Source organism: Hordeum vulgare, chromosome 3H (genome assembly GCF_904849725.1).
Source record: "Hordeum vulgare subsp. vulgare chromosome 3H, MorexV3_pseudomolecules_assembly, whole genome shotgun sequence".
Lineage (NCBI taxonomy): Eukaryota > Viridiplantae > Streptophyta > Magnoliopsida > Poales > Poaceae > Hordeum > Hordeum vulgare.
This window is the reverse complement of record NC_058520.1, coordinates 598,758,239-598,830,327: the sequence shown is the minus strand read 5'-3', so window position 1 is coordinate 598,830,327 and position 72,089 is coordinate 598,758,239. Positions and strand designations below refer to the sequence as shown.

Here is a 72,089-nt window from a genome sequence, read left to right as displayed (position 1 = left end):
CTATTTTACCCAAGTTAGCTCCGAAACGACCTATAGTTAGCTAGGGTTCCACCTAGATGACATAAATAGCTTAGTTAGCTCCTAAATGGTCTATTTAATAGAACATGACCTATACTTAGCTAATTATCCTCGAAATGACATAATTAGCTCAAAAAGCCATTCTTAGCCAATTTAGCCCGAAGAAGGGGACAAGAGGAGAAGAAAGAGGAAAAATGAAAGGAAGGAAGAAGAAGAAGAAGAGAAGAATAAGAAGGAGAAGGAGGAGGATAAGAAGAAGGAGAAGAAGGAGGAGAAGAAGGAGAAGGAGCTCCTCCTTCTCCTTCTCCTTCTTCTTTTATTCTTCTTCTCCTCTTCCTTCTCCTTCTCCTCCTCCTCCTTCTCCTTCTTTTACTTCTTCTTCTCTTTCTCTTCTTCTAGGTAGCTTAGACTCATCCAAGAAAGGCTAAATTGGCTAATTATCCTACGAAATGACATAGTTAGCTTAGTTAGCTCCAAAATGACCTATTTAATAAAAAATGACCTACAGCTAGCTAAGTTCTCTCCTAAATGACATAATAAGGCTTACGTAGCTGCAAGATGACCTATTCCCCCTAACTTAGGTATTAAATGGCCTATAATTAGCCTAGCTAGTTCCAAAATGGCTTAATAAGCATAGTTTGCTCCGGAATGACCTATTTTACCCAAGTTAGCTCCGAAACGACCTATAGTTAGCTAGGGTTCCACCTAAATGACATAATTAGCTTAGTTAGCTCCTAAATGGTCTATACTTAGCTAATTTCTCTCCGAAATAACCTATATATACACTTCTTCATCTAGTATTATTCTTCTAACTTTGTTATTTGTCATTTTGGAGACTACCTTCACTTCACGGGAAGCTTGGATTATATTGATGGAATCCTTGAAGATGATTTCTTGTACCATGGCTTGTATTGAAACTATTGTAGTATATGGATATATATGAAACTTTGTATGCATGTGGATGAAACTGGTGTAATATATGGTTTGGTACGGATGCAACTTGCATAATATGTATGCACTATGGATGAGAGTTATTTTAATATGATTATGAGTACGGAAAGAAATTTATTTATGTCATATATATATATCTTGATTATTGTTAAAAATGTTGGATATAATAAAAAATAAATTAAAAAGGGGTTGGTTCCCCCCTTTACCGTCTGCCCCCGCATGGAAAAGAGGGGAAGGCAGACGGCAAAGGGGGGAATCTGCCCCCTCTCTCTCCCCTCTTTGTCGTCTGCCCCCACATGGCAAAGGGTGTAGGCAGATGGCAAAGGGGTGAATCAGCCCCCTCTCTCTCCCCTCTTTGCCGTCTGCCCCACATGGCAAAGGGGGGTGGGCAGACGGCAAAGGGGTGAATCAGCCCCCTCTCTCTCCCCTCTTTGCCGTCTGCCCCCACATGGCAAAGGGTGGGATGGCAGACGGCAAAGAGAAGTGGCATGCCATTAACACTTAATGAGGCCGCTGCAGTATATGTCGTCCCAGTTAATTTGCCGTCTACCCCCTCATGGCAAAGATTATTTGTCGTCCGCTTTACAAAAGCAGACGGCAAAGAACCTCTTCACCGGATTTTTTTACCATCTAGTTTTTGCCGTGTGCTGACCAACGACAAAGCCTTTGTCGTCCGTGGTTCCCCCCTTTGCCGTCCGCCGAGGCAGACGGCAAATTTATGAATTTCAGTAGTGCATATGGATGAAAGGGATGAAATAGATAGAGTTGTCTTAGAACAATATCTTATCCTTAAGAATAACTTGCCTGTTGAACTGCTTGGGAATCCGCCCCCACCAAAGGGTGATCCTGTGTTCGAGCTTAAACAGTTTCCTGATACTCTTAAGTATGCCTATCTTGATGAAAAGGAGATATATCCTGTTATAATTAGTACTAGCCTCTCAGAGCATGAAGAGAAGAAGTTACTAGAAACTCTAAGGAAGCACCGTGCTGCTATTGGATATACTCTTGATGATCTTAAGGGCATTAGTCCCACTCTATGCCAGCACAAGATTAAAACTGATCCTCAATTCAAACCAGTTGCTGATCATAAAAGGAGATTGAATCCTAAGATGAAAGAAGTAGTGAGAAAAGAAATACTAAAGCTCTTGGAAGCGGGTATTATCTATCATGTTGCTCATAGCGATTGGGTGAGTCCGGTGCATTGCATTCCTAAGAAGGGAGGCATCACCATTGTCCCTAATGATAAGGATGAGTTGATCCCACAGAGGATTATTACTGGCTATAGGATGGTGATTGATTTTAGGAAGTTGAATAAGGCCACTAGGAAAGATCATTACCCTTTGCCTTTTATGGACCAAATGCTAGAAAGACTATCCAAACACACACACTTCTGCTTTCTAGACGGTTATCCTGGTTTCTCCCAAATACCAGTTGCACAATCTGATCAGGAGAAAACCACTTTCACCTGCCCTTTCGGTACCTTTGCTTACAGACGTATGCCTTTTGGCTTATGTAATGCACCTACCACCTTTCAAAGATGTATGATGGCTATATTCTCTGACTTTTATGAAAAGATTCTTGAGGTTTTCATGGATGACTTCTCCGTTTACGGGTCTTCCTTTGATGATTGCCTCAGCAACCTTGATCGGGTCTTGCAAAGATGTAAAGACACCAATCTTGTCTTGAATTGGGAGAAGTGCCACTTTATGGTTAATGAAGGCATCGTCTTAGGACATAAAATTTCCAAAAGAGGTATTGAAGTCGATAAAGCTAAGGTTGATGCAATCAAGAAAATGCCATACCCCACAGATATCAGAGGGATAAGAAGTTTCCTTGGTCATGTCGGTTTCTATAGAAGGTTCATCAAAGACTTCTCTAAGATTTCTAGGCCTCTTACCAATCTCTTGCAAAAGGATACTCCTTTTGTTTTTGACAATGATTGTGAGGAAGTGATGACCCACAAGTATAGGGGATCAATCGTAGTCCTTTCGATAAGTAAGAGTGTCGAACCCAACGAGGAGCAGAAGGATCTGACAAGTGGTTTTTAGCAAGGAAAAATCAGCAAGCACTGAAATTGTCGGTAAAAAGTGATTGTGTGGTGAGATGAATCGTAGCAACCAACAAGTAACAACAGTAGCAACGGTGAAGCAATGTGGCCCAATCCCTTTTGTAGCAAGGGACAAGCCTGGACAAAGTCTTATAAGAGGAAAAACGCTCCCAAGGACACACGGGAATTTGTGTCATGCTAGTTTCATCATGTTCATATGATTTGCGTTCGTTACTTTGATAGTTTGATATGTGGGTGGACCGGCGCTTGGGTACTGCCCTTACTTGGAAAAGCATCCCACTTATGATTATCCCCTCTCGCAAGCATCCGCAACTACAAAAGAAGAAATAAGACAAAGTGTAACCATAGCATTAAACTAGTGGATCCAAATCAGCCCCTTACGAAGTAACGCATAAACTAGGGTTTAAGATTCTGTCACTCTAGCAACCCATCATCTACTTACTACTTCCCAATGCCTTCCTCTAGGCCCAAATAATGGTGAAGTGTTATGTAGTCGACGTTCACATAACACCACTAGAGGAAAAACAACATACAACATATCAAAATACCGAACGAATATGAAATTCACATGACTATTATTAGCTTGACTTATCCCATGTCCTCAGGAACAAAAGTAACTACTCAAAAAGCATAATCATAATCATGATCAAAGGTGTAATGAGTAGCATCAAGGATCTGAACATAAACTCTTCCACCCAATAATCCAACTAGCATCAACTACAAAGAGTAATCAACACTACTAGCAACCTTACAAGTACCAATCGGAGTCGCGAGATGGAGATTGGTTACAAGAGATGAACTAGGGTTTGGAGATGAGATGGTGCTGATGAACATGTTGATGGTGACGAGTCCCCTCCGATGAGAGGAGTGTTGGTGATGACGATGGCGATGATTTCCCCTCCGGGAGGGAAGTTTCCCCGACAGGATCGTCCTGTCGGAGCGCTAGATTGGTTCTGCTCATGTTCCGCCTCGTGGTGACGATGAAACCACGAAAAATCTCCCTTATGATTTTTTTGGACGAAACCCTTCATATTGCAAAAGAGGGGGGCAAGTGGGCCAACAGGGTGCCCACAAGCCCCCATGGCGCGGCCTGGAGGGGGGGTGGCCGCGCCGTGCAGGCTTGTGGCCACCCCCTGGCCCTCCTCCGGTACTTCTTCGGCCCAGTATTTTTTATATATTGGGAAAAAAGTCTTCGTTGATTTCCACGGCGTTTGGAGTTGCGTAGAATAGGTATCTCAACTTTCCTCCACTTTCAGGCCAGAATTCCACTTGCCGGTATTCTCCCTCTTCATGTAAACCTTGCAAAATAAGAGAGAAAAGGCATAATGGATGTATCAACTCCCCCAAGCTTAGACCTCGCTTGTCCTCAAGCGAAAGCCGAGCTCAATAAATATGTCCACATGTTTAGGGAGAGAGGTGTCGACAAAACAAGATACGAACATGCATGCATCATGATCAAGATTAGAACAACAATACCAACATATAATCTCCCATGCTAAAGTGATAATTCCTTCACAAAGTAAAGCATGGATCAAGAACCTTACCGAGAAGTAACAACCGATAGCCTTTAGTCACTGAAGCAATTGCAATTTATCACAACATCAGAAAGAGTCAAGTAAGAGCTTTTAAAGCAAATCCACATACTCAATCATTCTTTCGTTCTCTACAATTGCTACAACTCACGTGGTACTCATGAGATCAAAGCTTCAGTTGGACACAGAGAAAGATAGGGGATTATAGTTTTGCCTCCCAACTCCTTACCTCAAGGGTAATGTCAACAATAATAATTCATGAATGCCTACCTCCAAGTTGACATATGAATATAGATCTTTCCCAAGCATGTGACGGTAGCCAAGACAAAGGCAAAATAGGGAATTTGTGAAGATCACCATCACTCTTTCAGGGAAAAAAAGTAAAGGTACAAGATAGGCCCTTCGCAGAGGGAAGCAGAGGTTGTCATGCGCTTTTGAGGTTTGGATGCATGTCCTCTTAGTGTGGAGGAACGTCACTTTGTATTTCCCCCTGTCATAAAGAACTTTATTATGTAGTCCGTCGCTTTTATGTCTTCCTCATCACAGGTTCGTACAAAGATTATTTCCCACACACTAATAGATCATACACATTAGAGATCAATTTTTATTGCTTGCACCGATGACAACTTACTTGAGGGATCTTATTCAATCCATAGGTAGGTATGGTGGACGCTCATGGCAAAACTGGTTTGAAGGTTTATGGATGCACAAGTAGTATCTCTACTTAGTGCGGGAGGTTTGGCTAATGTGAGGTGGAAGGAATCGTCACATGTTAAGGGATCTCTAATCAGATAACATTGTTCGGAGCCAAGCAAACACAATTTATTATGGTGTCTTCCTTGTCCAACATCTACTTCTAGGCATGCAATAGTTTAGTGAGTGTTCACAATCATAGGTGGTGTCAGAGATGATATATTTATATGTGAACCTCTCCTTCTTTATCACTTCCTATTAATTGCAACAATGACCAAGGTCTACGTTTGCCTACCCTCAACAAGTTTCAATCCTCATTCTTTTTATATGTGAAGCCATCACTTCCCACAAGATCACTACATGATCTTTCATGCTTTGTTCTATTCTCACTCTTTTGATCATGGCAAGAGGCAAAGCCCTTCAACTAAGACACTCTTTATTATATGGCTCACGAGAAAGAATACATCGGTGGTGACACAAAGCAAAACTCAAAACTAAAACACTAATACTTTACTCAACTAGAGAAAAAGAAAACTGAAAAGGAAAACTAAAACAAAGGTAAAAGCAAAAGATGTGATGGTGATACGATACCGGGGAAACTCCCCCAAGCTTGGCAAAAGCCAAGGGCATTGCCCATATCAATGCTCGGTTGTCTTCCTTTGGTGGTGATGGTGGAGTTGTTGCAACCTTTATTTCCAAGAGGGCCATCAGTCTTCGATTTATACTTTGGAGATCTGTGATATGTTTCTCCAGCAAAACAACTTCACGAGTGAGACAAGTATTGCGAGCACGAGTTGTTTCACAAAACCTCAAGAGTTCAATCAAAGATGGAGATAGTAGGTGGAGGTAGGGTTGGAGGAAATCCACTTCTTCAACTTCTTCCTTATTGAGCACAGATTGCACTTCGTCCCATGCCTGATCCTTCTCCTTAGCCTTGCCCTTGGTTTCTTTGGGTAGCCTCTCCTTAGCCTCCATGACCTACATCCTTTACAGATCAGCATGAACTTCTCCATAGATTTGACGGAGGTTGTTCTCCCCCACAAACTCTTGAGAAGACATCTTGACCTAGATTTGCGGCAGAAAACAGGCTCGAAACGAAAAATAGAGGAAATCTGCGTGATACGGCGTCAACGAAAGTATATATAATGATTTTTTCCACGCCGGAAGGAGTCCCTTGCATGAAAATGGAGTCCGGGAGGCGCACGAGGTGGCCACAAGCCCTCACGGCGCGGCTAGGGGGTGGGCCCGCGCCGTGCAGGCTTGTGGCCTCCTCGTGCACTTTCCGGACTACTTCCAATTTTTGTATTTTTTTCAAATATTCCAAAACGGAGAATATTTCCTATGGGAACGTTTTGGACTCTGTTTTCTTACCGAATCACATACCTCTTTGTTTTCGGAGTCTGAAACAGGCTGATAAACATCCCTTAGGTATTCCTCCGGAGTTATGGTATTGATGATATTGCTTTCAACATTTATGGCAGTACCTGAGATATAATGCTTGATTCTCTGCCCATTTACAACTCTCGGACAATTACCTTCCGTGTTGTTGATCTTGATAGCACCAGAACGATATACTTCCTCAACAACATAGGGACCTTCCCATTTATAGAGAAGCTTGCCTGCAAAGAATCTTAAACGAGAGTTATATAGCAAGACATAATCACCTACATTGAACTCATGCTTTTGTATCCTCTTATCATGCCACCTCTTAACCTTCTCTTTGAAGAGCTTGGCATTCTCATATGCTTGAGTTCTCCAATCATCAAGCGAGCTAATGTCAAATAACCTCTTCTCACCGGCAAGTTTGAAATCAAAGTTGAGCACTTTGATTGCCCAGTAAGCCTTATGCTCTAGCTCAAGAGGTAAGTGACATGCTTTCCCATACACCATTTTGTACGGAGACATGCCCATGGGATTCTTATAGGCAGTTCTATAAGCCCACAGTGCATCATCGAGCTTCTTAGACCAATTCTTTCTAGACCTGTTGACAGTCTTTTGCAGAATCAGTTTAATCTCTCTAGTACTTAGATCTACTTGACCACTGGACTGAGGGTGATAGGGAGACGCAACTCTATGGTTGACATCATACTTAGCAAGCGTTTTACGGAAAGCACCATGAATAAAGTGTGAACCACCGTCGGTCATTAGATATATAGGGACTCCAAATCTAGGGACGATAACTTCCTTCAGCATCTTGATAGAGGTGTTGTGATCAACACTACTAGTGGGGATAGATTCTACCCACTTAGTGACATAATCAACATCAACTAAGATGTGCGTATACCCGTTGGATTTTGGAAAAGGTCCCATATAATCAAAGCCCCAGACATCAAATGGTTCAATGACAAGTGAATAGTTCATAGGCATTTCCTGACGTTTGCTAATATTACCTATTCTTTGACATTCGTCACAAGACAAAACAAACTTACGGGCATCCTTGAAGAGAGTAGGCCAATAGAAACCTGATTGCAATACCTTGTGTGCAGTTCTATCTCCCGCATGGTGTCCTCTGTAGGCCTCGGAGTAACACTTCTGTAGGATTTGTCCCTGTTCATGTTCAGGTACACAACGTCTAATAACACCATCTAATCCTTCCTTATAAAGGTGAGGGTCATCCCAAAAGTAGTGTCTCAAGTCAAAGAAGAATTTCTTCTTTTGCTGATACGTGAAACAAGGTGGTATGTATTTGCCAACGATATAGTTTGCATAATCAGCATACCACAGTGCTTCGGGAAAGCTATCATCAATAGGTTGTGGGTCATCAAGAACGTTCTCCAACCTAGACAAGTTATCTGCTACTGGGTTATCAGCACCCTTTCTGTCAACAACGTGCAGATCAAATTCTTGTAGCAAGAGAACCCATCTGATAAGTCTAGGCTTAGCGTCCTTCTTCTCCATGAGGTACTTAATAGCAGCATGATCAGTGTGGATAGTGACTTTGGAGTCAACTATGTAAGACCTGAACTTTTCACATGCAAACACGACTGCTAAAAATTCCTTCTCCGTAGTAGCATAGTTTCTCTAGGCACAGTCTAGAGTTTTACTAGCGTAGTGAATAACATTCAACTTTTTATCAACTCTTTGCCCTAGAACAACACCAACAGCATAATCACTAGCATCACACATGATTTCAAAGGGTAGGTTCCAATCAGGTGTTTGAACAATAGGTGCAGTTATCAAAGCCCTCTTAAGTATTTCAAAAGCTTCCTCACAATCTTCGTCAAAAACAAAAGGAATATCCTTTTGCAAGAGATTGGTAAGAGGCCTAGAAATCTTAGAGAAGTCTTTAATGAACCTTCTATAGAAACCAGCATGACCAAGGAAACTTCTTATACCTTTGATATCAGTGGGGTATGGCATTTTCTTGATTGCATCAACCTTAGCCTTATCGACTTCAATACCTCTATCAGAAATTTTATGTACTAAGACGATGCCTTCATTAACCATAAAGTGGCACTTCTCCCAATTCAAGAAAAGATTGGTGTCTTTACATCTCTGCAAGACCCGATCAAGATTGTTGAGGCAATCATCAAAGGAAGACCCGTAAACGGAGAAGTCATCCATGAAAACCTCAACAATCTTTTCACAAAAGTAAGAGAATATAGCGATCATACATCTTTGAAAGGTGGCAGGTGCATTACATAAGCCAAAAGGCATACGCCTATAAGCAAAGGTACCGAAAGGGCATGTGAAAGTGGTTTTCTCCAGATCATATTGTGCAACTGGTATTTGGGAGAAACCAGAATAACCGTCTAGAAAGCAGAAGTGTGTGTGTTTGGATAGTCTTTCTAGCATTTGGTCGATAAAAGGAAAAGGGTAATGATCTTTCCTACTGGCCTTATTCAACTTCCTAAAATCAATCACCATCCTATAGCCAGTAATAATCCTCTATGGGATCAACTCATCCTTATCATTAGGGACAACTGTAATGCCTCCTTTCTTAGGAACGCAATGCACCGGACTCACCCAAACGCTATGAGCAACGGGATAGATAATACCTGCTTCTAGGAGCTTTAGTATTTCTTTTCTCACTACTTCTTTCATCCTAGGATTCAATCTCCTTTGATGCTCAGCAACTGGTTTGAATTCATGATCAGTTTTGATCTTGTGCTGGCATAGAGTGGGACTAATGCCCTTAAGATCATCAAGAGTATATCCTATAGCAGCACGGTGCTTCCTCTAAGTTTTTAGTAACTTCTTTTCTTCCTGCTCTGAGAGGCTAGCACTAATAAGAACATGATATATCTCCTTTTCATCAAGATAGGCATACTTAAGAGTATCAGGCAACTCTTTAAGCTCGAACACAGGATCACCCTTTGGTGGGGGTGGATCCCCAAGAAGTTCAAGAGGCAAGTTATTCTTAAGGATATGATATTGTTCTAAGACAACTCTATCTATTTCATCCCTTTCATCCATATGCATATCATTTTCATGCTCAAGCAAGTATTGCTCTAAGGGATCAGTAGGAGGCACGACAATAGAGGCTAAGGCAACAGTTTCATCCCTACTAGGCAACTCCTTTTCATGAGGTTGTCTACCAAACTTAGAGAAATTGAACTCGTGCGACACACCTTCAAAGCCAACAGTGACAGTTTGCTTCTCACAATCAATATGAGCATTGACGGTATTGAGAAAAGGTCTGCCAAATATGATGGGACAAAAACTATCTTGAGCGGTAGCAAGAACGAGGAAATCAGCAGGATACTTCGTTTTACCACACAAGACTTCAACATCCCTAACAATTCCCACAGGGCAGATAGTATCTCTATTGGCAAGCTGAATAGTGACATCTATAGGTTCTATCTCAACAGGTGCAATCTCATCTTTGACTTCATCGTATAAGGATTGAGGTACTACACTAACACTAGCACCCAAGTCACATAAGCCATGATAACAATGATCTCCTATCTTAACAGAAACCACAGGCATGCCAACAACATGCCTATGTTTGTCTCTAACGTGAGGTTTAGCAATTCTAGCAGCATCTTCACAAAAGTGAATATTACGTCCCTCAACTTCTTCAGACATAAGATCTTTGATAATAGCAATGCTAGGTTCAACTCTAATTTGCTCAGGGGGTGTAGGTGTTCTAATATAGCCTCTACATATGACAGCTGAAGCTTTAGAATGATCCTTTATCCTAAAAGGAAAGGTGGTTTCTCAATGTAAGCACTGGGTACCACAGGATCATTATAGGCAATGACTTTCTCTTCAACTAGAGTGGGTTTAACTATGTTGACATCTAAATGAGGATGAAATTTAAACCACTTCTCTTTGGGGAGATCAATATGAGCAGCAAAAGATTCACACAATGTGTAACGCCCTCGGCTTAATCGTACGCTAATCATACACGCAAATGCGTACGATCAAACCCAAGGACTCACGGGAAGATATCACAACACAACTCTAGACACAAATAAAATAACATCAGCTTCATATTACAAGCCAGGGGCCTCGAGGGCTAGAATACGAAAGCTCGATAAACACACGAGTCAGCGGAAGCAACAAATATCTGAGTACAGACATAAAACATGGGGTGCCTTAGAGAAGGCTACCACAAAAGATACAACGACTAAACGAGGCGAGGCCTCCTGCCTGGGAACCTCCTAACTACTCCTGATCATCAGCGGCCTCCACATAGTAGTAGTCACCGTCGGGGTAGCAGTCGTCGGCGGCGGGGACCTCCATCTCCTGGGCTCCATCATCTGGTCGCAGCAACGGATCAAGGGGACAAGGGGGGGAGCAAAGCAGCGGTGAGTACTCATCCAAAGTACTCGCAAGTCTTACATCAGAACTATTCTAAATATGCATCAGTATCAAAGAAGGGGGGGTATATGTGGACTGACTGCAGCAATGCGAGAATAGAGAGAGAAGGCCTAGTCCTATCGAAGACTAGCATCTTCAGGGTCTTGCAGCAATAGACGAGAGTAGAACAGGGGTAAAACATTAATAGTCATATTGTTGCAGCAATATTAAAGTGAGGTCACGCCTAAAGATCCTCCCTCGACTCCCTGCGAGGAAGCAATCCCGAGGCAAACTAATTCCAGTTAAGTAACAATTGTAGTTGTAAAAGATCGGGGCACAACTCCAAGTCGTCCTGTAACCGTGGACACGGCTATCCGAATAGTTAATTTTCATCCCTGCAGGGGTGCACCACATGTCCCGTCACGCTCGATAACACTCTGGCCGGACATACTTTTCGGGGTCCTGCCCGGCCTCGGAATATCGACACGTTGCAGCCCCACCTAAGACTAATCAGAGAGGCCAGCCCGCCGGTCTAAATCCTAAGCACAAAGGGTTTGTGGGCCCAGTTCCCCTTCACGCTCCTGCACGTGGCGTGGGCGGCCGACGTCAGTCCTAGCATCCCTTAATCACAAGCGCGATGCATCTCGGGACCACTCGGGCGCGTGCCGCTACATTGCTGGCATCTGAAAAGCTTCGGCTGATACCGCGACGCCGAGTACCCATAATTCTTCCCGCGTAGCCGGTTAATGCGAAAAGGTCTCCGACCAACCCAGATCAAATACCCAAATCCATTAGCATTTTAATTAGGTCATCAACACAGTCTCACGGGAATCCACCCGTCTTACAACTAATCACCAATGATCCCAGTAACATGGTCGAGTAACTGTGTGGTTGTAACATCGGGGGAATCCGAGGTATCACCCTCGTTGGATTCCGAACGATGTACCCATCAAGGTGGGCTTAGAGGAATCACCCTCGGGGGTCCCACACTCGCGGGGTGGCACGACAGAGACGTCATCGGGAATGGTGAAAGACGAATCACCCTCGATAACCACGACCGACTAGCTATACTACAGAGATATCATCAGGTGTACTTAGCGAGGTGTCACCCTCGGTACCCGATAGTATGTCTGTAGCATCGTACAACGAAGGGGGTGAATGTGTTGTGTCGGGTCTGGCTCGTCGATCAGAGATTGAGATTTGAATACAAGCTGGGCAACTGAACTACGGGGTCAGAGGGGATGACTGCTCCACCTATACTAAGCAGATTAAAGGTACAGGACTGAAAGTAGCAGTTCAACAAAAATAGGCTATGCATCAGATATAGGAGCTAACTACAACAGTAGCAAAATACTAATGCAAGCACTAGGAAGAAAGACATAGGCGATATAGGAATGATCAAGGGGAGTTTGCTTGCCTTGCTGCTCTGCGGCAAAGGACTGATCGGTAGGGTCGTAGATGTACCCGGCGGCAGCGTCAGTCTCGGGGTCTACCGGTAAGAAGAGGGGGAAGAAACAATAAATAATAGCACCGATGCAACACAAGGCATGACATGGAAAGATGCAGGCTAGACAGGAGCTAACGCAGCAACATCCGTCATAGACTGGTTGGAAGAATATCTGACGATATTTTCCGGGTCTCGGGCTACTACCGGTTATACTGGAAACGATGGAAAAGTTCCATGTTTGCTATGCTAGGGACGCGTGACAGACGAATGGACCATGTATCCGGGTTCGTCTCGTTTTGCTGATCAACTCTCATGTTGAAAATATTTTGATCTGACTTACGGATTATTTAATATTAATTTTCAAAGTTTTATTAATTATTTAGGAACTAAAAACAGATTTAGCTATTTTAATAAAATCCTATTATGACCTCATCGCGATGTCATGCTGACATCAACATATGACTGGTCAACTGACATGCGGGTCCCGAACGTCATAGGCACAAGTTTTAATATCGATTAAATATTGATTTATCAGATTAATCTAATGAGGGACCCACATGGCATTCTCTCATTATGTTAATTAATTATTCTAATTAACATATTAACTTATATATTTATTTAACTAATTCATTAACTCATTAATTAATTATTATATATATTTATTTATTTTTTTAATAAAAACATATATTTCTATTATTTATATTTTAATTTCCATTTTCTTCAAAGCGAGTGTGGGGCCTCCCTGTAAGTGGGTGTGGAGGTATGGCCCCACCGGTAAGTGACATAGGCCATATACTCGATTTTTTCCATAGATATAAACATGCAAATATCGTATTCCTCCAATATCTATATACGCAATACATACATAAATATGGGTATCAAATACATACATACATACGGAATAGAACATTTGTTTTTTTTTATTTTCTTTTAACTCTCAACACTCATCTCTCTCTGTGTTAACAGACGCAGAACAACTCTGTGCTCCAACTCAACATAGAAGAACATAAACTTCAATCCCTCCTACCGGAGTCTACGGTCGACGGATCGGGGCCTCGTTTGCCGGAACAGAACCGGGACGGCGAGGAGAACGACATGGTGGGAGGAGCCCGAGGAGGGGCTCACCGACGTTGACGGGAGGGCCCGGTGAAGCCGGAGTTCGCGGGAAGGGGTGGAGGAGACGGCGTGGTGGCGGACGAGGCAGTGACGGTGACGGTGACGACGCGGTTCCGGTGAGGACGGTGGTGATGGTGGTGATGCGCCGGAGTTGGTGAAGGGGGCCGGCCGACGGTGGAGGTCCGAGGTGGCCGGGGCCCCTGCCGGCGGGGTGGAGGCCGAGGGGGGGCGGCTCGCCGGTGGGAAGGAGGAGGCCGAGGGGCTCGCCGGCCGGGATTAGGGGGGCCGACGGGAGGGGAACCGAGGGAGAGGGCAGGGGGGATCGGGCGGTGGAATGGGGATCCGAGGGGAGGGGCGACGGGGGTGCTCGCCGGCGGGAGGAGAGGGGCCGACGGGGGGAGAGGCCGCCGGCGGGAGGGTCGACGGGAGGGAGGAGGAGGAGGGATCTGGGAGGGAGGAGGCGACGGGAGGAGAGGAGGGCTCTCTCGTGGGGATGGGGCGACGGTTGGTGGGGGGTGTGTCGGTGGGGGTGGGGGGACCGAGAGGGGTCACGAGAGAGAGAGAGATGGAGGCGCTGTCGGTGGGGGGTGGGGCCCCCCACGAGGGGGAGGCTGGCGGCGCTGGTGAGAGGGGAGGGAGAGATGGCGGCTCCCTCGCCAGGGGGGGCTAGGGTTTGAGCGGGAGGGGGCGCGGGGGCCTGGCCAGTTGGGCCTTTTGGCCCAGCTCGGCCAGGGGGTGGGGTTGCTTTTTTTTTTGCCTTTTCTTATTATTTCTTTCTTTCCTATTTTCTTTTCTTTCTTTTACTTTCTGACATTCTATCATTATTATTTTCTTATATATTTATACCTTTCTGTTCTAACTATATAGGACTTTTAATACATTTAAAAATGTCCGATTCGTTTTTATAACATATTAGGGAATTTCAACAACTCTCCCGACATTTTTACTTAACATCACGAAACGTTTCTCGTTCGACTTTATTCGTAAATTTCGAACTCGACTGGTTTTTCGACTAACACGAGATCCACGATAGAATTTACGATGACGTGGCTTCACTAGCGTGGGATTACTGTCTCCTGACTACAGGAGTTACTGTAGCACCAATCCGAGGATGTCACAACTCTCCCCCACTAACAAGAATTCTCGTCCCGAGAATTAAGGGGTAGAAGGCAAGAGTTCGGGGTATTCATCACGAAGATGATTCTCGCGTTCCCAAGTGGCTTCAGCTCTAGAATGATTTGACCACTCCACCTTAAGGAACTTGGTGACTTTGCGACGAGTCTTACGTTCGGCTTGGTCGATAATGCGGATCGGATGCTTCTTATAAGATATGTCTTGTTGCAGCTCAACCATACCATGATCCACTGCTCGAATAGGGCCCTTGAAGCAGCGACGGAGCTGAGAAACATGGAAGACATCGTGAACCTGAGAAAGGTTCACCGGCAGTTCCAATTGATAAGCCACTCTTCCACGCCTTTCGAGAACAGTGAAAGGACCAATATAACGAGGAGCTAACTTGCCCTTGATTCCGAAACGGTGTGCACCTCTCATTGGTGTGACACGAAGATAAGCCTTTTCGCCAGGTTGATAGACCATATCTTGATGATGACGGTCATACTGACTTTTCTGACGAGACTGAGCAGCCTTCAGATTCGCATGAATAATGCGGACTTGATCTTTAGTATGTTGAATAATATCCGGACTGAAGAGTGATCGGTCCATTGAACGGTGGCTCGAGAATTTCATACTAAACCAAGTGTAAAGGATGACTAGAAGTCAAAGATGTACAGGAGAGCCAGGTTTCAATCCTGTGGAACTTTGGGTTATGGGTCCACCAGGTGGGCCGAGAGTAGGCAGAGGGGTGACATACTATACGGTCTTGGTAGCAAGACATGTCAGAGGATAGCCTGTCAGTTATGTTGGAACAACAGCGGTACCAAGGGCGGGGAACGAATAGAACCATTTCCTGCTCGTTGAAACGAGGCGGACCAATAGGCAAGGTTCTCGTCCACCGGCGGCTACCGAAATGTTATCCACAATAGTAACACGATCTTACTGATAGAGTTGTACACCAAGGTTTATACCTAAACAGGGAATTAACACTGCTTAGATAAGTTATGCCACAAGAAAGGTCAAAAAGGTCAATGGGGATGAGTGTTCACACACACAAGTATTAAAGTATACCATTCCCCAGGAAAAATAAAAGGGTATGGTATGCATGATAGGTCATTAAGTGCCTATCCATGTGGATAAAGAGGCAAGAGGGACCATGATGTTTACCCATACCATTCGGTGTGGATAACTGATCAGGAACAATTTAGCATTGCACTTTCAATGTTCCTGTTGAAATTTAAATTACCACATCCGTGCTTAGGGGTCGTATCGACATGGTCATCAGACAAAGGTTGGACTTATGGGTATACAAGAGGAACCAGGAGGGACAACTTACAAAGCTAAGTCATACAATTCCCTCATGGTAGAATGGCGAACCTTACATATGGAAGGATTTATAACAATAGGTCCTCCGACCCAGTGTGCCAGACAAGACATCACTGTACCGGTTTTCCTAAAGACCAAAGTTATAATTATTGGGAAATGTTCCAACCATCATATCTGCCAGAGAGTTAGATCTGATTGGTGCCGGGACACCTCACACTCAAGATGACTGAGAAGAAAAATGAAGATGCAAGATTCTCATGATATGAACTACACAAGCAATTCTTGAATCAAGAGTTTGATTTAATACATATGAACACAATGTCAAGACATTCGTGCCCACATAGAATTTGTACGTCAAAATGCAACTGGGTTCTCATTTGGTCACCATCATCGAGGATAACAAGGCTCCATGTGTAAGTATGGATTAGCTCTTATGAAAGAACTTCTTTTCCTTGATCAAATCAGTCAGTAGCTTGACGTGCTAAGAGAAATTATATGGAGTGAGGATAGCAAATCTTCAAAACATATAACACTTCGCACATGCGTGAATGATTTGGTATTTCACGAGAGGAAGCGAAACAAAACTTTCCATATTCACGGTGGAAGGAGTGCACGTGAACTTTGGGAAATACACTCCTACTATCCACATATTCTTCATGAGCTAGGCACAAGGATAATGATTTCAAGAGCTTCATCGTGGTACATAGAGGAGTTGAGGGTGTGGCTGATAGGCTCAACAGCAATCCCTCAAGGTTTTACCAGTGTTGAACTTCCAAAATTTATAATATTATGGAGATAGCATTTGTCAAATCAAATGGTATAATGTCGTATGCTCGAGGGAACAACAACAATTAAACATTGGTCGAAGGGTGCACTCGGAAATACGGGTTGAGTAGCACAACCAATGCTAAAATGATGAGTCAACACCCAACACACCAAGAAGGAAACAATCAGTTGTTAACCTCAAGGGGATAGGGTTGACAGAAGTATGGGAACCACACATCAGAGTTCATTTGTCGGTATACCGGTTAGAAACAACACGGGACCAAGAAATGAATGGTGATGGCAAGAAGTATTACTATATCAAGAATTCTTAATACGCGTGCAATTTTCACGACATTCTTGACATACCAGATAGTAATACTCCAAGGTAGAAGATAACATAAGCTGGATAGTGAGTAACACAAAGGACAACACAAAACATGAACACGTTTGTGTTGGAGGGAAAGCAACACTGGTGTCGATGATAATACAAATCATCGAGGGAAAGGGATGGTATTTCTCAACATGCATTCAATTGTTATCCTCCAAGAGCTCCGAATGCTGATGGTGATCACGACACATTTGTCGAGAAATTTCATGAAGATGTAATCGTTTAGCGACGACATCAAGCAAGGGAATGATGAAGCAAGAGGTTGTCGGAAACACAGATAAGACTGCTCGCTTAGAATTGAGATTGCCTTTCAAGACAACCAACATGAGGTGGAAAGCTCGATGCAAGCTTAACGCACAGTTGGAATTGTGTTCGAGGGATGAAGGTTATAGATAGCATGATCGAGCTCCAACATGACGATGATGACGTAGCTTAACAGCTTGGAATGACAAGATCGAGTACAAACTCGTAAACAAGGAAGATTACTAAAAATTGTTGAATCGCAATGCGTATTCGATTCAGATATCGATGTACTCGCGTGTCCAACAACTCAAACACGAGGCAACTGGAATTAAGGAAAATATCATAGTTGATGAGGAGCTCACAAGAAGTTCTATAGCTCCGCGATATCCTCGAGCTACAAGTAATAATACTCGGAGGTAGATCAACTTTACGGTTTGGACCGGCATGTCGATCTGAAGAAGACAAGTACTTTAACTCGTCCGAGAATGAAATCAAGGTACGACAACATGGTCGGAACCACGACTGCAAAGGATAAGATCACAGATCCCATATTTGAACTACAGAATGAATTGATTATTTATACGAGAAGTTTCTATGATAGGATCAACGTCGTTTCCATGGGCATGAACACAATGTTCAAGGTCGACTCCCACTTCATCAATGCATCACCTGCCATTTATTCCTCGCCTTTGATCAAGTTGTAGCTTTGAAAGAACATTTGGCAAAACACCAGAAGAGCAAGACTTGTGAAAACTCTTCAGGTCATATTGATTAAGGAAGGCACATGTCCAACCCATCGGGGCATCTTAGGAACATATACCACAAACTTCAAGAGTAATTAACACATGCTTGAAGGGCATGGCTGACAATTCGTATGGTACAACTTATCAAAGGGAGAAGACACAATTTACCAATGGCATCATGTGTCAGGGGAAGCAATCACAAGAATTTTCTAAAGCAAAGGATGCCGTCGGATAATAACTCAAATGAGTCTGACAATCCACAAATGATTTGATGTGAGTAACGGTACTCAATCAGAGGGATATAGGATGCAATGCATCGTGTTAATAGAACATCTGAAAAATATCGATACTTAACTACCAAAGGAATTAAGATTTCTAGATTGGTGTATCATAATCAGATGCTCCGGTCAAATACAAGTAAGCTGAATGGATTTAGATGGACAACCACCACAGTTGATTTGTCGAGAACCAGCTCTGTCTGGAAGGACGTATGCGCCGGAAGACAATTCAAGAGTGTCTGCAGATGATTGTGTGCATTCATACAAAAGTAGAATCGATAAGATCAGAGGAAATTCACAAAGGAATTTAATGAATGCGGCTAGACATATGGATTTAACCCTAACACAAGCAGGTGAAAAAGGTCAAAAGCAATAGGTTACAGGGGATTCCGAAAGATCAATTAGTAATTCGAAGAACTCTCGAAACCCCAGACAACTAATCATGGACGAATCCCCGATAAGAAAATTCATTGCCTCTCGTAAGTAAGAGTAATTGGAGAAGAAGGTATGAAGGACATTTGTATGTAGTCATCCATAGTGGTTGACGAAGGAAGGGAAATCGCAAGAGCGATGGGCACAAGTTCTAGAGAGAAAGCATCGGAGAATATCATCGGAGTCTCCTCACGAATTGAGTCATTATCAGGAGTGGGGACTCTTCGGAAGGAAGTATTTACGAGAACCTAATGTTAGAGTTAGTAAAATCGTTGACCCGAAATAGAAGAGAGAGTAGAGCCCAGAGTATAGGAAAGGAGTAAAAGATACTAATACCACCCAATTGAGATGTGGGCCCGTAAGCCACAACATCAGTGTTAGTAAAGTTTTTTCAAACACTAGACTCAACTTCGGCCAAGGAGTTGGAAAGGGGGCTACCTACAGGCAGTTGGCTCTGATACCAACTTGTGACGCCCTCGGCTTAATCGTACGCTAATCATACACGCAAATGCGTACGATCAAACCGAAGGACTCACGGGAAGATATCACAACACAACTCTAGACACAAATAAAATAACATCAGCTTCATATTACAAGCCAGGGGCCTCGAGGGCTAGAATACGAAAGCTCGATAAACACACGAGTCAGCGGAAGCAACAAATATCTGAGTACAGACATAAAACATCGGGTGCCTTAGAGAAGGCTAGCACAAAAGATACAACGATCGAACGAGGCGAAGCCTCCTGCCTGGGAACCTCCTAAATACTCCTGATCATCAGCGGCCTCCACGTAGTAGTAGGCACCGTCGGGGTAGCAGTCGTCGGCGGCGGGGACCTCCATCTCCTGGGCTCCATCATCTGGTCGCAGCAACGGATCAAGGGGACAAGGGGGGAGCAAAGCAGCGGTGAGTACTCATCCAAAGTACTCGCAAGTCTTACATCAGAACTATTCTAAATATGCATCAGTATCAAAGAAGGGGGGGGTATATGTGGACTGACTGCAGCAATGCGAGAATAGAGAGAGAAGGCCTAGTCCTATCGAAGACTAGCATCTTCAGGGTCTTGCAGCAATAGACGAGAGTAGAAGAGGGGTAAAACATTAATAGTCATATTGTTGCAGCAATATTAAAGTGAGGTCACGCCTAAAGATCCTCCCTCGACTCCCTGCGAGGAAGCAATCCCGAGGCAAACTAATTCCAGTTAAGTAACAATTGTAGTTGTAAAAGATCGGGGCACAACTCCAAGTCGTCCTGTAACCGTGGACACGGCTATCCGAATAGTTAATTTTCATCCCTGCAGGGGTGCACCACATGTCCCGTCACGCTCGATAACACTCTGGCCGGACATACTTTTCTGGGTCCTGCCCGGCCTCGGAATATCGACACGTCGCAGCCCCACCTAAGACTAATCAGAGAGGCCAGCCCGCCAGTCTAAATCCTAAGCACAAAGGGTTCGTGGGCCCAGTTCCCCTTCACGCTCCTGCACGTGGCGTGGGCGGCCGACGTCAGTCCTAGCATCCCTTAATCACAAGCCCGATGCATCTCGGGACCACTCGGGCGCGTACCGCTACATTGCTGGCATCTGAAAAGCTTCGGCTGATACCGCGACGCCGAGTACCCATAATTCTTCCCGCGTAGCCGGTTAATGCGAAAAGGTCTCCGACCAACCCAGATCAAATACCCAAATCCATTAGCATTTTAATTAGGTCATCAACACAGTCTCACGGGAATCCACCCGTCTTACAACTAATCACCAATGATCCCAGTAACATGGTCGAGTAACTGTGTGGTTGTAACATCGGGGGAATCCGAGGTATCACCCTCGTTGGATTCCGAACGATGTACCCGTCAACGTGGGCTTAGAGGAATCACCCTCGGGGGTCCCACTCTCGCGGGGTGGCACGACAGAGACGTCATCGGGAATGGTGAAAGAGGAATCACCCTCGATAACCACGACCGACTAGCTATACTAAAGAGATATCATCAGGAGTACTTAGCGAGGTGTCACCCTCGGTACCCGATAGTATCTCTGTAGCGTCGTACAACGAAGGGGGTGAATGTGCTGTGTCGGGTTTGGCTCGTCGATCAGAGATCGAGATTTGAATACAAGCGGGGCAACTGAACTACGGGGTCAGAGGGGATGACTGCTCCACCTATACTAAGCAGATTAAAGGTACAGGACTGAAAGTAGCAGTTCAACAAAAATAGGCTATGCATCAGATATAGGAGCTAACTACAACAGTAGCAAAATACTAATGCAAGCAGTAGGAAGAAAGACATAGGCAAAGGACTGATCGGTAGGGTCGTAGATGTACCCGGTGGCAGCGTCAGTCTCGGGGTCTACCGGTAAGAAGAGGGGGAAGAAACAATAAATAATAGCACCGATGCAACACAAGGCATGACATGGAAAGATGCAGGCTAGACATGAGCTAACGCAGCAACATCCGTCATAGACGGGTCGGAAGAATATCTGACGATATTTTCCGGGTCTCGGGCTAATACCGGTTATAATGGAAACGATGGAAAAGTTCCATGTTTGCTATGCTAGGGACGCGTGACACATGAATGGACCGTGTATCCGGGTTCGTCTCGTTTTGCTGATCAACTCTCATGTTGAAAATATTTTGATCTGACTTACGGATTATTTAATATTAATTTTCAAAGTTTTATTAATTATTTAGGAATTAAAAACAGATTTAGCTATTTTAATAAAATCCTATTATGACCTCATCGCGATGTCATGCTGACATCAACATTTGACTGGTCAACTGACCTGCGGGTCCCGAACGTCATAGGCACAAGTTTTAATATCGATTAAATATTGATTTATCAGATTAATCTAATGAGGGACCCACGTGGCATTCTCTCATTATGTTAATTAATTATTCTAATTAACAGATTAACTTATATATTTATTTAACTAATTCATTAACTCATTAATTAATTATTATATCTATTTATTTATTTTTTTAATAAAAACATATATTTCTATTATTTATATTTTAATTTCCATTTTCTTCAAAGCGAGTGTGGGGCCTCCCTGTAAGTGGGTGTGGAGGTATGGCCCCACCGGTAAGTGACATAGGCCATATACTCGATTTTTTCCATAGATATAAACATGCAAATATCGTATTCCTCCAATATCTATATACGCAATACATACATAAATACGGGTATCAAATACATACATACATACATACGGAATAGAACATTTGTTTTTTTATTTCTCAACACTCATCTCTCTCTCTGTTAACAGACAGAGAACAACTCTGTGCTCCAACTCAACATAAAAGAACATAAACTTCAATCCCTCCTACCGGAGTCTACCGTCGACGGATCGGGGCCTCGTTTGCCGGAACGGAACCGGGACGGCGAGGAGAACGACATGGTGGGAGGAGCCCGAGGAGGGGCTCACGACGTTGACGGGAGGGCCCGGTGAAGCCGGAGTTCGCGGGAAGGGGCGGAGGAGACGGCGTGGTGGCGGACGAGGCGGTGACGGTGACGGTGATGGCGCGGTTCCGGTGAGGACGGTGGTGATGGTGGTGACGCGCCGGAGTTGGTGAAGGGGGCCGGCCGACGGTGGAGGTCCGAGGTGGCCGGGGCCCCTGCCGGCGGGGTGGAGCCGAGGGGGGCGGCTCGCCGGCGGGAAGGAGGAGGCCGAGGGGCTCGCCGGCCGGGATTAGGGGGGCCGACGGGAGGGGAACCGAGGGAGAGGGCAGGGGGGGATCGGGCTGTGGAGTGGGGATCCGAGGGGAGGGGCGACGGGGGTGCTCGCCGGCGGGAGGAGAGGGGCCGACTGGGGGAGAGGCCGCCGGCGGGAGGGTCGACGGGAGGGAGGAGGAGGAGGGATCTGGGAGGGAGGAGGCGACGGGAGGAGAGGAGGGCTCTCTCGTGGGGATGGGGCGACGGTTGGTGGGGGGGGTGTTGGTGGGGGTGGGGGACCGAGAGGGGTCACGAGAGAGAGAGATGGAGGCGCTGTCGGTGGGGGGGTGGGGCCCCCCACGAGGGGGAGGCTGGCGGCGCTGGTGGGAGGGGAGGGAGAGGTGGCGGCTCCCTCGCCAGGGGGGGCTAGGGTTTGAGCGGGAGGGGGCGCGGGGGCCTGGCCAGTTGGGCCATTTGGCCCAGCTCGGCCAGGGGGGTGGGGTTGCTTTTTTTTTGCCTTTTCTTATTATTTCTTTCTTTCCTATTTTCTTTTCTTTCTTTTACTTTCTGACATTCTATCATTATTATTTTCTTATATATTTATACCTTTCTGTTCTAACTATATAGGACTTTTAATACAATTAAAAATGTCTGATTTGTTTTTATAACATATTAGGGAATTTCAACAACTCTCCCGACATTTTTACTTAACATCACGAAACGTTTCTCGTTCGAATTTATTCGTAAATTTCGAACTCGACTGGTTTTTCGACTAACACGAGATCCACGATAGAATTTATGATGACGTGGCTTCACTAGCGTGGGATTACTGTCGCATGACTACAGGAGTTACTGTAGGACCAATCCGAGGATGTCACACAATGAAGCTACTATCTGAGAGTCAAGTCCATACTTAGTGCTAAAGTCAGAGAAAGTATTTGTCTCAACAAAGGATTTAACGCAATCAAAAGTGAAATTCATACCTGACTCCTTACCTTCTTCAAGCTCCCAATATTTAGAGTTGCGTTTAATTCTCTCCAATATATTCCACTTGAAGTCAATATCTCTCTTCATAAAAGAACCGGTACAAGAAGTGTGAAGAATGGTGCGATCATCACGAGAAAGCCGAGCATAGAATTCTGAATGATAATTCCTCTCGAGAGCTCATGATTGGGGCATGAATATAGCATTGATTTAAGCCTCCCCAAGCTTGAGCGATGCTTTCTCTGTCACGGGGCCAAAAATTATAAATATAATTTCGATCACGATGTACTAAATGCATAGGATAAAACTTTTGATGAAATTCCAATTTCAACTGATTGTAGTCCCATGATCCAGTATCATCACATAGCCTATACCATGTTAACGCCTTATCCTTCAAAGATAAAGGAAAGACCTTCTTCTTGACCTCATCCCCGGGCACACCTGCAAGCTTAAATTAACGACAAACTTTATCTACATAGATCAGATGCAAGTCTGGATGTGATGTTCCATCTCCTGTAAAAGGATTAGCCTGTAGTTTCTCAAGCATACCCGAAGGAAATTCAAAGCAAATATTTTCAGTAGGTGCAGCAGGTTGAGGAGCAAATCTTTGTGCTTCCGTTCGAGGTGAAGATACCCCGAACAAGCCCCTCAAAGGATTAGTATCCATAGTGACAAGTGACAATAAATTTCAGCACACTATATGAATGTTTCCTTACCAAGTTCCACTTACCAAAGGCGCTTCACTCCCTGGCAACGGCGCCAGAAAAGAGTCTTGATGACCCACAAGTATAGGGGATCAATCGTAGTCCTTTCGATAAGTAAGAGTGTCAAACCCAACGAGGAGGAGAAGGATCTGACAAGTGGTTTTCAGCAAGGAAAAATCTGCAAGCACTGAAATTGTCGGTAACAAGTGATTGTGTGGTGAGATGAATCGTAGCAAGCAACAAGTAACAAAAGTAGCAACGGTGCAGCAAAGTGGCCCAATCCCTTTTGTAGCAAGGGACAAGCCTGGACAAAGTCTTCTAAGAGGAAAAACGCTCCCAAGGACACATAGGAATTTATGTCATGCTAGTTTCATCATGTTCATATGATTTGCGTTCTTTACTTTGAGAGTTTGATATGTGGGTGGACCGGTGCTTGGGTAATGCCCTTACTTGGACAAGCATCCCACTTATGATTAACCCCACTCGCAAGCATCCGCAGCTACGAAAGAAGAATTAAGACAAAGTCTAACCATAGCAATAAACTAGTGGATCCAAATCAGCCCCTTACGAAGTAACGCATAAACTAGCGTTTAAGCTTCTGTCACTCTAGCAACCCATCATCTACTTACAACTTCCCAATGCCTTCCTCTAGGCCCAAATAATGGTGAAGTGTTATGTAGTTGATTTTCACATAACACCACTAGAGGAAAAACAACATACAACATATCAAAAATACCGAACGAATACCAAATTCACATGACTATTATTAGCATGACTTATCACATGTCTTTAGGAACAAAAGTAACTACTCACAAAGCATAATCATAATCATGATCAGAGGTGTAATGAGTAGCATCAAGGATCTGAACATAAACTCTTCCACCAAATAATCCAACTAGCATCAACTACAAAGAGTAATCAACACTACTAGCAACCTTACAAGTACCAATCAGAGTCGCAAGACGGAGATTGGTTACAAGAGATGAACTAGGGTTTGGAGATGAGATGGTGCTGATGAAGATGTTGATGGTGACGAGTCCCCTCCGATGAGAGGAGTGTTGGTGATGACGATGGCGATGATTTCCCCTCCGGGGGGGAAGTTTCCCCGGCAGGATCGTCCTGCCGGAGCTCTAGATTGGTTCTGCTCAAGTTCCGCCTCGTGGCGGCGGCGAAACCACGAAAAAGCTCCCTTTTGATATATTTTTTTTTGTACGAAACCCTCCATATAGCAAAAGAGGGGGAAAGTGGGCCAACAGGGTGCCCACAAGCCCCCATGGCGCGGCCTGGGGGTGGCCGCGCCATGCAGGCTTGTGGCCACCCCTTAGCCCTCCTCCGGTACTTCTTCAGCACAATATTTTTTATATATTGGGGAAAAAATCTCCGTTGATTTTCAGGACGTTTGGTGTTGCGCAGAATAGGTATCTCAACTTTCTGCGCAACTCCAAACGCTATGAAAATCAATGGAGATTTGTTTTCCAATTTATAAAAAAATACTGGGCCGAAGAAGTGCCAGAGGGGCGCCAGGGGGTGGCCACAAGCCTGCACGGCGTGGCCACCCCTAGGCCACGCCATGGGGGCTTGTGGGCACCCTGTTGGCCCACTTGCCCCCCCCCCCTCTTTTTCTATATGGAGGGTTTTGTCCAGAAAAAATCAGAAGGGAGCTTTTTCATGGTTTCGCCACCGCCACGAGGCGGAACTTGAGCAGAACCAATCTAGAGCTCCGGCAGGACGATCCTGCTGGGGAAACTTCCCTCCCGGAGGGGGAAATCATCGCCATCGTCATCACCAACACTCCTCTCATCGGAGGGGACTCCTCACCATCAACATCTTCAGTAGCACCATCTCATCTCCGAACCTTAGTTCAGCTCTTGTAACCAATCTCCGTCTCGCGACTTCGATTGGTACTTGTAAGGTTGCTAGTAGTGTTGATTACTCTTTGTAGTTGATGCTAGTTGGATTACTTGGTGGAAGAGTTTATGTTCAGATCCTTGATGCTACTCATTACCTCTCTGATCATGAATATGATTATGCTTTGTGAGTACTTACATTTGTTCCTAAGGACATGGGATAAGTCATGCTAATAATAGTCATGTGAATTTGGTATTCGTTCGGTATTTTGATATGTTGTATGTTGTTTTTCCTCTAGTGGTGTTATGTGAACGTCGACTACATAACACTTTACCATTATTTGGGCCTAGAGGAAGGCATTGGGAAGTAGTAAGTAGAGGATGGGTTGCTAGAGTGACAGAAGCTTAAACCCTACTTTATGTGTTACTTCGTAAGCGGTTGTTTTGGATCCACTAGTTTAATGCCATGGTTAGACTTTGTCTTAATTCTTCTTTCGTAGTTGCGGATGCTTGTGAGAGGGGTTAATCATAAGTGGGATGCTTGTCCAAGTAAGGGCAGTACCCAAGCGTCGGTCCACCCACATATCAAACTATCAAAGTAACGAACGCGAATCATATGAACATGATGAAACTAGCATGACAGAAATTCCCATGTGTCCTCCGGAGTGTTTTTCCACCTATAAGACTTTGTTCAGGCTTGTCCCTTGCTACAAAAGGGATTAGGCCACTTTGCTGCACCGTTGCTACTTTTGTTACTTGTTGCTTGCTATGAATCATCTCACCACACAATCACTTGTTACCGACAATCTCAGTGCTTGCAGATTTTTCCTTGCTGAAAACCACTTGTCAGATCCTTCTGATCCTCGTTGGGTTCGACACTCTTACTTATCGAAAGGGCTACGATTGATCCCCTATACTTGTGGGTCATCACTAACCAGTGGATGATATCACAGAGAGCACACCTTGTGAGCTAAAGGTGAAAGTTGCTAACTTAAGGTTGACAATGGCGGTCAGCATGGCCATACCAATTGGACATAAACTAACTTGGCATTGCTATCTGGTTCCAAAAGGGCATGCTGTCGTCGCGGTGGATGAAGTGATGATAGATTATGAGGAGCTGAAGCTGGACTACCCTGCAGGTGAAGACAAGGATTTGACTGAACTTGGAGAAGTCAAGAAATAGACCATTGTATCGTCAAAGGAGCACATCTTCCTTCCAAATTGGCCGCCAAGGCCACTGACTGCTCAGAGCAGCAATCCTTAATCACCTCCACCTCACCAGTCTCCAGCGCAACCGTCGTCTTCGCCGCCTCACCAGTATCTAGCGCAACCTCGTCTTCGCCGCCTCACCAGTCTCCAGCGCAGCCGTCTCCACTGCCGCATCATCCGTATCCACCACCCACTTAGCCGTCTCCGTCCACTGAGGATCAGAGCAAAAAGAGGAAACGTACCACCACTAATAGTGGCGGCAGAAAGGGGGTCCGATCACCGAAACGTAAGTTGTCACCCCTCCCAAAAGTACCTCATAAGGATATGGAGATGAGACCTTGGGACTATAGTGGAGAGGAAAATAAGAAGAGGGAAGACGCCCAGCATCAACAGTGGAAGGCTGACATGGCTAACAAGAAGAAGTCGAAAGAGCTAGATTTCCCGGTCACCCCAGAAGATCACGCCGCGTGCGTGAAAATGTTGAACACCCTTGCACAACCCCCGCCAACGTTGCCAACAGACTATGAACGCTCTATTCTCAAGTCGGCTGAGGCAAAAAAGTAGAGGTTGAAGAGTAGTACGTCCAGCGGGAAGTCAGTTGCCCAGCTCGGACAACACAAAAACCAATCGTGCCCCCCGCTCAAAGTGTATTCCTATAAAGAGGTGTGCTCGAGCGGAGATGCGGTCGAGCAGAGGAATGAGGAAAATGCTGGTATCGATCCGGAGTTTGTTGCACTGCACGGAAAAGCGGCCAAGGCTCATGGCATGTCTATTGCTCAGTACTTAAACCATATACATGAATTCGCTGACGTAGCATACCGGTACCGGCACGGGTCTCCTCTCATCAAACGTTAGTTAGTCAACGAGCTACCAACAAAAATGCGAAGATTGCACAACTGGTACATGCGAGCATCTGTTGAACATAAAAGTTGGATCTACCGGGCATATAAAAACGAGCATTACGGGCATGGAGAATGCGTGCTAGTGATTGAATTCGACGAATTATTTCAGTTATACCAACAATACGCCCTCAACAAATCTATCATCAATGCCTATTGTTTGTAAGTATTATTAATTTATGTCATTAAGTCTTACTCAACTCGTTCATTGCATGTGTATAATCCTACTCATCACTACATTAATTTTGTAGAATGAAGATTCTCGAATGCAAAAGAGGACAAATCTATGACATTGGGTTCATTGACCCATATATCATTCATGAGAAAATTCTTGATGTGAATCCCTGCGAGACAGAGAATAACTCGGTACAAGGGTTAAGGTTTTTCCGCTAGCAAAAGGGAAATACTACTTCCTTACAACTTCAAGTGAGTGTTACTACACACATTCTATTTTTGCTTACACGATGTTATTAAGTGTATAATTGACTCGTTATGCGTGCACATGTTCCACTTTATTCTGTTAATCATTGTACCTGACGATGGACTAATAAAAGTCATGGACCCAAAACGCACACCCCTCGCTGATTGGGCGAACATGCAGGAATGTCTCGAGAGGTAATTTCAATCATTATGGCACTATATCGGCAACTTTTCGTTCATTTCCTGATAGCAAGTAATTAATATAGAACTCCTTTATTCATTTTCTTTTCTTGGTAGGGCTTGGAAACGGTTCACCGCCAAGTGTCGGGGAGTTTGGAAGCAAGAGCTTACATTTAGACAAATGGATATAAGTAACTACTAGCTAGATCCACACATCTCTTTATTCTAGTTTCAATACCATTATCATTCTTGATTATGTTTTTGATTGAACTATGTTCTCGTAAAGTGTTTGAGGTAGGAACATGAGAACAATTTATGTGGATACTATGTTTGTGAGTTCATTCGCCAAACGACCCATGAGACGGGCAAAAATAGGGACATAAAAAAACAATACTCACAACTTTATTTTATTACCGTCAATTGTGTTCGATTTCATTGATATATATATTGACCTCTTCTTTAAATTAGATCAAACGGTTGCGGGACGGTCTTCTACCATAGGAACGTGTACGAGCAATTCAAGAGGAAATTGATGGATTCTTAGATGCAGAGGTCCTAGATGTGAAGGGAGAATACTATTGCCTGTCAGTGCAATTCAGATGAAATGTTAAAGTGTAAAAAAGATGCATATGTGCATGTAACCCGTGTCTACATTTTGTAATATGTTCGACAAAGCACGACGGATGAGATGGTGTAATATATTCATGGCGATGATGTGCAATATAGTTGTTCCTTTATTGCTGTGTATGTATCATCCAATTTAGTGCAAAACAAGAATTAAAAAATGCCCAAAAAAAATGGGAAAATAGGGGGCAGCAAAATAGCCCCATCCAATTTAGTGCAAAACCCTAAAAAGTCCTCAAAAAAAGGCAATGAAGCAATAGCCCCGGTTCGTAATAAGAACCGGGACTAATACCCCTACCCCCTCGCTCCCAGCCCCGCCACGTGTAGGACCGTTAGCCCCGGTTCGAGGCCGAACCGGGGCTAGCGTTAGTCCCGCTTTGTTAGTCCCGGTTCGTGAACCGGGGCTAATGGCCCAAACGAACCGGGGCTATAGCCCCGTTTTCTACTAGTGCTTGTTCTCTGCGACTACGAGCATGATCAGAGAAAGGAGGGGAGTGCAAGTTGAGCGAATGGAAGGAGGTGGAGAGTTGGCAGCTCCTTTGTGGGAAAGACAAAGCATATGACAGAAATTGTGTCAAGTTGGGGTTAGCTAGCTAAGCTGGAAATTAGCAAGTGGCATGCCATGTGCCTGGTAGTCCTATCGCTGCTCGAAAAGCAGTGCTAGGTCTCATGGTGCACCTGGGGGACACGGGCTCTATGGCCTCGTCGGAGCTGGCGGAGCAGAGGATTCTCGGGCCGCTCTATCGCACCCTCGAGGTGGGCGATCGGTTGATCGTAATGTGTGCGTCTGGGGGACATGGGCTTTGGGGCCTCATCGTCGAACTGAGGTAGCAAGAGCTGGCATGGATAGCTTTTGTTTTGATCCAGCCACTTGGTGCCATACCCGTCTTCGGCTGCCAATACTTTTGTCCATCTATTTTTGGTATATTCTTCGGCTTGGAGCCGCTGTTGCTTCGATTGGAGGCTACGGGTGGTAGCTATGAGCTGCTGCCTGAACCGTTCGTGACCCTCAGGATCCTCGGGAACCGTGAAGTCTTCGACCTCTAGACTATCTTCCATGTCGTGTAGGGGGAGGTAATTTTCATCGTCTGAATCGTCGGGGTCGTCGGGATCGGACTGGCCTTCGGATCCTCTGGTGGCTGCTCGAGAGCTCCGAGGTTACCGGGGGTCCTCCGTGGTTGTGTTCTCCCCGGTGCCCTATACCGGGTTCATTAGATTCGGACATATATATGAAGGTTCCTGACAAAATCTCTATCTCAAATAAAAGTGCGAATGACAACATTTAGTTTGTAAAGCTGAATAAGTCATTATATGGCTTAAAGCAATCGGGACGGATGTTGTACAACCGACAGAGTGAGTTCCTTCTTTAGAAAGGTTACTCCAATAGTGACGATTTCCCATGTGTCTTCATCAAGAAGTCCTCTACAGGATTTGGCATCATTTCTGCGTACGTTGATAATCTCAACATCATTGGCAACACACCGGACATTGATGAAACACGCAATCACCTAAAGATGGAACTTAAGATGAAGGATTTGGGTAAAACCAAATTTTTCTTAGGGATCCAACTTGAGCACCTTCCCTCGGGAATCATGGTACACCAAGCTACATATATCCAAAAAATATTGGAGAAATTCAATATGGACAAATCCTATACATCTAAAACTCCTATGATGGTTTGATCTATAGATGTAGAGAAAGATCTGTTCATGTCAAGGGCTGATGGAGAATAGGTGTTGCGACCTGAAGCTCCATACCTCAGTGTCGTTGGAACGGTCATGTATCTTGCAAACTGCACAAGACCTGATATTGCATTTGCAGTGAATCTACTTGCTAGACACAACGCAACTCCGACCAAACGTCATTTGTCTGGAGTGAAGAATATCTTTTGATATCTCCAAGTCACAAAGGATCTTGGTCTATTTTTCCAGTTCAAGAGAAATCTGGACTCTGATATGATTGGATATACAAATGCCGACTATTTGTCTGATCCCCATAATGCCAGATCACAAATCGGCTTTGTGTTCCTACATGATGATACTGTTATATCATGAAAGTCTTCAAAACAGTCTTTGGTCGAAACATCTACAAATCATTCTGAAATAATTTTATTATTTGAAGCATCATATGAATGTGTATGGCTTCGCAGAATGATAGACAACATACAACAGTCGTGTGGAATTGGTTCGATGGGATCACCCACCATAATCTATGCGGATAATGCAGACTGTGTTTTACAAATGCAAACATGATACATCAAGAGTAATATCACTATACATATTTCTCCTAAGTGGGTTTTCTCTCATAATCTTCAGAAAAGTGGGGAGATAAGCATCTTGCAAATCAAATCATGCGACAACCTTGCTGATTTATTTACTAAGTCTGTACCAAGCTCAACATTCTAAAAATATGTTCATGAAATTGGTATGCTATAACTTAGAGACATGTAGGCATCAGGGGGAGTCTCTTCTTAAGATATCCTTATTTAATGACATCACATTATGCTATATCTTTGTGAGTTTATGTTTCAGGTTCTCATCAAATTTTTCACGAAGAGGTTTTTTAGAGGAAAACCCTTTTTGAGATAATAGCGCTACCCCGACAATCGTAAGATGATTCCATATGGTCAAGCATAGATTAGGAGAAGTGTTAAGATTAAATTACAATATGTAATTAAGGAAAAATCTCCCCTTGCCCAAGGGACGTGCGGTTGCACCCGCACGGACGCATATGTCCCTCTGCAACCGATGCATCTCCCTGAAACCGACACCTCCTGTGGATCGGCGTGTCTATCCAGAAGATATATAACCATCATGTAATCCATCGATTAAGATGATTCAGTCACTTGATTCAAAACATTTAGCACTGCCTTGAGATGGTATGGCAGAGCACTACAGAGAACTGTTGTGTTTGTACATGTCCTAACCACCTCCCATTGAAACCGCGTCGTGGTCTTGGTGGCCGTGCATGTTAGACCTACGGACAGCTTGTACGTATAGCCTCTTTTCTTTTAGGCTGGTTGCAATGGGAAGTATTATATATTAGTATCATCCATATGATACTAGTGTATGACACTACACCCCTAATGCATAGTATCATATGTTAATATTATAAAATAGTTTATCTATTAACATGCATGACATATAATAATATAACAATTAATATGATACGGTATAATAATATGATACTCAATCCTCTCTTTCTTCATTTAATACTATGGGATCTCATCAAATATACCTAGTTGACATGCATGATACTACCATTACGATCAACCTTAATAAAACATCCCACCCGAGTAACATTTAATTAAGAGTTCCAAAATCATCACATAAGCCACCTCATCGCATAGGTAGTACTCCCTCCGTCACGGCATGAAAATTCTTTAGAACCTAAGTGGTTATTGATTGGCTGTGAGATGGATTAAAAAATAACATTGATACTACACATGCATATAAAAATTATACAACGAAATAGTAATTAGCTGGTAGGAGTAAATGCAATGTATCTTAAACCTTATTTATTATAAAAATGCATGTAAATTTAACTGTGTTTTGTAAACCTTGACGAAGGTAGTAGCAAAACTGAGTTAATTGCAAAAGAGTGCCACAATTGGGGCCGTATTCACAAGTTGGTGCCATATTTCAATTTTTTTACAAATACGTACCAAGATACAGGCCGTATTTTGCAGATCGCGTATTTATACGTATAGATGCTCTTTCTGACATACATGGCCCACCTGTCGGCCTCTTAAAGGAAAAAACGCCCGGACCGCTGCGGCTGGGGGGAAAACCGGCTCTCTGCTTCCTCTCGTTTCGGATCGGCTGCGGGGAAAACCGGCTCTATCCATCTCTCCTTCCTTTCGCATCTGTTCCCAACGCTAGTCCCTCTCCTCTATCCCAGCCATGGCGGCGGCGGCCCCTGGAAGCATAGTTCGTGTTGGCGACGACGGCTACGTTGATGGCGACGACGACAACGACTCTTATTCGTCCGATGAAGAGAGGTCCTGCGATTTCTCCGAGCCTGCTGTGTCCAAGGGGAGGATGTTGAGGCTAGCACAGATTTGGGTGGCCAATCCAAGCACAAGCCATCATTGGACGTCTGGGATCGGCGGCATTGAGTAAGTTTTCTTCATCAATTTATAGTATTGGGGATTGAATGAAATGGAGATTTAGGATTAGGTTCCCAGTCCAGTTTCTGATTATGCCCAAAATCTCCTGCTGCTGTGTCCTGCTGCTGTCTCCTGCTGCTGTGTCCTGCTGCTGTTAGATTTATTTAGTTTCAGTTCTCTAGTTTGTGAAATTTAGTGTTACATTGTCCTGCTGTTGTGTCCTGCTGCTGTTAAAATTATGTCCTGCTGGTGTGTCCTGCTGCTGTTAAAATTATGTCCTGCTGCTGTTAGATTTAATTAGTTTCAGTTCTCTAGTTTGTGAAATTTAGTGTTACATTGTCATGTGATGTGAATTTATCACTGACAATTGATATTTTTTCTGAAATTGCAGTTTATATCCAGAAATTTGGGATGTTGCCATTCATTTTCAAGATCTGGATAGTTTAGAGTTGAAACTGTGCAGTGATGATGTTGTCCTTCCTAGTGTGGTAGCACTGATGGAGACACAAGTCTATGGAAGCACTGAATCAGTGTATTTTGATAAAGGCATAGGAGTTGATGGTTTGGAGAAAATAGATAGCAATAAAAAGTTGCAACAACTAAAGAGGCAGCACAAGGATGCCAAGTTGCTGAATTTGTCTGTGTATAGGGGGAGTGCACCTGTCTTTTAAGATGTGCTTGTGACACAAGAGAGACAAATTGTGGTTGGAATACAAGAGAGCAGAAATGAGGAGAGAGAGCAGAAGGGCAAGCTGAAGCTTAAACAAGTAGTGGAAGAAGATAGTATTGATGCATCTTCATTTGATTCAAAGGGTCCAATAGATATTGAACATGATCCTTACTTCATGGGGGAGGATAGGCCAAAAGAAAATGAGGGAAGAGGGCTTACATTAGAAGAATTTGAACAGGAAGAAACAAATGATGATGAAACAGACAGCAGTGGACTTGATGATGAAGTGCTACCAGAGGTCTTACATCATTATGATGGTGAAATAGACGTGGAAGATTTATTTGAGCTGGATGAGGAGGATCAAGTTGTTCAAGAAGGAGAACACATTACTGAACCTGCAATAAAGAGGAAGAAACTTCCATTGGGTAGAGGACCCACAAGCAGGTCACATTCCAGTGCCATACAAATATATGAACCAGATTTTAAACCCTCATCAGATGAAGAGGAGAAAGGTTTCCTTAAGGAAAGTGATGATGATGGGTTTGAGCCAGCTAGTTTTGTACCACCTAAAGGAAGAAAGAGCAGGGCAAAGAAACAGCCACCTAGGAAATTGTATGATGAAAATAGGGAAGAGCCACATAATCAACTATGTCTGAAAATGTGTTTCAGAGATCAACACCAAGTTAGGGATGCTTTGTTGAGCTTGCACATCAGTCAGAGTAGGTCTTTTCAGTATCACAGGAATTCAGATAAAAGAATAATTGTGGAATGCATAACAAAGAAGATATGCAAATTCTTTATGGTGGCAGCAGTTATAAAAGGAGAGAAAACATTTGCAATAAAGAAAATGAGATTGCAACACACTTGCCCTACTACTACAGATAAGAGTAGGGTCACTGCAAAGTGGCTTGCAAAGACATATGAGGGATTGTTTAGATCTGATCTCAATACTAGCATTCAGACAATGATTGACAACTGCCAAGAGAAGTATGGTGTAGAAGTTCCAAAGGCAATGGCATATAGGGCAAAAAATCAAGCTGTTGAGAATATTCTAGGAGAGCACAAGAAGCAATATACCAGGCTTAGAGACTATGCTCAGACTGTGATGGATACAAACCCTGGTAGTAGGGTTATAGTTACAATAGTAACTCCAACACCTACTGCAAAAATTCCACATCCTGGGCCAAGGTTTCATGCAACGTTCTTCTGCCTCAATGGAGCAAGGGAGGGAATAATAATATATATCCCCTGGCATTTTCTATTGTTGGACAAGAGGATACACAAAGTTGGTGTTGGTTTCTCCACCAACTGAAGATCTGCCTAGGAGGAGAAACTGGACAGTTTAGTCCATACACAATCATGTCTGATAGACAGAAGGTAATACTGAATTTTGCTTAGAACTGTAGTTATTAATTGTATCTTAGAATTGTATCTTAGAATTGTAGCTTATAGTTGTGTCATGTGTGAACAGGGGCTACTGAATGCAGTGAATCAAGTTTTTCCTAACTCCCACCAAAGATTTTTCCTTAGACACTTGTATGCAAATTTCCAGAATGCTGGCTTTAGGGGGGAAGATCTTAAGAAGTACATGGATAATGCCAGTTATGCTTATAATGAACACAAGTTTGAACTTGCAATGGATCATATGAAAAAAGAGAGTGAAAAGGCTTGGAAGTGGCTTAGTGAGATACCTAAAAAAAACTGGGCTAGGCATGCATTTGACACAAACTGCAAGACAAATTTGGTTGTTAACAATCTGTCTGAGGTGTTTAACAAGTACATCCTTGATGTTAGGAAAAAACCAATTAGGACAATGTGTGATGGTATTAAAGATAAGATGATGGTGAGGTGGCATAGGAATAGAGAGATTGGGAAGGCAGCTAGATGGGGAATCACACCTCATTATAGTGAAAAGCTAGAGGCAGAAAAGGAAAGGGCCAGATTCTGCAAACCCATTCAAGCTGGTGTCAATTTGTGGCAAGTGAGTAGTGGACAACAGACACATGTTGTTAATTTGGAGCTTCACACATGTAGTTGCAGAAAGTGGGACATTACTGGCATACCATGTAACCATGCAATCTCTGCAATTAACAAGGCAAAAAGGTTTCCAGAGGATTTTGTGTGCAACTTCTTCAGAAAACCTTTGTATGTGGCAGCATATGAACCAATGATTTACCCTGTTCCTGGTGAACATAACTGGACAAAAAGTACAGGGCCAGACATAGACCCCCCTGAATTTAAAATTAAGAATGGCAGAAAGAAAGAGAAGAGGGCAAAGGGAAGATTTGAACTCAATTATACTCCAACATAACAACATGACCATATGCAAGCACTGTTTCAGTATATATACTGAAAATTTACTCAAATGTGACTGGACAAAAATTAACTCAAATTTCAGAAGCAACAACAACATAACCCATTCATTCAGCAGCTGGTTCCAACATAACAAGTAACTGGTTCAAACATAACAAATAACTGGTTCAAACATAAGTCATAAAGCAAGAACAACATAAATCAAACAACAACATGACTCATTCATTCATCTTATCACTTCATCTTTTCATTGAGAAGCTGGTTCCAACTTGAACTTGTAGCAACTTCTGGAGTGAGCTTTTCATTTGAAAGTGACATACAAGCAAGTTCATTCTTCAACTTGGTCACTTCATCAGTGATTTCTGCTTCTGAATTGGCTAGGACCTCCTGTAGTTGACTGATCTGCAACTTCATTTTCCTCCTCTCTTCAATAAGCCTCTCCTTTTCTTTCAAATGGTTGCACTTCACATTTTTGATCATTTTCCCTTGAGCTCTTGAAAGGTTTTCAAGAATGACATACTTCTCATTCAACTTCTGGTTCTCTCCCTCTTTCCTTGCTATCTGTGCCTTCTGCTCTTCAAATTCTTTTTTGTACTCACTGACCACATACAAATGCTCTTTTGTCCTAGTTTCTTGGGCCTGAAAAAGGGTGTCCACATGTTTAGCTAGTTCCTGAAATTTAGCTTCAAGACTCTTCTTCTCACATGTCAAAGTCTGAATTGTTAGTGCACTATTCAGATTGTCACTCCTCCGGTAAACTTTGGCATCTTCATACATTTGCCAAAGCTTCAACAGGGCATTATGCATTGGTATAGGCCAATATGGATCAACCCATTCAACAAATCCACAGTTATCAGCTCCCTGTAAATTAAACAATACACAAAGCATAGTAAGGATAGCATATTTAACTTTCATCAAACTGATAAATAGGACTGTGCAATAGTTACCTGCTCAGCACATGCCAAGAACCTCCTGCCAGTGCTGGTTCCTTCAAAAGCTACAAATCTTTCTGTTGCTTTGCCATGCTTCCGGCAGAAAACCATAAGATCCAACTCAAGCCCTCTATAATCCTTATCTTCAATGCTATCATAAATCTAAAGCAAGAAAAAATCATTACTAAGAAACCATACTAAAACCATAACCCCTACCAAATTATAACAATTATCAAATCACCAAATCCTAATCAGGCTACCAAACTACAATATAATTCACCAAATCACCAAACCTAACTAAAATCCTAACTAAGCATCACTAATTCCCCAAATGCATCAGCACTAAATCCCCAAATGCAGCTGCACTTAAATCCTAAGCAGCACTAAATCCCAACCTAACCTAAATCCCCAAATGCAGCTGCACTATACCCTAAAACAGACACTAAAATCCCCAAATGCATCCGGATAGAACCCTAACCCTAGCTGTGAGCACTAACCTCGTATTTCTCGTCGTCCTCACTGTTTTTCAGAGCATCTGAGAGTAATCCTGGCTGTTGTCGTCGCTGCTTTCCTCCTCAAACTCCATGGCGTGGCGGAGCTCGGCTGCCGGCGGCGAAGAAGAGCAGGAGAGGAGCAGCGGGGGTAGGGAAGAAGAGAGCCAGCAGCAGCCAAAAGAAGTGCGACCAGCCAAGGGTTTTCCCCGCAGCCGAAGAAGAAGTGCGACCAGCGAAGGGTTTTCCCCGCAGCCAGCCGGTTTTCCCCCTAGCCGCAGCGGTCCGGGCGGTTTTTCCTTTAAGAGGCTGACAGGTGGGCCATGTATGTTAGAAAGAGCATCTATACGTATAAATACGTGATCTACAAAATACGGCCTGTATCTTGATACGTATTTGCAAAAAATTTGAAAAATGACACCAACTTATGGGCACAGCCCCAATTATGGCACTCTCTTGTAATTAACTCAGCAAAACTCGTCAAAGGCGTCCCCTGCACCCTCGTGGGGAGTTTCCCGGAAGCGCCCCCTCCCCGTCAACCACGACCGCAACGCGGTTTCTACGGCTTTGGCCCACCATGGAGGGAGTGAGCACGTATAAATCGAAGGCCCTTGTGTGCCGGTCACCTTAGCTAATTACTAGGCGGCTGCCATGACGCTGTGGAGTGAGCTGAGTGAAGTGGCGACGGTGGCACAGCTTGTCGGCGCAGACGTCGGCGGGCTCATCTCAAGGATCACGCAGGCTGCGGAGACGGCGCGGCAGAACAGGAGGGAGTGCCAGCAGCTCGCGCGTCGGGTGCTCATAATCTCGCGGCTGCTGCCGCTGGTGGAGGACCCGGAGGCGGCGCGGCAGATGGCCGGGCTGGGTGACACGCTCCGGGAAGCCCACGAGCTCCTCCAGTCCTGCCAGAGGAGCAGCGCCGCGTACCATTTCTTCATGGCCGGCAGGAAGGCCGTAAGGTTCAGAGAGATGCAGAACAAGATCGACTTCTACCTCCTCCTCTTCCCCGTGACCAGCCACATCGGCATTGCACGCCGTCTCGACCGGATCTACAAGCTCCTTGACACCACCGGAGCCGGAGCCGAAGCCGGAGGTATGTACATCTGCGGTACAAATTTGTCTCGCGTCTCCCTGAATGCTGCGTGCTTATATATGGTCTCTTTTTCAGGAGTCTACGGTGGTCGTGGCGAACAGGAAGTAGTACCGTATGAAATCCGTAAATTCACGTTTGCAGAAATCGTGGCTGCCACTGATTACTTCGCACCTCACAGGGTGCTCGAGATCGGCACCTATATAGGTCTGTACAGGGGAAGGCTTCACGATGGGCGAGAGGTGACCGTCAAACGCAATAGGGACTGCCCGTCCTACCTCTTTGAGGAATTATTCCGCACGGAGATGGACATCCTACCACGGCTCCAACACAAACACATCGTCCGCCTTCTTGGATCGTGTGTGACTGCAAAGAAGGACAAGCGCCTGTCAACAATCCCGCAACAGAAGAAAAAGCGTCTGCTATCCTGGTGGAGAAAGGAGCCGAAAGAGCCCGAGTGGCTGATCGTCTACGACTGCAAGGCGAACGGCACGCTCTTCGACCACCTACTCCATGATCGAGGCCCCTCCGTGCTGTCGCCGGTGACGGTGTCCTGGAAGATGCGCATCGAGGTGCTCCTCGGCGTGTCGCGGGCCGTCGAGCACATGCACTGTCATGCCAACCCGCCCATCATCCACAGGTGCATCAAGTCGCAAAACATCCTTTTCGACGCCACCTGGGTGCCGCTTGTGTCAGGCTTTGGCTCGTCGGTCGTCTGGGACATGGCGAGCGAGGAGTCGGGGATGACCATTGCGGGCATTCATGGCACATTTGGGTACCTCGACCCAGAGTACGTGACAACATGTTGTATGAAGCCGACGAACGACGTGTACAGCCTAGGCATTGTGATGCTCGAGGTTCTGACCGGTGAAATGCCAAGTGAGGAGTTCAAACAGGGAGGTATACGTATGGCATCTTTCGCCGTCCCCATCATTGAGGCCGGCAATATTAGAGGGTTGCTGGACACTCGACCCGTGCCGGAGCCAACGCCCGGGCAGCTCCGGGCGCTGGAGCATGTGGCACAGACTGCACGATGCTGCGTGAAGGAGGAAGGGAAGGACCGGCCGACCATATCCGACATCGTGGCCAACCTCGAGACGGCGCTCGAATTTTTCTGCAGGGACGACCCAAGCTCCGTTCACGAGTCACCAGAACGTGTTATCGACGTCCCATGGGCAGCCTTCCCATCCCAGACGGTACACTACAGTCTACAGACTGATCAAACTCTCTTACATGAATGCATTCAATTACTATTCATATGTTGTGATCAAGAGGGCTCGCTGCTTACTTTGTGGTTGTGGTCTCTTCATTGATTAGGAGCCTTCGGAGATCACTTTGGCGGAGGATCCTCCAGGCGGTGGCGGCCACGAGAAATGCGCGTCTGATCCGGGCGGAAGCTGCTCCAGCTCCATCGACGGCACGCAGACGCAGCACCTTAAGATTACAAGCTCTATCTAGTCACTAATCGACCATTTGTTATGATCTCGTTTGGCGGCTACAAGGGAAGGAACTTTGCCCTTGACCCCATTCGTCGGTCGTCGGAGACTTCCAAAAGGATTGATGGAACGATGGCCTTCGCCCTACCTTGTTTCTTTAGCTTTTCTTTTCGCAGCAAGTATTCGCCGTGACTCGAACAATTGTCGTCTAGCTGCCCCTACGTGGAAGCTATACGCCACCCCGCGAGGAGTTTTTTTTTACTGTTTTGACCGGCCCACGAAAATTTAACCCGATTCAACCCTTGTTTGATTTCTGTACGTATTTTACCCATATTTATACCCCTATAGTCATGACGTTTTTTTAACACAATACAAATGCAATCGTCCATATACACACATACGCTCATCCCATAAATGCATATATGCACGCCCTATTTTTATGAACACATGCAAAAAACTGTACACATCTCATCGTCAAAGAAAATCGTCTTTTTCATTAAATATGCATTGCCAAAAATACTAAAATAAATGCTATTCACGGGACTTAACTCCAAATCACGCCGTCTTGGTTACATGCAAGACGCTACTGTCTACTGCGTTTGACCATGGCCCATCTTCTGGTTAGGTTTGTTGCTCATCGGACATGGCAAATGGCAAGCGCAAGAAACTCAGGAGTTAAAGCAACTTCAATGGAGCGATTTATTTCGTTCGTAGTCATCCGTTTGAGGCTGTACAGACAAAAGTGATGGCCTAAAGCGTCGATTCGTTTCCAAAACGCGTCCTCGTCGATCCATTTTCGACCAAAATTTGGTACTGAAATGCAACGATGCGGACGCGCGCCTTCTCGGTGTCTGCCCCAACCACCATGGTCAACATAATTTATGACAGTCACCTTCCTCGGGCCCACGCGTCAGCGTCCGCGGTCGGACTTTTTTAATCCGAGCGTGCGGTGGATGTCAGCCATCTGCTTCTAGAACACCCCCGGTCCCCATCTCGCCACCCCTTTGTTTCCTCGTCGGCGACCCTAGCCAGCAGCCATGGACAATGGCAACACATCCGTCATCTATGCTCGCGCTGCTCCCGGAGGAGGTCGTCTACCTCCAGGCTAAGAGGGTGATGCGCCAGGCACACGAGTGCGCCCGTGCTGCGGCCAGCTATTCCCAGAGCAATGGCGACACCCTCATGCTTCCGGAGGAGTCCACCTACCTCCATGCTAAGAGGGCGCTGCGCCTGGTGAATGAACGCGCACGTGCTGCGCCACCGCCGCCACCAGCACTGTCGTGTCGGCATAGCCCGCCCCCGCGCCAGCGCACGAGCGAGGTCGTGCTGCGCCCGGCTACTCCCAGAGCAATGACGACACCCTCGTTGTCTGTGCCCGCGCGCTGCTTCCGGAGGAGGCCACCTACCTCCATGCATGCTAAGAGGGCGCTGCGCCTGGTGAATGAACACGCCCGTGCTGCGCACCGCCGCCGCCACCAGCACTGCCCGTGCCGGCATAGCCCGCCCCCGCGCCGGCGCAACCCAACCTCATCGTCGACGACGAGGACGCCTAGGTTTTTTTTCCTTTTCAATTAATGTAATGGGGACCCGTGGACTCTCGCCGGCTTCGTGGCCGGCTTTTAATGTTTAATTAATGCTTGAATATTATTTTTGAAAATACTTTTTTTAACGCGCCGGTAGGTCAGCGCTGAGCGCATGCGCTGATCCAAACGCCGAAGTGAATGTTAGTGTTCGACAGACCAACCCAAACGAACGAAAAGCGGACAAAATCATCATCTGTTTGAATCGACCGTTGAAGTTGCTCTAACTGTTAAGAGTTAATCAACACAATGACGTTCGCCCTACCTTGTTTCTGTACCCTTTCTTTTCGCAGCAAGTACTCCCCGTGACTTGAACAATTGGACGGGAATTGTCGGCCTCTGCTGACGCTACATGTCGGCTGGGAGCCCCGTCACCCTTCGATTCGATCTATCCCCACCATCTGCCGTTGGTGCCTTCGCTTTCCCCACTGCCCGACTGCTCGCTGCATACTGCTCTGCTGCTCGTTTGGTCGTTCACCTCGGCGGGCCACCGGAAGCACGCTCGCTGCCGGAGAAAAGGCCGGCTTGCCCAAGTAAAAACGCTCAAGCACGATAGTTTACATTCAGAGATCATAAGCTAGTGAGTGTGTTCTTTGTGTCATGAATCATCGAGTAGAATGACCACGTGGCACTTGTGGTAAGAAATCCAAACTTAATGAGAAAAAATCACCAAGCAAAATGTAGACTTGACAGGGGTCTCCTGTTATAGCTCCTTAGTGCAATCTGTCTCCATGATGATGTGGCCCCTAAGCAAAGCAGACAGCGATTTAAGCCCAGCCAATATGGCAGAAGCTTCAGCTTCCACGACGCACTTGCGGGGATTTATATGACGCCTAACTGAGATGAAGACAGGTCTCTAATCGTCTCTACTGCCCTCTCCCGCCTCTCTGATCACCGTCCTATCCTGCTTGCCGATGACAAAGAACCTTGGAGGCTGCGCTCCTACAAGTTTAAAAACTTTTGGGCTTCCTTTCCTGGATTCCATGAGGTTATCCAACGTGCATGGATTGAGTCTTTTATCATCCTGTATCACAAGCTCAAGAAGATTGCTATCCGACTCTCAGAATGGAGCAAGCAGCTCTTCACCAAGGCTAAGATTCTCTTTCATGCGGCTTTGTTTGTCATCTTGCGTTTCGACATTGCCTAAGAGCATCGCTCCCTCTCTAGTGTGAAGATAGATCTTTGATCAAGACTCAAAAGGCAGTTATGAGCTTGGCGGTGCTTCAACAATCACGCAAAACCAATGCGCTAGGATGTCCAACCTTGAAGAAGGAGATGCAAATGCGAAGTTTTTCCATCGCCGCGTCAACGCTCGACGTCGAAGGAATCACATCCATCGGATCAAGCACATGCACGCTTGGGTTACTGATCACAAGCAAAAGGAGAAAATCATTCATGACCACTTCTCGCAGGCCATAGACAAGGGAGACGCAAGTAATCTTGATTTCAATTAGGACGATCTAAACCTGCAACCTCTTGATCTTCGTTGTATGGATGATGCTATTTCTAAAGAACAGGTTTGGGCGGCTATTAAGGAGTTGCCAAGTGGCAAGGTCCCCAGCCCTCACAGTTTCAAGGGCATGTTTTTCAATAACCGTTGGGCGATCATCAAGAACGACATCATGAGGTTCATCATTCGCTTTGACTTCCTCCACACGCCCAACTTTCAATGGCTAAACTCTGCCAATGTGGTTCCTTTATAATCTCAAAATCAGGGCGCGGAGGGTATTTCAGACTATAGGCCCATTAGCCTTATTCGCGACATTGCCAAAATTATTTCTAAGGTCCTCTCACTCCGACTGACACCTTACATGGACGCGCTTGTCTCTAATGCCTAAAACGCTTTCATCAAAAGGAGAAGCATTCATGATAACTTCATATACGTGCGCAACTTTGCCCGCCATTTGCACAAATGCAAGACTCCTGCCCTCCTTTTTAAGCATATTTGTAAAAAAGAAAAACAATGCTTATTTGTGATCTAAAAGAGTACTCCCTCCTTCCCCAAAAATAAGGCTAGCTTGATCAATCACTCCACCGAAAAATACAGCTGTAACTGCAGGGCAAAGTGGTCTATGAGCAGCAACACATCCAACATGTGAAATCCATATTGATCTTTATAAATCACAAAATGAAAATCCAGGTTTTCTGACATGTATACGCTGCCGCCGCCGCCGCCGTCATGGCTGCCCTTCCTTGACCAACCTAACCTCGACACGACATCCATCCAAAACCAGTCCACTAAGAGCAGCAAGAGCATCTTCCTCATGGGCCTGTGTCATCTCTATGGTCACATGACCAATACCCTTTGACGCCCCGGTCTTCTTATAGCAGATCACCTCGGCGCTGGACACTTTGCCATGCTCGCTGAAGAGGAGACGGAGCTGAGTGCTCTTCACTGTGAGCGGCAGACTGCGCACCACCAACCTGTAACTTGGTGTTAACAATATTGCAGAAGTTACACGCACACATGAAAGATCTCTTGGATCGCAAGGTAGATAGATAAGATAGAGTTAGTTTAAATGGTTGTAATCTCCTTCAAACCGAATATCTCTCTCTCTCTTATCTCTTGTTCTCCAAGATGTAATTCAAACGTTGTAACGCTATCTCAGGGTGTTGCGAACCCTCTATTTAACATGCAACTCTCGTCCAAGGTTGGGTACGACGTTCTCACATGGTAATCAGAACCTAGCTCTTCCCATCTAGCGCTAGAACCTCCCTCGCCGCATCCTGCTGCCATGGCCTCCTCCAGCACCTCCACTCCCACCCTCACCGGCCAAATCACCGAGCGTCTTACTTGCAGCAACTACATCATGTGGCGCACCCAGATCGCGCCGCAGCTTCGTGGAGCTGGTGTTTTCGGTTACGTGGATGGAAGCATACCGGAGCCGGCCAAAGTCGTCGTCGGCAAGGACAAGGATGGCAAGGAGGAAACCATTCCCAACCCTCTTCATGCGATCTGGATCTGAGAAGATCAGCAGGTACTTGGCTATCTTCTCAACAATCTCTCCAAAGAGACACTCGTGCAGGTTACCTCCATCAGCCATGCACATGAGCTCTGGGCAGTGTTGGCAATCTCGTCAACCTCGCTGTCCCGCGTCAACAACATCCGAGCAGCCCTCACCAATGCGCAGACAGCCCCCCCCCCCCCCCCCCCCCCAGGTATGTATGCAGCCTATATGTATATTAGTATGTAGGCTAGATTAGGGCCCATATTATTAGAAGGAAAGGATCTCTCGGTCGCTTGATTTCAGCGACATAACCTAGGATCATTAGAAAACAAAAAACAAGCAATCTGACGATTCCTTTACCGAGCCCTAGCTACTGTCCGCCGCTGACGTCGCCGTAGTGGCCGACTGGCTGTACGTAGCAGAAGCAGTCCTGCAGGACAGCAGGAGAGACCCTGGCCCTGTCTTCAGAACACAGCGCAGCAACGGGAGCAGCCTTGTAGGACAGCAGGACGCAGACGCTTGAAAGTTTGAAAGTGAACAGAACGTCGGGTTGATCACGGAAGACAACAGGAGAGTCAGACACATCACGCATGCAGCCAGCCTGTACTCATCTACTCGCCGCCGTCCTCTGGTAATTAACCGTTCTTTGATTAAAACGATTTCAGCAAGCCTACAGACTACAGAAATTAGTATGCCGTGCTTAATTCCTTTCATTCATGTGCAGACCTGCAGAATATAGTCTACACAGTACACACACGTACAGTACAGAGTATTGAAAATCTGAAATTTGGCCATCAAGATTCAGGATCAGGTGATATATAAATTCTTTTTTCATTCATGTGCAGATTTTTTTGGTTCACAGCTGGCACCGTTCAACAATTGATGCAACATTTTTTTGTTTTCAGCATTGTGTTTGTTGTCATGCCGGCCAACAAGAGGAAATATCCATCGGGTAGCGACAAAAGGAAAAAAAAGATGACCGTGAAAAAATTGATAAACTCGCAACGCGGAGGTATTCGACAATTTCTCAAGCCAAGTAATATTGGTGCTTGGAGTACTTCGCCAAATCCAGATGATGCGTTGGCGATTGTTGCCATAGTGGAAGAGCAACCGACTAATGAAAATTCGGACTCTGGTCAGCAAGAAGAAAATATCAACTCCAACATCGGCGATAGCAATGTAAGTGGCTCCGAGGATGTAGGTAATTCATCAGATGCACATATTGAATCTGCTAGTGTTGATGAGCAACCAGTTTATACTGCTGATATTTATGATCCAAGAAATTGGGACAGTCTTGATAATAAAGCAAGAGATATTTTAGTTGAGAAAGCGCCTGTCAAAGAGGATAAAATGGAATACCATGTAGATGATGATGGAATACATTTTTCGTGCACTCATTATTGTAGAAAATTAAGCAATGGAGAGGAACATGATAGGAAATGGCTAGTTTATTCAAAAGATGTCAACAAAGTTTTTTGCTTTTGTTGTAAGATCTTCAAGTCTAGCACCATCTGGATTCAAAGTTCCTTAGCACATGATGGATTAGGACATTGGAGGCATATTAGTGAGAAGCTTAAAGAACATGAAAATAGCATCGAGCATATTAATAACATGAACAAGTGGAATGAATTGAGGGTTATACTGCGGAAAGAGGAGACAATTGACAAGGAATTGCAACATCAAATAACGAAGGAGAAAGAACGTGTCAGGCAAGTTCTGTTAAGAATAATAGTCGTTGTGAAATATCTTGGTAAACGCAGCTTGGCTTTTCGTGGAAATAGTGAGAAGCTTTACAAGGATGGTAATGGTAATTTCTTAGCTTGCATTGAGATGATTGCAGAATTTGACATGGTAATGCAAGATCACCTTAGACGTATTGAGAACAAAGAAATCCATTATCATTATCTCAGTCATAAAATACAGAATGAGTTGATATCTCTTTTGGCTTCTGACATCACATGTTCTATCATAAAGGTTGTTAAAGAGGCCAAGTATTTCTCCGTTATCCTAGATTGCACCCCTGATGTTAGTCATCAAGAACAAATGACTTTTTTAGTTCGATGTGTTAATCTGTCTGATGGGAAAATAAAAATTGAGGAGTACTTTCTGGGGTTCTTGAAAGTGGATGACACTTCTGGCTTAGGGATTTTTAAAGTAGTGCTTGAATCTCTTGAGTCTTTTGGCCTAAATATTAAAGATATAAGGGGTCAAGGTTATGACAATGGTTCTAATATGAAAGGAAAATATCGAGGGGTGCAATCTAGGTTACTTGATATGAATCCAAGAGCATTATATATGCCATGTGCTTTTCATAGTCTCAATCTCACTCTTTGTGATATGGCAAAATCATGTGAGAAAGCTGTTTCATTTTTCGGAATTGTTCATCGCATATATGTATTATTTGTTGGCTCTACAAAAAGGTGAAATGTTTTGCTTAAACATGTTCCTAGTTTGACCGTGAAATCATTATCCAATACTCGTTGGGAGAGTAGAATAAAAAGTGTTACAGCAATAAGATATCAAGCCAGTGAGTTAAGATCAGCTTTGTCTGAGTTATGCCATGCTTCTGACACTGATCCTAAGGATAAAAGTGATGCAAAAAATTTATTTGATGTACTTGGTCGCTTTGAGTTTCTAGTTGGTATGATTATTTGGCATGATATTCTATTTGCTGTAAATAAAGTTAGCAAGATGTTGCAATCATCAACCATGTGCATCGACTCCGCTTTGAAGCAAATAAAAGGTATAACACAATATTTTGAGAAGTACAGAGATGAGGGATTTTCTTCCAGTTTGAGCATCACTAAAGGTATTGCAACTGAAATGGGAATAGAGCCATTGTTTTCAGTGAAACGCCGTGTTACGAGGAAGAAGCAGTTTAACGAAAATGATTGTCAAGAAGAAGTTCTAGAAGGCGAGAAGGCTTTCCGTATTAAATATTTTAATGTTTTAGTTGATATGGCGATCAATTCTTTGAATGATAGATTTAAAGAACTCATGGTGTTTAAAGATATATTCAGATTTTTATTGAGCTCGGGTACCCTCAAGTCATTAAGTGACAGTGAACTTGAAGAATGTTGTACGAAATTTGCAGAAACTTTCTCTTTTAGAGGTTCATCAGATGTTGAGGTATACAATCTTATTTCTGAACTGAAGATTATGAGATTCACTTTGTCGGATGGCGTAATGTGTGCTATAGAGATTTTTGGGCATGTCAGAGAAGTTGATTGTTATCCTAGTATCTCCATTGCCTATCGCATCTTATTTACCGTGCATGTGACGGTCGCATCGGCTGAAAGAAGCTTTTCAAAATTGAAGTTATTAAAGAATTATTTGAGGTCAACAATGACTCAAGAGAGATTAAATGGTTTGGCTACTTTATGCATCGAGAAGAAATTATTGGATGATATTGACATCGACCCCATCATAAGTGACTTTGCATCGAGGAATGTTAGAAGAAACTTTTAAGGTAATATGTATAAATTATTTGCTACGCATACAGATTTTGGTTGCATCTAAGTGTTACTGATAATAATTTTTATATACATTTTTAGACAACTATATATATGTTTTTCTGACGCAAAATATATATATATATATATATATATATATATATATATATATATATATATATTATAAAGACTTATATATTAAGGGCCCCCAATTTTTAGTTCGCCCCCGGCCCCCGAATTCTCAGGACCGGCCCTGTGCGCAGAAGGGGACACAATATGTGTCCTCCTTCTTCGCCCACATGAGAGGCCTCGCCGACGAGCTCGCTGCGGCAGGAAAACCACTATTGGATGACGAGCTGATCTCCTACATCGTCAACACCCTCGACATGGAGTATCAACCCCTTGTGTCCGCCCTCGACGCACACACTCTTCCTGTCACCCTTGATTAGTTGTTCGCTCATATGAGCAATTTTGATCAAAGGGTGGCCCTCTTCCAAGTATCAGGTGCGGGCAGCGGATTCAAGTCCTCGGCAAACGCGGCCACCCACGGTCTAGGTGGTCGTGGTGGCCATCGCGCCCCCCCTCGCAACAGCAAGGGCAGTGGCTTCAGCAGTGGTAACGGTGGCAATGACTGCCACAACAACAACGGCAGCCGGCCCAACAGAGGCCGGCGCGACTCCAACAACCGCTCTCGCTCGGACATGGTCCGATGCCAAATCTGCGGCAAACCAGGACACTCAGCAAAAGATTGCTGGTACCAGTTTGATGAAGACGGTGATGAATCCTCTCAGGATGAGAAGGTAGCTGGAGCTGCGGAGGGCTCCTACGGCGTTGACACAAACTGGTATGTCGACAGCGGCGCTACGAATCACATCACGGGAGAATCGGAGAAAGTAACCATGCGGGAGAAGTACCGTGGCAAGGATCACGTTTACACCGCCAGTGGAGAAGGTATGAAAATCAGTCATATTGGTCATTCCATCATTAAAACCCCTCACAAAAAAATTCATCTTCGGAAAATTCTTCATGTTCCTAGTGCTTCCAAGAATCTTCTTTTTGTTCATCGTATTGCCATTGACAACCATGTCTTCCTTGAGTTCCACCCTTTCTTCTTTTTGATTAAGGATCAGGCAACGAAGAAGGTGCTTTACCAAGGTAGATGTGTTCGTGGGCTATACCCTCTGATTCTGGAGCTTCGAAGGTTGAATAAACATGTTTTCAGTGCCACCAAAGTGTCTTCAACACGATGGCATGATCGTCTAGGACATGCATTTTTTTTCTTTAGTTGAGCGTTTGCTTAGGGAAAAAAACTCCCACATATTGGAGAGCGCAATGTTGAAACCATTTGTGATTCCTGCCAAAAGGCCAAAAGTCATCAATTACCTTATCCAGTGTCTATCAGTATTTCTACTAAGCCATTGCAACATATATTTTCTAATGTTTGGGTTCCTGCAGCCTCATCTGTTGGTAGACACATATACTATGTGAGTTTCATTTGACGACTACCGTAAGTTTGTTTGGATTTATCTTCTTAAGAAACGATCCGATGTGTTCCAAGTGTTTCTTAACTTCCAAGCCCTTGTTGAACGAAAATTCGACACCAAGATTATTGCTCTCCAATCAGATTGGGGAGGTGAGTATGAGAAATTAAACTTCTTTAAAAATCTTGGAATCTCTCATCATGTGTCCTGCCCACATGCCCATCAACAAAATGGGTCTGCCGAGCACAAACACACGCATATTGTTGAGGTAGGGCTAGCACTCCTAGCTGGTGCATCCATGCCACTAAAATTCCGTGATGAGGCTTTTCTCACCGCGGTTCATATCATCAACATGCTCCCTAGTCGAGTTATTAACAATGAAACTCCCATGGAAAGGCTCCTCCACATTAAATCAGATTACTCGTCTCTGCGTGTGTTCGAATGTGCCTATGGGCCAAATCTTCGCCCCTACAATAATCGCAAGCTTATGTTCCGCTTCAAGCAATGTGTTTTCCTTGGCTATAGCGCTCAACATAAAGGTGTTAAGTGCCTTGATGTCTCCACCAGCCATGTCTACATCTCACGAGATGTCGTCTTTGATGAAACAAGATTTCCCTTTTCTGATCTCCACCCCAACGCCGGCGCTCTTCTTTGAAAAGAAATCCTTCTTTTACCATCTAGCCTTACCGGTTTTGATCAAGGGGACAAGAATTGTGATGATCAATTTTTGACTAATTCTCATAACTCTCTACTTGAGCCTTGTGATGATGCAGATCAAAATTCTGGAGAAAACGGTGCAGAAATCAGCAAAAACAATGAAGAAAATAGTTCCCCAACGCGTAATTTTATGTGTGTGCCGTTGGGGGACAGACTGCCGCTAGGGAACAGATCTTCCTCGGGATCGGTGCAACCGGCCGCCGCGTCACCTACGCAACCGGCTGCTGCGGCAGATCCGTACCCCTCTAGTGCCGACACACAGCCCGCGCCGCCTCGCTGGCCTTCTGGTGGCCCCCTCCGGTATTCAAGGCGCCAACCGGCGCGCGTGGGCCTATCGGAGACAGGCGCGCGAGGCCCCGGTGCTGACGCTGACTCCCATCAGCCGACCGGCTCGGGATCCAACATGGATTCGGCTGGGTCCGCGCCATCACCAGCACCATCATTACCTCATGATGAGCCCTGGCGCCCCGGATCTTCTGCGCCGACTGCTGCTACTTCAGCCTCTCCTTCTGTCGCCACACAAGATCCTGGCGTCGGAGGATCCTCTACACCAACCGACTCCGTTGTCCTTGCATCACGCACACGCTTACAAAAGGGGGTAACAAAGCATGTTGACTATAATTGTATAACAAAATTTGGTCTTGCATGTCCAACCGGTGAACCTAGTACTCTTGAGGAGGCACTTGGAGAAAGAGTTGCTAGAAGGCAATTGGAAATTCGTTTTGTACACTCACATGATCAGGTTGCAGATGGATTCACAAAGGCATTGTCAACAGAAAATCTTGAGGAATTCAAGCGTAATCTCAACTTGATGAAGTTGTGATTAAGGGAGGATGTTAAACAATATTGCAGAAGTTACACGCACACATGAAAGGTCTCTTGGACCACAAGGTAGATTGATAAGATAGAATTAGTTTAAATGGTTGTAATCTCCTTCAAACCAAATATCTCTATCTATAAGATAGAGTTAGTTTAAATGGTTGTAATCTCCTTCAAACCAAATATCACTATCTATCTTATCTCTTGTTCTCCAAGATGTAATTCAAACGTTGTAACGCTATCTCAGGGTGTTGCGAACCCTCTATTTAACATGCAACCGTCGCCCAAGGTTGGGTACGACGTTCTCATACTTGGCACACGATGTCTCTCGATGCGAAGTGTGTGTGTCAAAGGACCAGAAATTGTTGGACCTATCTGCGGCTGCTGCTCCTGTAAACTCTTACTGATTTCCTGGCAGAGGAAAATCAACATATATCAGCACCTTTACCATTGTATGGTTTATTAGCTTGAGATGATGTGGCCAGTAGATCAACAATATATAATAGGTGATTTTATTATCAAATACAGTATGTAACTTCAGAAATTCGAGCTGTTTTAAGTAGCGGTTATAGGAGCATAGGTAGTCAGGTACCTGTGGAGGAGTAATAATGGACTCAGGGTTGAACCAGGTACACATCTTGTTGTGCCAACATGGAGGCAGCCGCTGGACAAGCTGGGTCTTGCCGTCAATGAGGTTGCACCTGAAAACGGCACGATTTCCATATCCATATGAAAAGTCTCCATTAGTGTGGCAGAGGAAGTAGGCGCACCCGCCGTGTCCGTTGGGCACCCACCCCGCGTCCACAACATAGCTATGGCGCGAGCCTAGGAACATCACGCGGTCGGCCAGGCAACGGCCGTCCCTTCTCACCCATCTGATCTTCTCCAGTTCCGGCGATGATGGTTCCTCGAGTGCCTGCACCGACACCGTGACGTTGAGATGGCAGGCGTGTGGCACAGCCTGATACCTGTTATTTTCCCGGATCTGAATCGACACCCATAGGATCTCGCCCCTGGACTCAAGGATATAGTTGCAGGTGGATTCTTCGTTAGAGGATAACTGCACCACCGGCTTCCCCTGGCTCTTGACGATGACAAGCACGTCGCTGGGTTCATCGGCCGGTGGTGTGACGACGCGCCATATACCAGCCTTCATGATGACCAGGATCTTGCCGCCGTGGTAAGCGACACACGCATCATTTGAGCAGCGTGACCAAGTGGTGCACTCGAGGGTCCTTTGGACGATTGTCCACTCTGCGTCGGCGGGGCGAAGTATAGCCGCTGTGAACCTGAACCCGGCTCTGGACTCCAGCAGCATGCCTCCCAAGTAGGACATGCTGTAGAGAAGGGTTGTGCCGTCGGGGTAGATGACGCCGAGGGGTTTGATCTGCTTCTCCCACAGGCCAAGGCCGCGCCCGCCCGGGAGTGGAGGCAGATGTGCCATCCCTCCGGTGAGAAGATCATGGAGGCTAGGGCGGAGGTCTTGGATAGTGAGGCAGCGGAGGCCGGTGCCGCTGGAGCTGGTCACCCATTGTCTGCAGGGCTCGGACAGCAGCGGCTGCGAGCGGTAGTTGGACTTGGAGAGCACACATCTCATCTCGAAACGGGTCGAGTCTTGGTGATTCACCGCCGCAAGGAGCCAGGGCAGGAACCGGGCCGTCTTCGCCGTTGGTGACCATGGGTCGCGCCATGGCCTGCAGACGGCGTGGAAGCGGACGAAGTCAGCGGGGTCGTGCAGCCGGCCGGAGATCCCGCGGACCAGATCCGGCGGGAGATCAGACCAACAATGCGTCACGGGCATGGCGGCGTGATCGTGGAGCAGATACAGCTGGACTCAAACCGGTCGACTAGCAATCGATCGAGTTGTTTTGACGTGCCGCTCTATCTCTCCAACTCCAATACGATACATGTAGTCTCTTTCTCTCTTTTTTTTCTCCAGTGGAATCGAATCCAAAGCAGATCATCAAACTTGCAAGCACACATCTACTCTTCCTTTGTACCGTGCACCGATGAGCGTTCTCATGCTTTGGTTCTTCTATATATACTAGCAAAACGGCCCGTGCGTTGCAACAGGAGAAAAGAAATCCTATTCTCTAATAGCAATGACCATATTTTACTGCATCATCGAGATACACTATCACTTTCATGTTCATGAAATCGTGAACAATTTTTGAAAATCATGGACATATTTAAAATCGTGAACTCAATTCACGAACATTTTCTTAACAACAACAAAATATTTTTTGGTTGAGCAAACTGCATTAATGGACCATGTGTGAGCTAGATTGATGAATGATATGTCTCGCTTTGACCTAGCGTAGCAGTGTTTTTCATAACCAGTAAAAACCAGCAATTTTTTTAATGTTGTTTCTTTTTATTCTTTTTGAAAAATAATGCGCCCATTTGAAAATTTTCAAATCTGGGCCTGCCTCGGCCCTGGCGTCACCGATAGGATCCTGTCGGCGTCGGCGCGGCCGACAGGGGTCCAGTCGGCCTAGGCAAAGCCGATAAGGGCCTCTCGGCCACGTGGCGGCCGACTACTGGCCAGACCACGTCGACAGGCCAGTCGGCCAAGCCTGTCGGCCCTGGCGTAGCCGATAGGGCTATCGGCCAGGGGAGGCCGACTAGTGGCCGCCAACCCCTCCTCCTCTCTTCCTCCTTCCTCCTTTCTTCCTCCTTCCTCTTTCTTCCTTCTCCTTTCTACCTTATCTCCTTTCTTTCTTTCTCCTCCTACCTTCTCCCCCCACCCAAAAAATTTGCCATTTCCACTTTTTGAACCATACATTTGTTGTGTAAGGAGGAGGGCATCCGAACTATCCTTCTCACTCGCGATGTGGTAGTTTGTGGTGCATGTTTTGAAGCTATTTTTGGTGGTGGTGGTGGAGGTTAAGGTGGAGGTTGTGGTGGTGGTGGTGGTGGTGGTGTGGGTGTAGTTGGTTGTTTTGGTGGAGTTGGAGGTGATGGTGTGGGATTAATCTCGGTGTTCATCGTTCGTCGTTCATCGTTCATCGTTTTTGCGCACGCTTCAAGGGTAAAATATTTTTGTTGTTTAAATAGTTTTAGGTGCTCCGGTAGATTAGTATAAATTTAGTTGTTTAACTGGTTGTAGGTGCTCTGGTAGATTAGTATAAATTCAGTTGTTTAACTATTTTAAGGTGCTCCGATAGATTAGTATAAATTTAGTTGTTTAACTAGTTTTAGGTGCTCCGGTAGATTAGTATAAATTTAGTTGTTTAACTAGTTATAGGTGCTCTGATAGATTAGTATAAATTAAGTTTAGTAAATGAAGTAGAGTAAATATGTTTAAGTTCTCCGATAGATTTGGAAAATATATTTCCGTTTGTCGTTCTTCTAATTTTTTTCCTTGTTGAATAATATGTTAGGTCAGCAGAGATGTCTGATTTAGTGACGTTATGTTTGCACTATGGTCGTGGTACCGTTCAAACAAATGAGATGGGAGCTGATCTTAGTGAATTTCAGTACACAGAGGTGCAGGTGTCCTCCCCTAAAACATGGTATGTTACTCAGTTGACAGAATGACTTGCGCGATATTTAGGGTTCAATACTGAAACACACACCGTCGGTGTTCATGCATTATGGACCCGGTCCACTGGTAATATTTTCTGGTATTTGAAGCATATAGAGCGGGTCGACCAGTGGGTGCGCTTGTTACAATCTTGCGAGCGTAGGGGATGTCATCATGTGGCCTTACTTCTCCCTGTGCTAAAGCCGGTTACTGAACCTGAAGTGGAACGTAGCTCTGAATATGGTGAGAGCAGTGTAGGGATGCATGATTCACAGTCAATTCATGCGTCCCATGCTGGGGATGATTTTTACGAAGCAGGCCAGAGTAGTTAGGGAGAAGGGGGAGATGCAGATGATTATCTCAGCGGTGAGGTGGATGCCGACGAGATAGATGGACACATGCAAAATGAGATGCATGAAGAAGATATAGCGGGTGATATTTCTGATGAATCCGCGGAATCAGATGGAGAAGAGCACGCACATGAAGTGCCTATTCCTGCATCATGGAATCAGGACTTCTCATCTGCAATGTTGGTGAACGACTGTCATGATTCTGCCTGGCAGTATCACCAGAACAACATTGCAACAGGTGCCCTCTACCCGAACAAACAAGCTCTGAAGGATGCCATCCTTAATTGGGCAATGTCCACTCAAAGGGTATTTGTAGCTCAAGTATCTTGTCCGGATAAGTTGACAATGGTTTGTAGAAATCAGGGTTGTCCCGCTAGGGTGCATGGATATTTCCCTAAGTACGACACAAGATGGGTCGTAAGTCACTTAGTTAGTCATAATTGTGTTATTCCATGCATCCCTCAAGATCATCCCAACCTTACTTCCACTGTGATAGCTCGCTTGCTTTACAGCGAGATTGTGGAGTGCAAGGCGATGGAAGTGAAAGCTATCCAGAAAAAAGTCTTCGTCAGGTTAAAGTACAACATATCATATGGCAAGGCTTGATGGGCTAAGCAGAAGGCATTGGAGACCAGATTTGGTTCATATTTTGATGCATATGACTCTGTTGTTCGGCTCGTGCAGACACTGTAGAACCGGAATCCTGGCACGTATGTTGACATCCAAGAGTTGTACCTGCCAGAGTTCCCAACGGTTAGGGTGTTGCATCGGATGTTCTTCTCTTTCGGTGCCTGCATTGAAGCTTTCAGACATTATCGACCGGTGATATGTGTTGATGGCACATTTCTCACTGGCAAGTACAAGTGTCAGATCCTCACAGCCATAGGTCAAGATGGGCAAAATCAAGTCGTCCCACTTGCATTTGCTTTTGTGGAGAGCGAGAACATCGAGAGTTGGACATGGTTCTTCAGGCAGTTGAAAATAGCTGTTGTGCAAGCTAAGCAGAATGTGTGCATCCTTCATGATAGGCATGCAGGTATACTCAGCGCGATCAAGACATTGTCAAACCCTGCTCCCGGTGAACAAACTCCTTGGCAGGACATTCAGAGTCGTTGGTGCATGCGCCATCTAGGGGAAAATTTCTTCTCGCAATTTAAAAATAAGAACCTCATGAATCTATTCAAGAAACTCTGCAAGCAGAACCAACAATGGAAATATGAGCTGATATGTAACAGACTAAATGTTTGCACACAGAGACATGTTAGGGACAGGAGAGCTGCAAGAGATGCTGCTGTCAGGGCACATGTTGAAGCAGTAGCTGCACAATTAGCAACTGGAGCTGCTACCATGGAGGAAGAGCCGGTTGGGCTTTGTGACTTGCCAGGATTTGACCCTCCTGGTACAAGGAGAAGACTAGCGAGGACGATTAAAACCTTCGATCACTGGGCAACATGCTTGATGGTGATGACATCGACTTGCCAACTTTTGGCCTCTGTTGGACGCGTCGCAAGGTATGTCCCCTGGTATAATGTTATCCACCTTCTTAGTTTACACTATTGTTGAAACTAACTTATGTCTTGCACAGAGACATTATGCTAATGAACAGACTAGGCGAGCCTACACTGCACTAAATGAGCAGTTTGATACGTACACGGGAGTTATTTGGCAACCGTACACGGAAGCAGCCATAATTTCTAGATATCCATGTGGTATTTCTGTGCTATGCACGAGAGATCGGGGTTACTGGATGACGAAATCGAAGATTATCTTCGATGTCTTTGTTGAGGAGATGGCGCAACAGCGCATTATGAGACAGTTCGGTCTTCGGCAGTTGGCTCCTCCGCCCAACACAGAGAACCTGCTGTCAGTAGTAGTCCACAGGTATGTTATACTAACTATATATTACATTTTATTTCTCTATGGCCTATGGTTAAACATCATCATAAATTACAGGATGACAAGGAAGGGAACCAATAGGACACGGGCTCAGTGGCTACAAAGGCTTGAAGAGTACGTTTTAGAATGGGAAACTGCCACTGAACGTAGGTGGCATCAACAGGAAGCATTTGATCTCGATGAATACAATGCATATTTTGAGGGGTACATGAGAGGAACACGATTACGCATTGTTCAGCACTTCAATACATATGAGATTCCGGACCCGCATACGTCTGATACGTACCCGGCGTATGATACTTCTGGCTCTAGGCAGTATGCAGTAATATTTATTCTCTTTACTTATGTTTTAACTATGTTAAAAGTTGTTGTTACTTGCTTCATCATCGGTACTTATTATTCTTAATGATAATCTCAGGGTGAGTTGGCATACAGTCTTCATACTGACGTGATGAACTTTGATCGACAATTGTCATCCGCACCTCTTATGGTACCTCGGTCTCAGATTCAACCATGGCTTAAGAGGCTCGAGGAGAGGATAAGAAATATCTATAAAGCTATCACGTGCACGCGCACTTCGGATGTTGTGCATCACCAGCCGCAGCCTACGCCGGTGCCGCGTCCCTCCGTGCATCGACATCAGCCACGTCCACGTCTACAAGGAGTGGAACTGACGCCACATCCACCCCCACCTGACCAGCCTGGCAGTTCAGCGTGGAATCAGCCACAACACCACGCTTCGTCATCGAGCTTCATGTTTCATCCAACTCCGCAACATCACAATCCTACTTCTGGTTTCATGTTTCATCCACATCCAATAGGTATGGTCCCTCCTGCTTATCATGATGTGTCGGCGTCCAGATCCGGGTTAGGGAGTGAACCAGATGAGCCACCATCGCAGCAAAACATGTGGTTGGACATGTTTTCGACTCCTCCACCGTGGCCCACACAGGATACACAGTATGACCAGGGTGGATCCGAGATTCCTCCTTGTAACATTAGGCCCCCCCACATGTGGGGATGGAGTACACCCCCACACCCCCAGAGCGCCAACCGAGACGTCGTGAGTGAAGGAAACTCTTTGCCCTGCTATGTATCACTTGAGACTTATGTGTATTTTATGTATGAGACTTATGTGTATTTTATATATGAGACTTATGTGTATTTTATCTATGAGACTTATTCCTATCTATTTCTATGCTCAGTTGGTTCATCGTGGATAACACATATACTACCACTTACTTGAGATTACAAACAAAGTAAGATTCCGGAGATACATAAAATAAGATACATTAAGATGCAGAGTTCATACAAGAACTACATAAAGTCGTCGTCATCTTTCGATGATGCAGAGCTCTGGCCCTTCGACGAAGCGGTACTCTTGGCACTCGTTGATGCTGCCCTCTTGTCCTTGCTACTCGGCATGAAGATATCGTTTTCGTCCTCGCTATCGTCAATCCATAAAAAGGGATGTTTTACTCCACCTCCACCGCGTATGTGCTGCCCTTTCTTCTTCCACCTTTCATTCAACCGCAGAAGTTCCTTCCGAATCTCCTCATATGTCCTTGCAGGCCACCCCTTCCTAGCTAATGCATGAGCAACCTCATTCAGTAGCGTGTCACTACTGATGAGTTCGTCCCATGAAACTATTCTATTGTCTTATCTTGAAATTGCTAGCCAAGCGTAGAAGACACTCCGACATACCACTGTGAAAACTACGATCGAAAGGATAATGAGACATTTTGAGCACACTCCTTACCAACCTTGCTGTGGAGAGGGTTTTATAGGTGCCGAAGAGCGAGAAATAAATGGCGGGAAAGCTAGGTGGGAACAAAAGGGCGGGAAAGCAAGGCAGGAAAAAAAATGCTCAGTTCGTTCTTCGTGGATAACACATATACTACCAATAACTTGAGATTACAGACAAACTAAGATAGACCTTGCCGGAATTAAAATACAACTTGCTGAAATTAAGATACAACGTGCTCACACAACTTGCTGAAATTAAGATACAATGTGCTGACACAACTTGCTGAAATTAAGATACAACTTGCTGAAATTATAATAAATCTACTGAGTCCAGCGTGGATATTTCCCTTTTTCATCACCGGCTTCTTCTGCTGCTTTGGCCGCACGAGCCCTTTCTCTCTTTCTCTCCCTCTCATCTTCACGGGCATGTTCCAGCTGTCTGTAAACCTCCTCCAACCGAAGTTTCTCTCCTTGGTTCTTCCTTATCATCTCATCAATAAAAGCCCTCTGCTCCACACAGTAATCTTCCCACTCTTTCTTCTGCTCTGCTTTCTCCTCTGCTTCAGCCTTCGCGCGGCGCTCTTCCAAGTCCAAGCTAGCCCATGCATGGCGACCTCTTTCACGAATCTCGGTCACCGCCCAGTCCTGCATTTCCGTGTCAATCCAACGATAGTACATGCAGAGAGGAGGAGGAGGAGACTACAATATATATATATATATAAATATCAAGTAAACAATAATATCAACAACATATTTACTCTGGATAACTTGAGCATACCGGAGGCCTGAGGTACGCAGAAATAGATTCGGGCGGATCAGATTCATAATTGGCGCACATAAAAAACTTCATGCCCAACCAATCTGAAAAATCCGTCACCTCCTTCACCTTGCATAGATCACCGCACCAACATCAAACTGCTTCCACACCCCAAGGCAAAGTCGCACTCCGCATTTTCTTAGGCCTGATGCTCTGATCCGAGCAAGGCAAACTCATATTCACTGGATGATGGAGGATGGAAGGCAGTGCTAGTGTTCTCAAGTGAGGCTGGATGATGGAGGAAGGCAGTCCAATGCCTCCTTTTATAGACTTAGATGACCAGGAATATGGCGGAAAAAAGAGGAGGGAAATGAGGCGGGAAAGATTTGGCGCGAAATAAGAGAAATAGTTGGCAGGAAAGGTGGCGGGAAACGAAACGGGCAAAATTTGGCGGGAATGGTGGTGCGAAAAATTAGGTGGGAATGGAGACGTGTAGGCAAAATAGCTAACATAAAATAGCTAACATAAAATATCTAACATAAAATAACTAACATAAAATAGCTAACATAAAATCGCGAGTGTAGGCAAAATAGCTAACATAAAATTACGAAGAGGAAAAAAGATGACACTTCCATCAAAAACAGCAAAAATAAATAAGGGGAGAAATAAGGAGAAGAAATAGAGAAGGAAGGAGAAGAAATAGCTGAGAAAGGAGGGAGAGGGGGGAGGCGCTACCACTAGTGGCCTATCGGCTTCCCCAAAGCCGAGTGGCCACTAATCGGCCACGTGGAAGCCGATAGGCTCGTGTCGGCTGGGGCGAGGCCGATAGCCTCCTGTCGGCTAGGGCGGGGCCGACAGCCTCCTGTCGGTTTGGGCGGGGCCGATAGCTCCGACTCGGCCACCACAAGGCCGAAGCAGGTATATTTTTCAATTTTTTTGATTTGGTGCATTATTTTTCAAAAAGAATAAAAAAATGCAATATTTTAAAAAAAATTAGCTAAAAACCATGACATCAGAATAAACATAGTTGTGTATGGAGGCAAAATAAACATTTAGCATCTTCATATAACTTACAAAAACTAACCTATAAAAAGCTGTGTCAATTTTTTGGGGCACAACGTTGTACAAAACATGGAAACTTTTTTCTTACGTGACGCGTGAGGGATTTAATAAAATTATAAAACGAAATGTACAAATCTGCTAATATAATCTCTACGTAAGAGACAGCTTGTTTTGTCTGTTATTTACGTATCCGCTTTATTTTTTGTGAACATTTTAAAGAATTTGATGTACATTTATATTTCACTAACATTTTCTCGAAACACTGCAAAAAATAAAAACGTTAAAAATAAAATAGTTGGGCCAAAGTTTTTAAAATGCCTCATATAAAAAAGGTATTAATTAAGGATGTAAAGACATTTTCAGAAACAATTATCATGAAAGATAATATTATGTTTGAAGTCTACATATTTTTAAGCTATTTCATATACAACTTTTGAAATTTAGAGTTAGAGTTTTAAATATATGAATGTTTCAAAATATATTTGAATCTGTAAAAAATAGAAATATTAAAAAAAATTGAGCCGAAGTTGCAACAATGCAGCTCTAACTTAGAGCCAGCCTGAAATCAAGTAGAGAAAAGAAAAAGAAAAACTCAGTTGTGCTGGGATTCCAACTCGGGTATCCCCGGTGGGAGTTGATGGCTCAAGCCATTCAAGCTACTGTCATCTGCTATATGTTAAGGGCCCCAGAGATAGATGAACCAAATCCACTGGGCCGCAAATTAAAAAAAAAACAAAAAACGAAGCGTTTCCTTATTTATGGATGGCACAGTGGGTAATTTATGTCAACTTTAGGGATAATATTAATGACGAACGATAGAAGCACTAATTGCTTTATTAGTAGGTAAAGATATACCATTGTCAAATCTTACCTAATAATAAAGCAAATAGTGCTTTTGATCGTACTCATTAAAATTGCCCCCAAAGTTATCGTCCAGTTCGATACTTATAAAGTAAGACGCTGAAAATACACAACCATGTGTGCGGTGTAGTGGCGACGCAGGTTCGAGACCTGGAACATACGGTCTTTTTCGTCACACATTCCAGTTTTATTATTTCTTTTTGTTTTTTAACTTCTTTAAATTCATTGGTAGTTTCAAACTTATTTAGATGAATTCTGAGGTGTGGCCATGTGAATGGCCCTGCAATGCATTCACGAACGGGCTTGGTTTTCAATAAGAGTTCGAGCAACTTCTGGAGAATGCGGGATTAATCGCTTCCGTCGCAGATAAGTAAATACAATACACGCTCTTTACTTATACTTGTGTTAAAGATTTTAGATTCACGAATGGACATCAGCTGCCTAGAGTTTCATTTCATTTGTATGTCCAAATCTTTGATATATCTCTAGGTGATTTCTGTAAATTTTGCATGAGTCCAATTGAAGCCAGTTTAGCTGACCCCTTCTTGACATGATGTTCCTTTGCTAGAAGGAAAAGGAAGAGTCCACGCAACAGGTTTCCGATGTGTCTTATGTCATGTGGTTGGAGCTTCGCTCGGCCGTGCTGGAGCGCAAGTATCTCATATATGGTCCTTTCTTTCTTGATGCTTCTGATAGAGAAAACCTGGAAATCTGCCTTTCCACAGGAATTGCTTGACCGTAGTGAGTTGACTACCCATGAGATAGTGCAACTGAGGCTGAATGACAAGTGGAGTACTCATGCTGCTCCTGAGGTTAAGGTTCCTCACGCTAAGGATGAGGATGAAGATGAGGATGATATATTGCCCCACTTATGAGCCATCCAGGGCAGAGCCATTTGGGCTAAAAAGTTGAAGGAGAAGATGAAGAAGCTTTTCTGCATGCAGGCTCATGATCAATAATAGCACACGTGGCAAAAAAGAAGTCCCACACCCGTGACAAGATCTGCTTTCAACGATGAAAGCAGATCTTAATTTCAATGTTTAATTCAAAAGTTATGATTTTCTAAAATTTTAAATTTTAAACTAAATGCATTCACACTTGTTCACACGTGTGCTTTTGCAATTTTATTTAAACACGATGTGTGGTCTTTGTATTTTTGTTACTAGAAGGACAAAATATTTCCTAATATGTTTAATTAGTAAAACACATACTAAAAAGAAAGATTGCCATGGAGAGCCAACGACCGCTTGGTAGACATGTCCAATAAATAAACACCACAATCAGCCACAACCGAAAAAGTCTATTTTAAACCCTGAAGTCATAGAGGTTCGACGAAATAAACAGCAAAGTCGAAATACCTCTTGATTGTACCATGAATTATGCAATCCCGGTCTAAATCGAACCTTGGGATTGTTTGGCAAAGTGAGATTGCAAAGGATGGCCGGGATTGGTTTTTTTTTTTTCAGACAATGGGTCGGGGTTGGTTGCGCTTGCGCTGCGTGCGTGCGGAAAAGTCTAGGCCCACGAGTTCGCTGATTACTTTGAGCCCAGCAACCTAGTTCCCTGGTTCTTTTTTTTCTATATTTATTTTTATACTTTTTATTTTTTCATGTGTATTTGTCCTCATTTTTTAAAAACATTAGTGTTTTCAGAAAATTGTTTGTCTATTTAAAAAATGTTATAGTTTTTCAGCATAATATCACAATTTGAAAAAAAGTTCATCTATCTGAAAATGTTCGCGCTTTCAAAACAACGTTTCCAGTTTTCCAGAACTCCAGAACAATTGGCTCTCTCTGAAAAATATTCACGCTTTTAAACCTACGTGTCCAATTTTTCAACAGTGTTCTCATCTTCCTGTTTCTTTTGTTTGACAAGAACATGTCCAATTTTTCAGAAAAATGTTCATGCTTTCAAAACAACGTGTCCAAATTTTTGATATTTTTTTATTTAAAAAATGTCCATATTTCAAAAAAGTTCAGAAATTGCAAAAATGTTCTTGCGTTCAGAAATGTTCTTCCATTCATAAACAATTGTTCCTGTAATTCAAAACTATTTTAAAATGTTCTGCATATTCAAGAAATTCTTTGTATTTTCAAAAAAATGTTCTTGTTTCATGTTGTTCCTTTTTAAAATGTTTGTTATTACCAAAATAATGATTCGAATTTTAGGAACTTCAGGAATTTGCTGATGGTGACTTGGTGGCACTCGCTGACTTCCGACTGTATGTACTCTACACGGTTTCATACACTGATGGTGAGCTGACAACCGTCTCGCCTACTCATGCATCGTCCTGTCGCGCGCCTGCCGACCATCACATCACTCCGTCCCCAACTGCTCACCGTTGTTGGAGACCTCAAGGTCTTGATGCACATCAGTTTAGCTAGGTACAACGTCGTCTTGGCCATCGGCGAGCGAGCATACCTCTCGGCCGGTGCTTCCGCGCTGCCCTCCACATACTTCCTCTCCTGCATCATGTACGCAACGCACGTCTCCTGCATCAGTGCGTCCACAAAATTCTGTTTCAAGTATGGTCTCAGCGATCAGAGGTGTTGCGTCCATATATCAGATGCAGATGCTACACAATATATTGTGGGCAAAATCTAATTGATAGCGTGCGCAGGGCTGCGTTGCCGTGCGGCGGGAGAACAACGTGCGATTTCTTTTTGTTGTTTGAAATTCAAAAAGTTTTATCTACAAAATCGTTAATTCAATCGATGATCCGTTTTCATAATTGACTTTCTCGCGGTGAGTTTTTTGAAACTAGAATCCATGTCAATATGTTTCGTCAACCTTTTTTTTCGTTTATACTTGTCACATTTTTTGACCCACTTGCCATATTATTAATCATTTACTTACCTAAAAAAAATAACTTGATCGTCACTTTTTACTGGTGTTTCGTACAAAAGCCTTGTAACAGATTTCATTATACATGATATAAAAGCATGTCATTTGAGTATAATTTAACTGACCCACACAACAAAACACTAACACAACTACGTTTCAGAACAATCAAATGTCCTTTTATTACCACACAATATAACAATTGGGGATATAATTTAACAGATAAATACAGCAAACACCGTGACAACTATTTTCTTACAATGACTGACAAGTTGTATGAGACAATATGATAACGAGGTAGGATTAAAATGACAAGCACAAAAAATATATGTGGTAACTGTGATTTTATAAGCATCTACAAGCTTTATGAGACCACATGACAACTTAGTAGAATAAAAATGACAAGCACATCAAAACATTTTGGGGACTGCATTTATAAGCATCGACAATCTTTACACGAAACGACATAAAAAAATATGGCAATTAAGTTATTTTTATTGAGCAAGTAAGTGGTTAATAAATTATTTTTTTTCAAGGAGGAAACGAGCCCCTGCCTCTGCATCAATCGATGCATGCAACCATCTTAGTAATGATAAAATAAAAAATGTGTGATGTCCACGGAGCTCCACGGTCGACAGCTCGAGGTATCAAATAAAACGAAAATGAAATTAAAAAAAACTGCCACATCCGGCGTGCGTAAAAGTAGACTACGATGCCTATACACCTAGCCTATTATTAACACGCCATCCAAATCGGTTGAATATAACCCGTGCGACCATCTCCCATCGGTTGCACCCAATATCCATACGCCCCCTGGAGTCCACATGACTGAGTAACTACCACGTATGGATCCAAGATGTTGCTCTGAAGATAACATGCAAAAAATTATGAAGTTCTTGCCATTAAAGTTATATCATTTCTGGTATTCCATATAGCCCAAAACAAAGCACATATCCCAATCCCAATAAGTTTAGATATTTTAACGTCAACCCCGTTGAGCCACGTTGTAAATATTAAACTAATACATGTATGTGGGGCGATATTGAAAGCTATTTGAATAGTTCTCCGTAATAGTTTTGCAAGCGGGCATTCTAAGAAAAGGTGTCTTATTGTTTCATTTTGCTCATAGTAGCAACAATTGGATCTACCTCTGCATCGACGTTTAATTAAGTTATCTTTGGTTAATATCACACCTTTGTGTATAAACCACATGAAAACTTTAATCTTGAACGGCACTTTGATGTACCAAATTTTTAATGATCTGGATAATGTTCCTGTATTAATCAGATCCAAGTACATGGACTTTACTGAGAATACTCCATTCGTAGCTAAAATCCACCGAACATTATCCATGCGGTTTGATAATTGCACCTACATAAGTCTCCTAACCAGATGCAACCATGCATCCCAACGTGCTCAAGTGGTTTATAATATAGCAAGTGAGTGGAACACTATGGCAATTACGGAAGGAAAAAAAGTTTGTCGAAACATGTCGACATGGGATCAGTTTAGAAGATCTTGTCGCGACAAAGCCAACGATAAAAACGGATCATCGATTGAATTAACGGTTTTAAAAATAAAACTTTTTAAATTTCAAGCATTGAAGAGGATCTTTAAGTGATGGTTGTGCATCCGAGAGCCACAAAAAAAAGATTAGACGTTTTAATATTTTTTTATGAATTAGCTGATCAATCGTGTTGGGTATACCCGCGGACCCCGCATTCCTTGCTCAGTCAGTGCCACCTTCGCCGTTCCCGCTGACGCGACGGCGGCGCCTTCTCCAGCACGCCTCCTGTCCTCAGGTGGAAAAGTCACGCTTTAGTCAACACTACCCACAGTAACAGTAGCACACTGACACCGCACACCGCAGAGCTTCGCCTACTGCTCTGTCTCCTCCCTCCTCCCGCTCCACCACACTCCCTGCCTCGCCGTCGCCGGTCATCGCCATGGACGCGGCCGCCATGGAGTCCCTCATCCTGGAGCTGCACGAGGTGGAGGCGTACAAGTTCGGCGCCTTCGTGCTCAAGTCGGGCATCACCTCCCCGATCTACCTCGACCTGCGGGTGCTCGTCTCCCACCCGCGCCTCCTCTCCCACGTCGCCGCCCTCCTCGGCTCCCTCCCGCCCACGCGCCCCTACGGCCTCCTCTGCGGCGTGCCCTACACGGCCCTCCCCTTCGCCTCCGTGCTCTCCGTCGCCCGCGGCGTCCCCATGATCCTCCGCCGCTACCACGACGCCGGCGCCGGCGCCGCCGCCCCCGTGATGCGCACCCAGGGCTCCTTCCGCGCCGGCGACACCGTGCTCATCGTCGAGGACCTCGTCACCAGCGGCGCCTCCGTGCTCGAGACCGTCGCGCCGCTCCGCGCCGAGGGGCTCCTGGTCGCCGACGCCGTCGTCGTCGTCGACCGCGAGCAGGGCGGGAGGGAGAACCTCGCGGCCAACGGGGTAACGCTGCACTCGCTCATGACGCTCACCGAGGTGCTCGCCGTGCTCGTCAGGCACGGCAAGGTCACCCAGGAGAAGGCCGCCGAGGTGAAGCGCTTCCTCGACGCCAACAGGAAGGTCTTGGTGCCGGGGGCGCCGGCGGAGCCCAAGGTGGTGCCGGCCAGGACGGCGTTCGCCGAGAGGGCGAGGCTGGCCAAGAACCCGATGGGGAGGAAGCTGCTCGAGGTCATGGAGGCCAAGCAGAGCAACCTCTGCGTCGCTGCCGATGTTACAACAGCAGAGGAACTTCTTGAGCTAGCCAAGAAGGTATACAAATCTTAGTAGTTTTTTTTTAATTTATATTGGGTAATGTATTAAGATGAAATTGGCTCCACATTAGCATCACTAGCTGTATGTATCTATGAAGTAAAAAACACAAGTTTGAGGGTTGTCTGAAGTCTGAACTGAATGCATTCAGAATTCCAGATTTCTGCCTAAGCTGGATTAGCACATCACATCTTTGCATGATTGCATCTCATGATTAGCTTTGTCCTCTTTAAATTCCTGTTACTAGGCCCCCGACCTTAACATGTACTACTACTGATTTTGTTCTGCAATTGCAGGTTGGTCCGGAGATTTGCATGCTGAAAACCCATGTGGATATTCTGTCCGATTTTACACCAGATTTTGGTGCCAAGCTCCGTTCGGTATGGCCACCTACGATGCAACCTTTATTTTCCTTCTACCATCCTTATTGTTGATGATTTTTCTCACACTTTTAGAGTTTGTTTGTCAGTAATCAGATGTCACAGAGTATCTTTGTTAATACTGTTCTATCAGGAAGCATGTTTCACTTCTGCACTTGTTAAAATGTTGAAGTGTGCTTTTTCCCCATCAGTTCTGTACAACCACAATAATGCCTTCTTCGCGTTTGGGCACAATGAATCTCCATGCCAAGGCAATGTACTCTGTTTGCGATCTGGTTTCTACCACAGAAATGTGTTCATTTGCTGCTTGGTTTTTACATAGCTTGGTTTTTGCCACATCACCCTGCAAGATTAATTCAGTTTCCGTAAGGCCCATCCGTAGGTGTAGCATTGTTCAGTAGACTAGTACTCCCTCCGTCCGGAAATACTTGTCGGAGGAATGGATGTATCTAGATGTATTTTATTTCTGGATACATCAATTATTATCCACTTTTATGATAAATAATTCCGGACGGAGGGAGTATATAATATGCCATTCTAGTCCTGTACCGAGTTGATGTTAGTTTGTTAGTAACCAGATGTTGGATCACTCTGAAAGAAGAAAAGAAATCATGTGTAGGATCATGCCTATCAGGTGTAGTAAAACAGGTGTTGGTTCAGTAGAGAGCGTCTTTGTTAATACAGTTCTAACAGGGGAGCATATTTCACTTCTTCATTTATTATTCTTAAAGCGTGTTTCTTCCATAAGTTATGTACAACCATAATAATGCCTTCTTCATATTTGGACACTCCAAAATAGACCTTTATACCAAGGCAATGTATGTTCGCCATCGATCTGTTTGTTTTCTATTGTAGAAATGTTGTTTTGGCTGCTTGGTTCTTATATAACTTGTTTTTTGTTTGATGATTCTTAAATTGTTTTCTGAAGATTGCTGAAGAACACAACTTTCTGATCTTTGAAGACCGCAAATTTGCTGACATTGGGAACACGGTAACTATGCAATATGAAGGGTGAGAGCAGAGTATTATAAACCACCTACTGACTTTGTTTATTCTTTATATACCGACATAATATAACTAGTGTTCTTACTTTTGATTCAGAGGAACATTCCGCATAACAGACTGGGCCGATATTGTGACTGCGCATGTAGTTCCTGGACCTGGAATCGTAGATGGCTTGAAGCTGAAGGTATACTATGCTAATTACTTGCCTTATAACTAGTTACTGCTGAGCTGAAAAGTCTAAGCATCAATGTTACAGCTGCTAATGGCTGATATGTTAGTGCTCAACTGCCCATAGACAGTAAAACTAATGCATTATTGTCTTGAAGGGTTTGCCAAAAGGAAAAGGGTTACTCTTGGTTGCTGAGATGAACTCACCTGGTAACCTTGCTCATGGAGCTTACACCGCAGCAGCCGTGAAGTTTGCCGAGCAACATTCTGATTTTGTTATTGGATTCTTGTCGGTAAACCCTGCCTCCTGGCCAGCTCCAGCGCCGAGCCCAGCGTTCGTGCAGGTTGTCGATTCCGGGGTTGATGTTCTTGCCGGAGGAGATTCTCCAGGACAACAGTGTGACACCCCTCATTCGGTGAGTCTGACCTTCGCCATTTCAGTTTTGTGCGACAAGCACTTTTTTTTTTCTTCACACACCTCAGCAGTAATTTCGCAGAGGGAGTTGGCTGTGTTTTCTCACTGCGAAGTGTCTGCTGCTTATGTGCTGACTGACACTGATCTCTCACCTGGACTCACTGCAACCTGCTGCTCATTACCCCTTATTTTCTTTGCAGGTCGGAAACGAGAGAGGCGGCGACGTGATTGTGGTCGGGCGCGGGATCATAGAGGTGAGCGATCCTGCCGGCGCCGCGAGGGAGTGCCGCGCCCGAGGGTGGCAGGTCTACCAGACCAGCTTGTCATGCTAAGTAAGCTCCATTGGGTCCATCTTCTCCCTGCAGTGAAGCATAGCCGTCCGTCCTAAAATAAATGTCTTAACTTTATACTAACTTTAATACAAAATTGTATTTAATTTGAGACACTTATTTTGAACGGAGGAAGTAAAAAGGCAAGGGAGTACGTGCGTACCAATGAACATTGTATGAAAAAAGAATCCAAGCATAATTGGAGGGACTTGAAGTTGCTGATTAGTAGTACGTACATACAGCTTTTGATTGTCAGCTAACAGTTGCAGATGCTGGATGTTTTTCTTCAGTTTCGTCAGACTACCACCAGGTGTTCTCCCTCTCCGTCAGTTTCGTCAGAGAGGAAGGCGCCACCGTATCTTTCTCGTTTGCTTTCAAATAACCTGAGCTGCGACTCGGGCGTAGACTAGGATAGATCTTCCTATAGCTGCGGCCTTGACCTGATCGTGGGATGGCACGAACAAGATGGTCATGGGCGCATCACGGGCGAAGCGCGGGGGGCGTTGGGATGGCAGCGCTCACGACCTGCTCCTTTCCCCGGTTTTTCTTTTTTCAGTTAGCTTTGTATTCGTTGCTTAAGTGGAGGAATAGAAACAGAAAAGCTGCATGTTGCACGCGGCACAAACTCCTTCGTCTACCTCTGATCCATAGCGAGAGAGTGAGAGAGCTAGCTCGAGCGGTTAGGGTCTAACAAGTGGCACCAGAGCCGCGTTGAAAAGATCCGGCGACCTGTGATGGCGGGTGATGATGGCAAGAAGAAGGCGGAGGGCGCCGACGATGACGGAAGCAAGAGCTCGCCACGATACACGGTCGGCCAAGGGCGCGAGCTGGCGGTGGCGAGGCAATTTGCTCCGGTCGTGTCGGGTCACGCCAACGTGCCACCGTTGACACGCACGAACTACGCCGAGTGGAGCCTTCTCATGGAGGTTGGGATGCAGGCGAGAGGTATGTGGCGCGCGATCGAGGGCGCGAGGACCTCGACGAGGAGTACGGGTACCGCAACGACAAGGGGGCGATGGAGTTCATCCTCCGATCAGTCCCTGCTGAGATGCTGCCCATGCTCCGGAAGCACAAAACTTCCCAGGAGTTGTGGGAGGCGATCCGAGCCATGCGCGCAGGATCCGTGCGTGTTCGGGACGCCAAAGCCCAAAACCTCTGGGGGGAGTTCGATCAGCTGCGTCACAAATCCGGTGAGTCCATCGACGAGCTAGCCATGCGCCTCACAGGGCTGTGCGCGCGCCTCGGGGAGCTTGGAGATGCGATCAGCGACAAGCACGTCATCCAGAAGTGGCTGCGGATCGTGCCCAAGCGGTACTCGCAGCTCGTGCTCTCCATCGACAACCTTGTCGACTTGGACACCACGTCAATCGAAGAGGTTATCGGTCGTTTCAAGGCGGCCGAGGAGCGCTACGAACTGGACGCCGAGGAAGAGGGCGGCAGCAAGCTCCTCCTCACCATGGAGGAGTGGAACGCACGTGCCAAGCGAGGAGATCAAGGCGGGTCCCCTAGCGGGGGGCTAGCGGCGGGAAGAAACCTCAAGGGAAGGGGCAAGGTGACCGCGGCAAGAACGCCGCTCATCCTGGCGGCGGAAAGGGCGGGCCCAAGCGCTCCGGCAACTGTCGCTACTGCGGCATTAGCGGCCACTGGGTTCGCGAGTGTTGCAAGAAAATGAAGGACGAGGGCACGGGCGAGGCTCATCTCGCGACTGCAGAAGACGAAGACCCTGCGCTACTAATGGTACAGGTGACGCCTCTCCCCGATGAGCCCAACTGCGACACGTCTGGGGGTCAGCTCGTGCATCTCCACGAGGAGAGCGCTGAGGTGAACCTCGGGGCGGCAGGGGACGCCAAGGAACCTACGTGGCACCTGGACACCGGAGCTTCGAATCACATGACAGGAAACCCTACCGTCTTCTCCGAGCTAGATCACCACGTCGCCGGCACGGTGCGTTTCGGTGACGGGTCGGTGGTCAAGATCGAGGGGCGCGGGACGGTGGTCTTTGTCGCCCACGGAGGGCGTCACCGCGTGCTCTCCAAGGTGTACTATATACCTCAGCTGCGCACCTCGATTATCTTTGTCGGGCAGCTCGACGAGGCGGGATGCACCGCACTGGTCCGGAGCGGCATGATGGTGGTGCGAGACCGCCAGGAGAACGTCATCGTCAAGGTGGCCAGGACAAGGAACCGTCTCTACACCGTCGAGCTGGACATCACACGTCCCGTGTGCCTGTCAGCGTCCACTGGCGAGGATGCGTGGCGGTGGCACGCCCGCTACGGGCATCTGAACTTTGACGCGCTTCGGAAGCTGTCCCAGGACGACCTGGTTCGCGGCATGCCACTGGTCGAGCACGTCGACCAGGTGTGTGACAGCTGCCTGGTCGGCAAGCAGCGGCGCGCCTCCTTCCCACAAGAAGCGGCCTATCGGGCCGGTGATCGCCTGGACCTCGTCCATGGTGATCTCTGCGGACCAATCTCGCCGCCCACACATGGAGGGAAAAGGTATTTCCTGCTGCTTGTAGATGACAAGTCCCGCTACATGTGGATTGTGCTCCTGAGCAGAAAGGACGAAGCATCGGCTGCGATCAAGCGCTGGCAGGCCGGA

General features: G+C 45.1%; 2 protein-coding genes across 3 annotated transcripts; both read left to right on the top strand.

Annotated features, from left to right (window-relative positions):
- The first annotated feature begins 38,490 nt into the window (after positions 1 to 38,490).
- LOC123440964 (putative serine/threonine-protein kinase-like protein CCR3) lies at positions 38,491 to 40,673 on the top strand. The gene is made up of 2 exons (XM_045117503.1): positions 38,491 to 40,165; positions 40,287 to 40,673. Exons 1-2 carry the CDS (start codon positions 38,531 to 38,533, stop codon positions 40,425 to 40,427), a joined length of 1,776 nt encoding a protein of 591 aa, XP_044973438.1. The 5' UTR covers positions 38,491 to 38,530; the 3' UTR covers positions 40,428 to 40,673.
- A 25,590-nt stretch (positions 40,674 to 66,263) lies between these two features.
- Positions 66,264 to 69,713, top strand: LOC123445536 (uridine 5'-monophosphate synthase-like). Of its 2 annotated transcripts, XM_045122525.1 has the most exons (7): positions 66,264 to 67,191; positions 67,488 to 67,571; positions 68,500 to 68,582; positions 68,673 to 68,760; positions 68,903 to 68,954; positions 69,060 to 69,160; positions 69,360 to 69,713. In XM_045122525.1, exons 1-7 carry the CDS (start codon positions 66,388 to 66,390, stop codon positions 69,489 to 69,491), a joined length of 1,344 nt encoding a protein of 447 aa, XP_044978460.1. In that variant the 5' UTR covers positions 66,264 to 66,387; the 3' UTR covers positions 69,492 to 69,713. The 2 variants fall into 2 exon arrangements, with proteins under 2 accessions (XP_044978460.1, XP_044978459.1); XM_045122524.1 differs by having other exon boundaries at positions 66,265 to 67,191; positions 68,903 to 69,160.
- The last annotated feature ends 2,376 nt before the right edge of the window (positions 69,714 to 72,089 follow it).

Bases quoted from the DNA above. Each gene is read 5' to 3' on its own strand.
- LOC123440964 (XM_045117503.1), top strand. From the start codon at position 38,531: ATGACGCTGTGGAGTGAGCTGAGTGAAGTGGCGACGGTGGCACAGCTT. The intron at 40,166-40,286 runs GTACACTACAGT...TTCATTGATTAG, and splicing joins CAGCCTTCCCATCCCAGACG to GAGCCTTCGGAGATCACTTT.
- LOC123445536 (XM_045122524.1), top strand. From the start codon at position 66,388: ATGGACGCGGCCGCCATGGAGTCCCTCATCCTGGAGCTGCACGAGGTG. The intron at 67,192-67,487 runs GTATACAAATCT...CTGCAATTGCAG, and splicing joins TTCTTGAGCTAGCCAAGAAG to GTTGGTCCGGAGATTTGCAT. The intron at 68,761-68,902 runs GTATACTATGCT...ATTGTCTTGAAG, and splicing joins TAGATGGCTTGAAGCTGAAG to GGTTTGCCAAAAGGAAAAGG.